The sequence below is a fragment of the Antechinus flavipes genome, chromosome 4 (assembly GCF_016432865.1).
Source record: "Antechinus flavipes isolate AdamAnt ecotype Samford, QLD, Australia chromosome 4, AdamAnt_v2, whole genome shotgun sequence".
NCBI classification, from domain to species: Eukaryota; Metazoa; Chordata; class Mammalia; order Dasyuromorphia; family Dasyuridae; genus Antechinus; species Antechinus flavipes.
The window spans coordinates 26,736,418-26,805,803 of record NC_067401.1 but is presented as its reverse complement, the minus strand read 5'-3'; the positions used below and the strand labels follow the sequence as shown (position 1 = coordinate 26,805,803).

General features: G+C 48.9%; 3 protein-coding genes across 4 annotated transcripts; 2 read left to right on the top strand and 1 right to left on the bottom strand.

Moving 5' to 3' along the window:
• Positions 1 to 25,715: 25,715 nt before the first annotated feature.
• On the bottom strand, positions 25,716 to 29,083 carry TLCD2 (TLC domain containing 2). Its single transcript, XM_051992177.1, has 4 exons — positions 28,151 to 29,083; positions 27,964 to 28,046; positions 27,750 to 27,832; positions 25,716 to 26,765 (listed from the first exon to the last, which is right to left on the bottom strand). Exons 1-4 carry the CDS (start codon positions 28,327 to 28,329, stop codon positions 26,316 to 26,318), a joined length of 795 nt encoding a protein of 264 aa, XP_051848137.1. The 5' UTR covers positions 28,330 to 29,083; the 3' UTR covers positions 25,716 to 26,315.
• Positions 29,084 to 38,275: 9,192 nt separating this feature from the next.
• On the top strand, positions 38,276 to 48,987 carry WDR81 (WD repeat domain 81). The gene is made up of 11 exons (XM_051992173.1): positions 38,276 to 38,380; positions 38,763 to 42,370; positions 42,622 to 42,729; positions 43,070 to 43,263; positions 43,428 to 43,618; positions 44,133 to 44,298; positions 44,377 to 44,542; positions 44,986 to 45,681; positions 46,251 to 46,396; positions 46,628 to 46,807; positions 47,644 to 48,987. The coding sequence occupies exons 2-11, from the start codon at positions 38,791 to 38,793 to the stop codon at positions 47,962 to 47,964; spliced, it is 5,748 nt and encodes a 1,915-aa protein (XP_051848133.1). The 5' UTR covers positions 38,276 to 38,380; positions 38,763 to 38,790; the 3' UTR covers positions 47,965 to 48,987.
• Positions 48,988 to 50,086: 1,099 nt separating this feature from the next.
• On the top strand, positions 50,087 to 65,483 carry SERPINF2 (serpin family F member 2). Of its 2 annotated transcripts, XM_051992175.1 has the most exons (10): positions 50,087 to 50,198; positions 51,435 to 51,504; positions 51,853 to 51,933; positions 54,669 to 55,026; positions 56,259 to 56,402; positions 56,733 to 56,936; positions 58,910 to 59,052; positions 62,669 to 62,873; positions 63,990 to 64,411; positions 65,223 to 65,483. In XM_051992175.1, exons 2-9 carry the CDS (start codon positions 51,439 to 51,441, stop codon positions 64,403 to 64,405), a joined length of 1,617 nt encoding a protein of 538 aa, XP_051848135.1. In that variant the 5' UTR covers positions 50,087 to 50,198; positions 51,435 to 51,438; the 3' UTR covers positions 64,406 to 64,411; positions 65,223 to 65,483. The 2 variants fall into 2 exon arrangements, with proteins under 2 accessions (XP_051848135.1, XP_051848136.1); XM_051992176.1 differs by lacking the exons at positions 50,087 to 50,198; positions 51,853 to 51,933 and having other exon boundaries at positions 51,332 to 51,504.
• The last annotated feature ends 3,903 nt before the right edge of the window (positions 65,484 to 69,386 follow it).

The window sequence follows — 69,386 nt, the reverse complement described above, 5'->3', positions numbered from 1 at the left end:
TCTCTTCGTTATAAGATCACTGGAACTGGTCTCAATCATTTGATTGTTGAAAAGGGCCATGTTCATCAGAATTTATTTTTGTATAATGTTGTTGTTGTGTACAATAATGTCCTAGTTCTGCTCATCCACTTAGCATCACTTCATATAAGTCTCTCCAGGACCTCTCTGAAATTATCCTCTTGATCATTTCTTTACAGAACAATAATATTCCATAATCTTAAAATACCATAACTTATTCAGCCATTTCCCAGCTGACAGGCATCCACTCAGTCTCCAGTTTCTTGCCACTACAAAAAGGGCTGCCACAAACATTTTTGCATCTGTGGATCCCTTTCCCTCCTTTGTGATCTCTTTGAGATATAAGCCCAATAGAAACACTGCTGGATTAAAGAGTATGCTCAGTTATATTGCCCTTTGGGCAGAGTTCTAAATTGCTCTCCAGAATAGTTGGATCAGTTCACAACTCCACCAATAATGTATTAGTGTTAGAATTCTTACAAGGTGCTAAGTCAGTGGAATTGAGAGAGGCAATGGTTGTTTAGCAGGGTGCTTAACAGTTCTCTAAATGTACTTAGTACTTATTAGAGTTCACACCTTTCACACCTTTAAGATTCACAACTTTAAAAGAGCATATATAAGTTAGGCGCCTCAACCAGGATTGAGTCCGGGAGATTCACAAGTCAAGATTCAGTCCAGATGATTCACAAGTCAGAAGCCCAGAAGCCCACTCTCAGAGGTGGAGTCAGATTCATTCCATTTTCCACCTTTGTGCTGGCTGGAGGCTTTGGATTCAGTGGGAGCTAGAGGCAGAAGCTGGAAGAGACAAAGGACTAGCGACAAGAGATCTCGGAACCAAAGAGAGAGATAGGCCTCTAAGAAAGCTAACCAGGCTTTTTTGAAGGAGACAATAAAGAATAAAGGATTTGGATTTTAATAGCTAGCTGCATTTGAAGTGATTATTATTTTGAACAGAAACTAAGGCTGCCTCCAGAAGCCCCCAAGAAACCTGCTCCCAGAGAATATTATATTTTAGAGAAGAACACTACATATTAGTGTCCCAGTTTTCCCCACATTCCCTCCAACATATATCATTATCTTTTCCTGTCATCTTAACCAATCTGAGAAGTGTGTAGTGGTACTTCAGATTTATCTTAATATTCAGTTCTCTGATCAATAGTGATTTAGAGCACCTTTTCATATGACTAGAAATTGTTTCAATTTCTTCATCTGAAAAGTATCTGTTCTATCCTTTGGCCATTTATCAATTGGAGAATGGCTTGAATTCTTATAAATTTGAGTCAGTTCTCTATGTATTTTAGAAATGAAGCCTTTATCAGCACCCTTGAATATAAAAAGTCTTTCCCAGTTTATTGCTTCCCTTCTAATCTTGTCTACAATGGTTTTGTTTGTACAAAAACATAACTTTTTACTTTAACTTAAAGCAATCAAGATTATCTATTTTGTGTTCAATAATGTACTATAGTTCTTTGACCAGTCCTTCCTTCTCCATAGACCTGAGAGTAAACTATCCTTTGTTCTTCTAGTTTGCTCATAATATCACTTTATATCTAAATCATGAACTCTTTTTTACCTTATCTTGGTATACGGTGTTAAGTGTGGGTCAATGACTAGTTTCTGCCACATTAATTTCCAATTTTCCCAGCAGTTTTTGTCAAATAGTGAATTCTTATCCCAAAATCTGGGTCTTTGGGTTTGTCAAATACTAGATTATTGTAGTCATTGACTATTTTGTCCTGTGACCCTAATCTATTCCACTGATCAACTTCTCTATTTCTTAGCCAGTACCAAATGGTTTTGATGACCACTGCTTTATAATGTAATTTTAGATCTAGTATAACTAGGCCATCTTCATTTGTAATGTGTGATTCTTCTAAACATATTTCCATATTCATCATGCTGTGCAAGAAAAGTCAGATCAAAAGGGAAAAAAAAATCATGAGAAAAAAAAACTAGTGAACATCACCACCACCAAAAAAAGCTTCAAATATTATACTTTGAGATGATATTTATAAAGTACTTTGCAAATCTTCAGATGTTATATGAATGCTGACTGTTCTAATTACTTCGCCAACTACTGGCATGCTAAGAGAAAAATAACCCCTAACCTCAGGGAACTTGTATTCTATTAAGAGTGACCACACATCTCTACATAACTACATACAGAATATAATAATATACACTCCCTAGGAGATAGGTACAATTATTATCTCCATTTTACAGATGACAAAATTGAGGTCAACATAGGTTAAATGACCTACCCAGTGTCACACAGCTGGTGAGTGTTTTCTTGACATTCAGCACAGTGCTCTGCGCACTATGACAACCCCTAGTGGCCAGAGCCATGTAAGTCATAGTTCCTGCCTGCAAGAAGCTAACGGTACACTCAGGAAGAATTCCCTCATCAGGATACATCTGCAAAATGAGTCAGAGAATGTTATAATGTTAAGGGACAGGTCAATTTTCCGAGAGCCTCCACAGCTGTGGATCATAACATCGGAAGGGGTTGCAAGGCAGCCTTTGCTGACACACAGGAACGAGATAAATTGGAGGCAGATGGAAGAGGAGAGAGGTCATACAATGCAACAGCCTCTCAGTCAGGGATGTTAGAGAACAGCAATTGCCTCTCAGCCTCCTTGTATCATCCTCTCACAAGAGGAGATCCATTCTGGGTTGGATCTCCAAGCAGCCACTGTCAGGTGGTTCCCATGTATTCCAACATTATAAGAGGAGTTCTCTAGAAAGTGTTTTAGAAAGACTTACGGGAGGGGCAAATGAGTCTGGTGGCAAGATCAATCACTCAATTATTAAATGCCTTATTATGTGCCGAGTACCAGCACGGGGGATACAAAAAGAAGCAAAAGACAATCCCTTCCCTTGAGGAGTTTATCATCCAGTGGGAGAGAAAACATGCAAACAAATGTACAAAAAGCAAGTTATAGGATAAAAGGGAAATGATTAAAGAAGGGAAAGCACTGGTATTGACAGGTTGGGGAAGACTTCCAATAAAAGATGGGGTTTGGGTTGGGATTTAAAGACAGCCAATTTTTGAAGCAGGAAAAGCTTTGAGGCAAGGGGATCAATTGGAGGGGGGGCGGTAATGATGAGGCTGGAAAGTTCTGAACTAGGATGTTAGCAGTGGGAATGGAAAAGGCATGTTCTTTCTCAAGATAGAGGCACTTTCTAGAATGGCATAACAAGAACCGTGGCTACAAGATCTCCTCTTCTCTCCCTCCTTCCCTCAAATCTGGGGCAAACTCCATCATGCAAATCCACAGCATCATTAGGACAGTGAATTCACAACACACTTTGGGAGTGCACATGACCAAGACAACTTCTCTGACCACTAGGGGGTGCCATGGTGCGCAGAGCTCTGGGTAGCAGCTCTGGTCTCCAGGTGTCTTCATACTGCCCTCTCCTGGGCATAGGCTCTCTGCTGAGCCAGTTCTCTAGGACACATCCCAGTTAATCAGATTTAGAGACATTTGGAGGAGTCAGAAGACCTGAGTTTAAATTTAGTTTTTTTTTATTAAAACTTTTTATTTTTAAAACATATGGACGGATAATTTTTCAACATTGACCCTTGCATAGCCTTGTGTTCCAAATTTTCCCCTCCTTCCCCCCACCCCCTCCTCTAGATGGCAAGCAATCCAATATATATTATACATGTTAAAATATATGTTAAATCCAACATATGTTAACATATGTAAACGATTATCTTGCTGCATAAAAAAAATCAGATCAAAAAGGAAAGAAAACGAATAAGAAAATAAAATGCAAGCAAACAACAAAAAGAGTGAGAATGTTACATTGTGATCAGTTCCCGCAGTCCTCTCTCTGGGTGTAGATGGCTCTTTTCATCACAAGATCCTTGGAACTGGCCTAAGTTTTAGCTTCCCATTCTTATCTGTGTGATAGTAGTTAAGTTGCTTAACTCCATCAGTCCAGCTCTTGCTTCTTTTTGTTGCGCAATCATATCTTTCTCTTTGTGATTCCATTTGGGGTTTTCTTGGCAAAGCTATAGAGAGTTTCTTCTCTAGATCATTTGACAGATGAGCAAACTGAGGCAAATGGGGTTAAATAACATGTCTAAGGACACACAGCTAATGTCTGAGACTGAATTTGGAAGATCAGTCCTCTTGACTCTAGACCCAGCACTTCTCCGTTGCCTACCTAGTTTTCCTCTTTTTATTGGGGGTAATAATAGCATCTACCTCCTATGGTGACATTGTCTCTGATTAGAATTTCAACTTCTGAGCTATTTAAAGCCCACCCTTCACAGTCTGGCTCTGTTCTAGATCTATTTCATATTATTCCCATTTGTGAACTCTATTTCAACAAATTGCCTGATTTGCTGTTCCTTGTATATGATATTCCATCTACCACCACTAGGCCTTTCCTCAAATTCTGCTTTCTGTTCTTTTTTACCTCTGCATCTTAGAATCCTTAGCAATCTTTAACTTTGGTGGCTTAGGGGTAATGTCTTATCAGAAGTTTTTCATGATCACCCTAGTTCTAGTGCCTTTCTCCCTCTTCAAATTATATTTATCTTTTAAAATTTTACCTTATTTATCATATTGCATCCTTAGAGCAAAATGTAAATTTGTTAAGGGCCTAGTCCATTTTTCATTTTCTCTAAGTACAGAGCTTTTTGCAAATGACAGGCATTTAATAAATGCTTATAGAATGAATGCATAAATGAATGACAAAATATAGAGAGTCATCAGACCTAGATTTCTGATGTATTAGTATTTCTATCAGTATGACTTTAGGCAAGTCACTTTTTAAACTTATGTAAAATGAAAATGGTAGAAATAGATCATCTTTAAGGTCATTTCCAGCTCTAATATCTCTTGAATCTATGAAATAGGAAGTTAGAGAAAAAAATAGAGGTCATAGAAGAGGGCAGGAGAATAAAAAATTATTGTGTAATATTAGAGAACTTCAAGTGAGAAGCATATTTCAAGACAGGAGTGGCCCCCAGGGTCAGATGCCAGAGAGAAGTCGAGGTAGTCAAGAACTAGAAGGAAAAAGGTTGTTGAATTTGACTAAAAGAAACTGGCCAACCACCAGAAAATGATACCTCCTCCACTTGTTTCTGACTGGTTCTACAAGAGGCCTTTTCCTGTTGGCTTTCCAACTACTAATGCTTCTAGTTTAATATTGCCTTCATCTGTCTACTTATGTAGGAAGGCTACCTTCCATCTGCAGCATGGATGTGTTGTTTTGTGGCTTGAAGGAAGGAAGAATAAACATCTCTAGCCTCTTTTTTCATCACTTCTTTTCCAAGAAAGACTTTAATTCCTGCGAGGAGAGCAACTTCTTCTTCTTCTTTTTAAAAATAGCATTTTATTTTCCCAAATATACATAAAGATAGATTTCAACATTCAGTTTTTAAAGACTATGTTCCAAATTTTCCCCTCCTTCCCCCCACCCCCTCCTCTAGATGGCAAGCAATCCAATATATATTATACATGTTAAAATATATGTTAAATCCAACATATGTTAACATATGTAAACGATTATCTTGCTGCATAAAAAAAATCAGATCAAAAAGGAAAGAAAACGAATAAGAAAATAAAATGCAAGCAAACAACAAAAAGAGTGAGAATGTTACATTGTGATCAGTTCCCGCAGTCCTCTCTCTGGGTGTAGATGGCTCTTTTCATCACAAGATCCTTGGAACTGGCCTAAGTTTTAGCTTCCCATTCTTATCTGTGTGATAGTAGTTAAGTTGCTTAACTCCATCAGTCCAGCTCTTGCTTCTTTTTGTTGCGCAATCATATCTTTCTCTTTGTGATTCCATTTGGGGTTTTCTTGGCAAAGCTATAGAGAGTTTCTTCTCTAGATCATTTGACAGATGAGCAAACTGAGGCAAATGGGGTTAAATAACATGTCTAAGGACACACAGCTAATGTCTGAGACTGAATTTGGAAGATCAGTCCTCTTGACTCTAGACCCAGCACTTCTCCGTTGCCTACCTAGTTTTCCTCTTTTTATTGGGGGTAATAATAGCATCTACCTCCTATGGTGACATTGTCTCTGATTAGAATTTCAACTTCTGAGCTATTTAAAGCCCACCCTTCACAGTCTGGCTCTGTTCTAGATCTATTTCATATTATTCCCATTTGTGAACTCTATTTCAACAAATTGCCTGATTTGCTGTTCCTTGTATATGATATTCCATCTACCACCACTAGGCCTTTCCTCAAATTCTGCTTTCTGTTCTTTTTTACCTCTGCATCTTAGAATCCTTAGCAATCTTTAACTTTGGTGGCTTAGGGGTAATGTCTTATCAGAAGTTTTTCATGATCACCCTAGTTCTAGTGCCTTTCTCCCTCTTCAAATTATATTTATCTTTTAAAATTTTACCTTATTTATCATATTGCATCCTTAGAGCAAAATGTAAATTTGTTAAGGGCCTAGTCCATTTTTCATTTTCTCTAAGTACAGAGCTTTTTGCAAATGACAGGCATTTAATAAATGCTTATAGAATGAATGCATAAATGAATGACAAAATATAGAGAGTCATCAGACCTAGATTTCTGATGTATTAGTATTTCTATCAGTATGACTTTAGGCAAGTCACTTTTTAAACTTATGTAAAATGAAAATGGTAGAAATAGATCATCTTTAAGGTCATTTCCAGCTCTAATATCTCTTGAATCTATGAAATAGGAAGTTAGAGAAAAAAATAGAGGTCATAGAAGAGGGCAGGAGAATAAAAAATTATTGTGTAATATTAGAGAACTTCAAGTGAGAAGCATATTTCAAGACAGGAGTGGCCCCCAGGGTCAGATGCCAGAGAGAAGTCGAGGTAGTCAAGAACTAGAAGGAAAAAGGTTGTTGAATTTGACTAAAAGAAACTGGCCAACCACCAGAAAATGATACCTCCTCCACTTGTTTCTGACTGGTTCTACAAGAGGCCTTTTCCTGTTGGCTTTCCAACTACTAATGCTTCTAGTTTAATATTGCCTTCATCTGTCTACTTATGTAGGAAGGCTACCTTCCATCTGCAGCATGGATGTGTTGTTTTGTGGCTTGAAGGAAGGAAGAATAAACATCTCTAGCCTCTTTTTTCATCACTTCTTTTCCAAGAAAGACTTTAATTCCTGCGAGGAGAGCAACTTCTTCTTCTTCTTTTTAAAAATAGCATTTTATTTTCCCAAATATACATAAAGATAGATTTCAACATTCAGTTTTTAAAGACTATGTTCTAAATTTTTCTCCCTCCCTCTCTCACTTCCCACTTTCCCAAGACAACAAGCAATCTTATATAGGTTAAATATGTGCAGTCCTTTTAAACATATTTCCTTATTCTTTTAAACACATTTCCATATTTGTCATGGTGTGCAAGAAAAATCAGACCAAAGGGGGGGGAAAAACATGAAAAAAAAATAAACAAAAAAGGGGTAAGTGCTATGCTTTGCTCAGTCTCCACTGTTGTCTCTCTGTATGCAATTTCCATCCCTAGTCTATTGGAATTGCTTTCAATTACCTTATTGTTGAGAAGAGTCAAGTCCATCACAGTTTAATCATATAATCTTGTTGTTACTGTGTATAATGTTCTCCTGGTTCTTTTGCTCACTTCTCTCAGCATCAGTTCATGTGAGTCTCTCTAAGCTTTTCTGAAAATCAGTCATATTTCAGAATATTTCATAACACTCATATACCACAACTTATTCAGCCATTCTCCAACTCAATTGATGAAATGAGGGGCATCAACTCAATTTCCAGTCTTTTACTACTACAAAAAGAGCTACTACAAACATTTTTGCACCCATGACTTATTTTCCCTTTTTTATTATTTCTTTGGGATATAGACCCAATAGTGAGACAAAGTTTTGAGCATAGTTCCAAATTGCTCTCCAGAATGGTTGAATAATTCTACAACTCTACCAATAAAGCATTAGTGTTCCAGTTTTCTCCTATCCAGGAGGATAATTTCTTTCTAGAAGGTGGAGTCAGAGACCACTGTGTTCTCAGAGAAGGGGGTTGCCAGGCTAGAATTATATCTATCTGCTTCTTTAAGTATTATTTCATTTAGAAGGTATGATTTTTTTGATACTGTTTACTATTGGGGGAAACTGGATCCCAAGATCTAAATATAAGGTTTGACCCCTTTGCCATCAAATGTCAGTTCTACAATGAACACAAATAGTCAAGAAACCCATTTATCTATTTATTTTCATTTTGATGGCAAAACCAATATCAGAGAAGGAATATAGAGGAGAATACATACCAGACAATACAGATTGAAGGAGTTCTCCCACTGGGGAGCTGTCTCCCCTCTTGCTAGCTCTATTATACTTCTGCCCCTCACTCAGGGCCAGGGAATTTATCTCCACCTATGAGAAGGGTCCTGTACCAATAGGCTTTGGGACTGGGATTACATGTGTCTAGTTACCGATATGTTGTCTCCTTTATTGGATTGCAAGCTCTTTGAAGTCAGCTTTTAAATAACCAAGCCTGCCATTATTGTAAGAGTTGGAGAGTCCTGCCTAAAACTAAAGTCAGTTTTCAGTCAGCTTATTCCATGTTGTCCTTCTAGAGCAATTGAATAAAGGTCCTTATATTTTATAAGGAAACACACTGTAAATATATCTCTTTTTAACATGCATTTCCCCCCTTTTCTCTGTATCCCCTGGGTTTAATACAGCGCTGGTATATGATAAACATTCAATAAATATTTATCTGTTGACAAGCTGTAGTAGGAGAGATTGTAATAATGCAGGATAAATAAAAGAGGATGGAGCTATGAGCACTTGGACATAATGAGTGGGGAGGACTCATTCAGCAAGTCTGGCTTATCTATAGCTAAATACCAGCTCCACTCACCCCTGTGAGCTTTTAAATAACCAAGCCTGTCATCATTGTAAGAGTTGGAGAGTTCTGCCTAAAACAAAAGTCAGTTTTCACTCAGCTTATTCCATGTTGCCCTCCTAGATCAATTGAATAAAGGTCCTTATAGTTTATAAGGAAACACACTGTAAATATATCTCTTTTTAACATGCATTTTTATTGATTTTTTTGGAATTACCTATATTTTTCATTGTTCTTTTTGCAGGCAGTAATTCTTATAATAAAGAATTAAAATGAAAGTGACATATTTCAGCAAAACAACCCATGTCTTGAAAAAGCCAGACAGCATAACCAGTGAACTCTACCCATAGTCCCCTGCCTCTGCAAAGAAACAAGGGGAGGCAGACACTTTCCTTGTACCAACCTTGGTTTCCAGTGTCCAGTTTTGATTGTTTTGGTGTCGTGTTTTCCATTTGTCAGCGTTATTATTTATATTATAGTTTTTCTGATTTTGTTTGTCACTTATAGCAGCCATGCTCCTCAGGGTGTATCTATTTATAGATGGCACAGTGGATAGAACGCTGGACCTAGTCAGGAAAACCTAAAGTCAAATCTGGCCTCAGGCATTTACTAGCTGTGGAATCCTGGGGAAGTCATTTAATCCTGTTTGTCTCGGTTTCCTTATCCATAAGTCAAGGATCATAATACCTTGAATGACCCCTTTCTCATCAAATGTCAGTTCTACAATCTCACTGGGTTGATGTGCGGGTCAAATGAGATAATATTTATAATACACTTGATAAACCTTGGAACGTCGTTTAAATGCTATTATTATTATTTTGTTTCTTACAGTAGCAAGTCTATGACATTGTGTTCCAAAACTTGCTTAGCCATTCTAACTAATCTACTTTGTTTCCTTTTTCCCCTTTTTCTGTTACTACAAAAAGTGCTACTTTAAATGTTGTGAAGTCTACAGGGACTCCCTTTCTGTCATTGACCTCCTTAGGGTGTGTGCTTAGCACTAGGATGTCTCTCTGGATCAAAGCATATGGACATTTTTTGTTACTTAGTTCTTGTGATTCCAGATTGGCTCAGACCCCTTGTTAATGTATCAGAGCTGATTATTTGTGTGGGGAATACCATTCTCCTCCTCTTTGCAACTTACTATTCCTGACTTGTGACCAGATGGATATTTGGAGGACAGCTTTTTATCCAGAGGACATCCTGAGCCCAAGGTCTTAGGGTTTTTAATACGATGTGGTGGGTTATTCCCCAACACATGACAGAAACATGGGGAACGTCTTGAGTTTGAGATCAATCATGGGCCTTGAAGTAGATGTGTCTGGGCTTGGAGTTCAAGAGGACGGGAGATCCTAGAGCTGTTGAGAGGAGGAGCTGATTACTGTGAAAGCCAAATGGGGCTGGCTTTGCAAGAAGCTGGTGCATTGGAGATGATGAGTAGCAAGAGAATTGGAACAAGCCTAGATGTATTACTGGCATATATGCATTGAGAGCTTTGGGAGAGCGCTAAGCTGAGGTGGAATGCCTTATTAACACTATTGCAAACTGCTTTATGTTCTGATGAAGTTTACATATTATCCTCCCAGCAGATTGCAATAGCAGTCATAAATTGTTGCAGAATCCTGTTTTAAGTTTCTATTTTGTTAAAGACACATCTGTATGTATTTTGTGTTATATATTCCTTTTGCATATAGGAAGAAATTAACAATCCTGTATTTGATTTCTGTGGACACTGAAAATAAGATTTTTCTTTTCTTTTTTAAATAACTTTTTATTAATAGAACCCATGCAAGTGTAATTTTTTACAACATTATCCCTTGCACTCTCTTCTGTTCCGATTTTTCCCCTCCCTCTCTCTCTCCCCCCCCCCAGATGGCAAGCAGTCCTATAGATGTTAAATAGGTTACAGTATATCCTGTATCTACAATATATGTATGCAGAACCGAACAGTTTTCTTGTTGCACAGGGAGAATTGGATTCAGAAGGTATAAATAACCTGGGAAGAAAAACAAAAATGCAAGCAGTTTATATTCATTTCCCAGTGTTCTTTCTTTGGGTGTAGCTGCTTCTGTCCATCCTTGATCAATTGAAACTGAATTAGCTCTCTTTATCGAAGAGATCCACTTCCATCAGAATACATCCTCATACAGTATTGTTGTTGGAGTATATAATGATCTCCTGGTTCTGCTCATTTCACTCAGCATCAGTTCGTGTAAGTCTCACCAATCCTCTCTGTATTCATCCTGCTGGTCGTTCCTTACAGAACAATAATATTCCATAATGTTCATATACCACAATTTACTCAACCATTCTCCAATTGATGGGCATCCATTCATTTTCCAGCTTCTAGCCACTACAAACAGGGCTGCCACAAACATTTTGGCACATACAGGTCCCTTTCCCTTCTTTAGTATTTCTTTGGGGTATAAGCCCAGTAGAAACACTGCTGGATCAAAGGGTATGCACAGTTTGATAACTTTTTGAGCAGAGTTCCAAATTGCTCTCCAGAATGGCTGGATGTGTTCACAATTCCACCAACAATGTATCAGTGTCCCTGTTTTCCCACATCCTCTCCATCATTCTGCATTATCTTTCCCTGTCATTCTAGCCAATCTGACAGGTGTGTAGTGGTATCTCAGAGTTGTCTTAATTTGCATTTCTCTGATTAATAATGATTTGGAGCATATTTTCATATGGCTATATATAGTTTTAATCGTCTGAGAATGAAAATAAGATTTTTCATTCCCTGTTTTTGGGGAGAGGTCTTTTTCATGAACCCTAAGTAGAGGCCCAGTTCTTTGGGGAATTGGAATAGGAGCCTTAACAAGTTAAAGTAAGAGAGTCTGGCCTCTTTCACAATAGGCAGGCTTCCCTGGACTGAATTGTATTCCGGTCTAAGTATATACCTGAGTATGGACAGGGAAGGGGCTCGGTATCCCAGCCCCTGTGGGCCTGGCAGCTATTTCTTTTCTTTTTTCTTTTTTAACAGGATTTTTTTTTCTCAATAGTATTTTATTTTTCCAATTAGATGTAAAGATGGTAATTAATATTCTTTTTTTTTTAAAATTTCTTCTCCCTCCCTTCCTTACCTCCTCCCTCCCCAGTACAGCAAGCAATCCAATATAGGTTAAATATGTGCAATCTTTTTAAACAGAGCTCCATATTTGTCACGTTGCAGCAGCTGTTTCTTAAGGTTAGATTTGCCAATTGCTTTTTGTGACTACATCAAGTGTATGTGAGGAAGGTCTATTCTAAGAGGGGATTCTAAGAGATGGAGGCAAGCAAGGAGGGAGAACGTTCCAGGCACGAGAGATGCTCAGGAGATGGAGTGTTTTGTTTGAGAAAAGAGAAAGACAGGATGGTTGGAAACTAAAATGAAGGAGAGCTTCATGTAAACTGATACTGAGTGAAATGAGAAAAACCAGGAGAACAGTTTAAACAATAACAGCAACAACATTGTAAAGACAGCAGCTTTGAAAGATTTAGGCTCTCTTATTAGTGCAGGGACCAACCATGATTCCAGAGGATCCATGATGAAAAATGCTACCTATCTCCTAACAGAGAGCTGATAGACTAAAGAAATAAAATGAAGCATTCATGTTTGAGTATCAACAAAACAGGGATTTGTTTCCCTTACCTACTCTTGTATATTATAGAGATTTTCTTCTTCTTTTTTTTTTCTCGGAGGGAGGGCAATGGAGAAGGATGCAAAAGAGAGAAAATAGTGCTAATTTATAAAAGTAAAAGTGAAAAACTTTGGAGCAATTTCAGACCTCAAAGTATTAAAAAGAGTAAAATGGAGGAGATTAGGGAAAAATAGCTTTTTCTAGGAGTTTGACTGTGAAAAGGAGGATATTTGAAAATAGGTTGAATGTATGGTAGGGTCAAGGGAAGGTCTTTTAAAAATGGGCAAGACCTGGGCATTTTTATAGGGAGTTGGGAACTAGCCCTCAAAGACAAACAAGATAGAGAGAATATAATGCTTGTCAGTCCACAGTCTTTCACCTAAGGCTACAATGGTTTCTACAACCTTGGCAAATAGCCATCCCTTCATCCCATCCATGGAGAGTTCACTAACTCACAAGACAATGTACATTGTTGGTTAGCTCTAATTAGTGTGTTTTACTCTGATGGCTGAAAAACCACAGGATGTGAATTTTTTTTTTTTTTGCAGTAAGAAATGAAGAATAAAATGAATTCAGAGAAATATGGGAAATACAGGAACTGTAGCAGAATGAAATAAGCAGCAATAAGAGAAAATACATACAATTATGACAACAATGTAGTTGACAAGATCTTCTGAGTGATGGAAAAACCACCGTGGATCTCAGAGGATAGTAATGAAATACTCCTTCCCTCTCCCCCCATAGGCCACAGGGATTTGGAAACAGAATATTGTATATGTTGTCAGATATGATCTCTGGGAGTGTGATACTTTTTTTTTGTCCCTTAGGGGAAGGGTGAAGTGGGAAATCATGACAAAAAGACATCAACTAAATGTATTTTTTAAAATTTAAAAAAAAGTTTTTCTTTTAAAATACCCAAACACATGCAGAAATATGCCCTGTTCATGGTTAGTTTGAAGAAAAACAGTTTTAAAAGACAATATTTGCTATTAATTTATAGATTTAATTCATTAGCAATCAAAATACCAATAGGCTACTTCACAGAAGTAGAGTATTATAACAAAATATATATATGGAAAAGTAGCTGGGCAAGAATATCAGAAACAATGAAAAAGAGAATGGCTCATGGGAGACTTACTGCATCAGATTTCTGAATATATGAGGAAGAAACAATTATACAAACTGTCTGGTACCAGAAAAAGAATAGAGAAACAGGTCAATGACATAGAATAGTGAGTCCAAAAATAGAACCCAATATATAGAAGAGGATAGTACTTGATAAAAGCATGCCTAAAAATACCACTGGAGAATAGAATCAATCTTCAGTTTAAAAAAAAATGGCTGAGAAAATTGCATAGCTGCAAGGGTAAAAATAATGTAAAGACATGAAGAAAAAGAAATAACATTTATTTTAATTGTGGAGGAAAGGAATATTTTTATCAAACATAATTGAAATATGTCTCAGTGACAAAATTCATGAATTTGATTATATAGGGAACGTCGGATTTTATACAATAAGTAGTAATAGTCCCAAAATAAAAAAGAAAAGAAACATTGTGAAATGTTACCATTTGTGGTAAGTATAAAAGATAAAGGCCTGGCATCTGGGATCCATAAGGCTGTTAGAAGGATATATACATTCTCCAGTGGTGAAATGGTCAAAGGATGAGAACAGGTAATTTTTAAAGATGCAAATACAGACTGCTAATAATCTCATGGAGAGGAGACATGTTGTAGTAAATAGAAAGTAGGCCTCAAGTCAGGAAGAGCTGAGTTCAAATTCTAACTCTGAGAAATTATAGTTAAATAGAGATAGAAAATACAGTTAGACAACAGATAGAAATTACAGATAGATACAGATAATTAGGTGGTTTAGAAACTGGTTAGAATAGTTTTAAAGGTTCTGTTCAAGACATGGTTTTCCTAAAAGGTTGTTTGATAAAGTTGTCTTCATTCAGATAAGTCTAGAAAGGAATTTAGATTGAAGGAATATTTATTTCTTAATTATCCTAAAAGGAAGGAGGTTTTATTTAGGATGCTTCTGGAGACCACATGTGGCAGAACAATTGATGAGATGCATTGGCTAGGGGATCTTACCAGGAGTTTACTACCTTGATGAAATCACAAGTTTAGATGCAGCTTCCCTGATACTCAAAATAACCTTAAAATACCATCTTCCACCTATTAAATTTGGAAAACAAGCAAAAAACTACTCAAAATCAAGGGCTGGCAGTGTTGGACCTTACACAGTGAGGGAACAAACCATATGGATTGAAGACCCCTTTTTTTCATGAGAAATTGCTTGCAGGTGAAAGATGTAGAATCAGATTCCTGCTTCCCAACATTTAGAACTAGCCATATATGGAATGGCAATCTCAGAGGGTAATGAATGGGTCTCCTTTCATGGAAGGGCTTTGAGTAGTCTCAGTTTTTACTTCCTTTGCTATTGTACAGATTGTTATTTACATATAGGTAGGTGGTCAATGAGAACCCTTCCAGGTCTCTCTGAATCTATAACTCTGAGAGGGATGGACACACACAGAAAAAGCCAAAAGCCTGAATTTGGTGAGGACCCAGAACAAATATGTGTTTTATTAATTTATTGTTCAATTGTTCATTTGTTTGGTTTGATTCAACTTGTTGAAATAAAAAATAAAATAAAAATGAAGTTTTAAACTTCTTTGTTAGAAAGCTGGCTTTCTAGGAGAAGGAAGGGTAAAGGATATATTCAGAAATGAAAGTCATGTAAAAAAACCCAAAAAAATCAATATTTTAAGCTTGAAATATAAAATATGCAGGTATAAAATTTATTGATTTTTTTTCTTCCTCAACTGATTGAGATTGAAATGATTCAAAATCTAATGTTTTGGTTGCTCCTGTTTTGACGCAATGGTTAATTGGTTATGAATGCTGACTTTACAATAATGTGTGGGTTTTTTTTAAATGTTCTACCTTCTATTAAATTGAAATCTGTTCTCCTATTATTTCTCTCCAGTAGTCCTAGCTCTCAGAGTACAACTTATTGTAACAATTTTAGTTTGTGGAGCAAATCAGTTGGGATTAGGGGAGGACAATTTAGGAGGTAGGCAGCAGGGAAACAGAGGCTGGAGAAAATCCAAGGAGGAAAATCCTAGAGAGGTTTGTGTCCTATTATAAGGAGAGTAGGATGTGGTGCTCAGATCTATAGAGAAATTCCCTTGGAAAGGAGAAGCTTATAATGCACATGAGACAATGTTCAGGTGATAGTATGGTGATCATTGGTGTTCACTTACTTTTATTTGCTTCTCATCCTCACTCATTGACCAGATGGGTCTCTGGATATAAAACCTCCTTCTTTACTCTGGAAAACATTCTCCTTTTTTAAATTTTAATTTTTATGATTATTATAGGTTTTTATTTACAAAACATGCACGGGTAATTTTTCAACACTGACCCTTGCAAAACCTTCTGTTCGACTTTTCCCCTCCTTCCCTCCATCCCCTTCCCTAGCTGGCAGGTAGTCCAATACATATTAAATATATTAAAGTATATGTTAAATTCAATATATATATGCATATATATACATATTTATACAGTTATCTTGCTGCACAAGAAAAATCGGATCTAGAAAGAAAGAAAAAAAATCTGAGAAGGAAAACAAAAATGCAAGCAAACAACAACAGATAAAGTGAGAATGCTATGTTGTGATCCACATTCAGTTCCCATAGTTCTCTCTCTAGTTGTAGATGGCTCTCTTCATCACTGAACAATTGCAACTGGTTTGAATCATCTCATTGTTGAAGAGAGCCACGTTTATCAGAATTGATCATCATATAATTTTGTTGTTGCCCTGTATAATGATCTGATTCTGCTCCTTTCTGGAAAACATTCTCAAAAGATTTGCTATATTCTTTATCTTTTTGTTTGTTTGTTAGTTCCAAGCCCTCAAGCAGAGACAGAATTTCAACAAAACACTTCTATATAAGATCTAGTTCTAAGTCTTCTCTAGGGATGTTTGTCCCTAAGCTGCCTCCTCCCAAACATATTACCAATATGTACGCCTGACTCAAAAATGTCAGAGGTTAACACAGTTATAGAGACAAAATAAACATTTAAAATAGCCTTTCCCTCTGGCCAGAAGAAAAGGCACTAAGCTCCCCCATAAAGGAACTCAAAGGAAGAAAGGGGATACAGGGTTACCACTTTGGGGTTCATATTGTTGATGGAAGAAGTGGCTCAGCAACACCATTTCTGGCTCAATGTAGTTTGTGTCTGTTTGGGGAACAGGCAGGCTCTTTTCTTTGTGGTGGTTTCCTCTACTTGGGTTTCCATTCTTCTAGCTCTGTGTGACTTCTAACATCTTCCCATTCTTTGGTTTCCTGTGTCTTCCTCTCATCCTCTCATCCAGTTATAGGAACTGGGACACAGTGAAATAAATAGCACGAAGAGAAAATTTACACAATAATGAAGACAATGTAAATGAAAAGATCATTAAAAAAAATTCTGAGTAATGGGGGGAAAAACAACAAGGATCTCAGAGGATTTGCTTCTTCTTTTCAGTTAAAAAGTCCTATTTTTTTTCCCCTCTTTCCCCCCATGGAGAAAAAAGATGAAAACTCTTTTTTTTTTTTAAATTTTATTTTATTTAATAATAACTTTATATTGACAGAATCCATGCCAGGATAATTTTTATACAACATTATCCCTTGCAATCGCTTATGTTTCGTTTTTTCCCCTCCCTCCCTCCACCCCCCCCCCAAGATGGCAAGCAGTCCTGTATATGTTAAATATGTTGCAGTATATCCTAGATACAATACATATTTGCAGAACCGAACAGTTCTCCCGCTGTACAGGGAGAATTGAATTCAGAAGGTAAAAATAACCCGGGAAAAAAATCAAAAATGCAAATAGTTCACATTCATTTCCCAGTATTCCTTCTTTGGGTGTAGCTGTTTCTGTCCATCATTTATCCATTGAAACTCAGTTAAGTCTCTTTGTCATAGAAATCCACTTCCATCAGAATACATCCTCATACAATATCGTTGTCGAAGTGTATAATGAAGATGAAAACTCTTTTAACAAATATGCATAGTCCAGAAAAATTTCCCCATTGGGAATTTCCAAAAATACATGTCTCATTCTGTGCCTTTAGTCCAGGTATCTGTCAGGTACAGGATTCATTACGGTCCTCTGGAATTGTGATTGGTCATTTCAATGACCAGATTTCTTTTTTTTTAATTTTTAATTAAAGTTTTTATTTTCAAAATATGTCCATAGATAATTTTCAACATTTACCCTTGCAAAATCTTGTGTTCCATTTTTTTCCCTTCCCTTCCTCTATCCTCTCCCCTAGATATCAAGTAATCTAGAATGTTAAACATGTAATTCTTTTATACATATTTTCACAATTATGCTGCACAAGAAAAATCAGATCCAAATCATTATTAATCAGAGAAATGCAAATTAAGACAACTCTGAGATACCACTACACACCTGTCAGATTGGCTAGAATGACAGGGAAAGATAATGGGGAATGTTGGAGGGGATGTGGGAAAACAGGGACACTGATACATCGTTGGTGGAATTGTGAACACATCCAGCCATTCTGGAGAGCAATTTGGAACTCTGCTCAAAAAGTTATCAAACTGTGCATACCCTTTGATCCAGCAGTGTTTCTACTGGGCTTATACCCCAAAGAGATACTAAAGAAGGGAAAGGGACCTGTCTGTGCCAAAATGTTTGTGGCAGCCCTGTTTGTAGTGGCTAGAAGCTGGAAAATGAATGGATGCCCATCAATTGGAGAATGGTTGAGTAAATTGTGGTATATGAATGTTATGGAATATTATTGTTCTGTAAGGAATGACCAGCAGGATGAATACAGAGAGGCTTGGAGAGACTGACATGAACTGATGCTGAGTGAAATGAGCAGAATCAGGAGATCATTATATACCTCAACAACGATACTGTTTGAGGATGTATTCTGATGGAAGTGGATCTCTTCGATAAAGAGAGCCTTAATTGATCAAAGATGGACAGAAGCAGCTACACCCAGAGAAAGAACACTGGAAAATGAATATAAACTGCTTGCATTTTTGTTTTTCTTCCCGGGTTATTTATACCTTTTGAATTCAATTCTCCCTGTGCAACAAGAAAACTGTTCGGTTCTGCACACATATATTGTATCTAGGATATACTGCAACCCATTCAACATGTAAAGGACTCTTGCCATCTGGGGGAAGGGGTGGAGGGAGGGAGGGGAAAAATCGGAACAGAAGTGAGTGCAAGGGATAATGCTGTAAAAAATTACCCTGGCATGCATTCTATCAATAAAAAGTTATTTAAAAAAGTAAAAAAAAAAAAAAAAAAAGAAAAAGAAAAAGAAAAATCAGATCAAAAAGGGAAAAAAATGAGAAAGAAAACAAAATGCAAGCAAGCAACAATAAAAAAGATGAAAATACTAAGTTGTGATCCAGTCCCCACAGTCCTTTGGGAGCAGATGGCTCTTTTCATCACAAGATCATTGGAACTGGCCTGAATCATCTTGCTATTGAAAAGAGCCAAGTCCATCAGAATTGATTATCATATAATCTTGCTGTTGTTGGATCAGAGTTCTTTTCAAGTTATTTGGGGGGGCAGAGGGGAAAGGAGAGAAAGCTGCTTGTATCAACAATGTTATTATAAGTATATAATTGTTCTCCTGATTTTCCTCACTTCACTCAGCCCCAGTTCATATAAGTCTTTACAAGTTTCTCTGAAAATCAACCTTTTCTTCATTTCTTATAATGGGATTCATTATATATAATAATTTATGCTCATAAATTACACACATACAATAAATTGTTCAGTCATTATTCAATTGATGGGCAATCCCTTAGTTGTCCATTCTTTACCACCACAGTAAAAAAAAAAAAAAAAAAAAAAAAAAAAAAGGCTGCTTTAAATATTTTTGTACATGTGGGTTCTTCTGGAGTAGAGCCCGAGTAGTGGTATTATTGGATCAAAGAGTAACTAATGGAGGTAGTGCCAGTGATGTCAATTCACAGATCTACCAATAATATAATAATGTGCCTGTTTTCCTGTAGCTCTTCCAACATTTATCATTTTCCTTTTTTTTTTTTTTAATAACTTTGACAATATGATAGGTGTAAGATAGAATCTCAGAGTTTCTTTAATTTTAACTTCTCTAATTGTTAATGATTTGGAACATTTATATATATATATAATTTGGATTTCTTCCCTAGAGACCTCCTGCTCATATGTGTTGACCATTTATCAACTGTGGAACAGTTCTTATTTTTTTATGTGAAAAAATTTATATTTTTCTAATTACATGTAAAAACAACTTTTAACACTCATTTTTCAAAATTCTGAATTCCAAGTTCTCTCTTTTCCTTTTTCTTCCTCCTTGAGAAAGCAAAGAATTTGATATAGATGATATACATGCAGTCATGCAAACTATATTTCTACATTAACCATGTTACTAAAGAAAATACCAGAACCTAAACAAGAAAAATTAAGAATTTTTGAAAAAGTCCCATCAGTTCTTTCTTTGGAATTGGATAGCATTTTTTTTTATCATAAATCCTTCAGAATTATTTGGAATCATTGTGTTGCAGAGAATAACTAAGTCATTTGTGGTTGATCATTGTGTGAAATTGCTGTTATTCTGTACAATATTTTTCTGGTTCTGCTTACTTCACTTTGCATGTAATACACGTAAGTCTTTCCAGGTTTTTCTGAAAGTTTCCTGCTTGTTATTTCATGTAGTATAATAGTATTCTATCACAATCATATGCCACATCTTGTTCAGTCATTTCCCAATTGATGATCCAATCAGTTTCCAAATCTTTGCCACCACAAAAAGAACTGCTACAAATATTTTTATTACTCTTAGAAATTCGATTCTGTTCTATGTAGATGTTGCAAATGAGACACTTATCGTAGAAACTTGAAGAAATGGTTTTTCTTATTTTTTTCCATCTAATTTAAAATGCATTGGTTTTATTTAGGCAAAAACTTTTTTTTTTAAACATTTTATGTATTGCATTCTGTCTTCTTCACTTCTCTTTGTACCTTATTTCATCGGGAACCATTCCCCAATAGCTATATCATATTACTTCCTTGCTACTGTTTATGATGTTACCCTTTATGTTTAAGTCATGTGTCCATTTGGATTTCATCTGGAATATTATCGGAAATGCTGATCTTTATTTAGTTTCTGCCAGATTACTTTCCACTTTCCCCAGCAGTTTTGGTTAAACAGTGAGTTCCTTTTTCAGTAGCTGGGGTTTTTTTTTAGTTTGTCAAACATTGTACTACTGTTTTTGTTCACTTCTGCTTACTGTATACCTAATCTGTTTCACTGAATGACCTCACTATTTCTTAACCAGTAACAAATCATTTTGATGACTACTTTGTAATATAGTTTGAAATGTGGGACTGCGAGGCCTCCTTCCTTCCCACTTTATTTCATTACTTCCCTTGAAGTTCTTGACTTTTTTGTTCCTCGAGATGAATTCATTATTATTTTTTTTAGCTTCATAATCTTTTGGTACTTTGCATGTAACTGAACAAATAAATTCACATAGGAAGTATTGTCATTTTTATTATGTTAGCTCATCCTCCCCAAGAGCAATTGATATTTCATTCTGTTTTTATTTGTGTAAAGAATGTTTTATAGTTTTTGATAAGAGTCCTTTTGTATGTCTTGGCAAGTAGACAATCGAGTATTTCATATTCTCTGTAATTTTTAGAATTCTATTTTATTTTCAGTTGTATCTCTTCCCCTTTCTAAGCCATTAAGAAGACGAAAATAAAAATAAAACCAATTTTTGTGGTTATTTAGCTGGAATTCTATTGCTTTCTGTCAGGTTTTGTGGATGATATAATATACAGAGATGCTGATTTCCTTTTCCTGGTTTGGTCCTGAACATTCAAGAGTCTCACACATGTATAGACAATTACTTCCTATTTTTGCTAATAAAGTGATAAATTCAGTTGTCTATACCTTGTAGAAGTGAATATACTGCAGTACCCTTGAAAACTGAGCACTCTTATTTGGACAAGACCCAAGTTGATTCATCTCAGTAACGGCTCTGCTAATACAGCCCACCAGAAACCGCCCAGAACAAATCTATTCCTTCTACATGACAGATCTTCACTCATTCAAAGACAGTGATCTTGTTTGTGCTCTTCTTCCCTACCTCTCTGAAACCCCCTCCCCACCCCCCCACAACTAACTCCTTAAATGGCATGCTTTCTAGACTCCATACATGCTGGTCACCCCTAATCTGGATACATTCCAGTTCATCAGTGTCTCTCCCTCTTAAAATGAGGCCAGGTCTGATTTTCCCAAGGCAATTCACAATGGATAGCTTGGTTCTTACAAGCAAAGTAGGAGTCAAGGTCATTTGTTAAGAGATAAGGTAGGAAGTGTGGGTGGTGGGGCAAGCTGAGGGCTTTAGGAGAGAGAAAAGAGGAGTATGGCAGGGATTCTAGAAATACTGTGTTGGCCAGGAACAAAGAAGAAGAAAGCAGGTTTTTTGATTCAGACTTGGGGATTAACAAAAGGGCAAAGATATGAAGGAGTCTCCCCCGAGGGTTTTTCAATTTCCAAAGAGACTCACAGGCAGAGAATTTAAGCTAAAAAACAGAATCACTGTTGGTAGAATCCGTGCAGTGGACACATAGTGTGCCAGGTAGAATTGGGAGGATTACTTAGGGCTGGAGGGTTCCCAGAACCCTTCAAATCATGTCACTGCTTACAGCTTTATCTCTGATGGAAAAGCTCAAGTTTGGGCACCTTTCCAGTCCCTCTGGAGCATACACATCCCTGCAGAGGGCTTGGCAAGTGAGTGCTGCCCACTTGGAGGAGGCCCGAAGCACTTCATCATATAAAGTTAATAGTTATCAGGTAGGAGGAGCAGAGCTAAGGCCTCTCACACCAGACGCATGGATTGACAGCAGGGGGCAATTTCATCTGCTGTCACTGTGTGGCCTGTGCTTTTTTCAACCTCCCCACAAAGAAGTAGAAAAGGCATTTAAGAAGAAACAAAGATGTCTATTAAATGAGCTTTTGACCTAGATTCAGAGTATTAGGTTCAATTCTCAGTTGTCATTTACTTGGTGACTGTGGAGGAGCCACTTTTTGGTTCTCTGGGCCTCAGTTTCTGTATCTGTAAAATGAGGGGTCCACCACTCTCCTAGCAATCTTTCCATCATACAACACCTAGAGTAGATATTGACCAGAAACACCACCTTGGTTTCCAATTTTTCTAGCATTCCTGAATCTTCTTTCTTTTGTCTCTATGCCTTTATTTCTGTCGGCATCTCGTTTTGATATATATAATAAAATGACCACAAATCATCAGAGTGTTTTACATTTCATATTCATGCTAACTATTTAGCCTTCCCTTCATATCTCTCCGCTTTAATTTCTTGTCTATCCCAACTCAAGGGTCACCTGTTCCAGGAGGCCTTCCCGATTCCTTCTCCTCAATACCATGTGGCAATGACCTTTCTTCTTCATGATCCCCCCAGAAGTACTTTGTTCTTAAAGCACTTCATTGTGCTGTTCTTTACAGGAGGGGAGCAGGTTCATCTCCTTCAGAGCTCTGAGGTACTTACCCTAAATTTCCCATCTCCCTAGCACTTCTGGCAAATGTTTTATAGACCAGGGGCCCTTAATAAGTGGCAGTCTTGTTGGATTAATTCCCACGGCTGTTTTGTTCCTGCCACAATACTCAACCATTTTTGGTCTTGAAACCCAGGGCCCTTTTGTACTGTTAATTATTGAGAATCCTGCTCACAAAGAGTTTTTATTTATGTGGGCTGTTTCTGTACCAGTGGGATATTAACTGTATTAGAAATGAAAATGTCTTGCCATTACAGTAAAGTTTTGTCCTCATCCCCTTAAAACATCCAAGGATACCCAGGTGTCCCTAGACCACACTTTGAGGGCCATCTCCCTGGATCTATACCTGGCCACTGGGCCCAGATGGCTCTGGAGGGGAAAGTAAGGCAGGTAACCTTGCAGACCCTCCCTCACTTCAATCCAAGTCACTTGCATTTCATGGCATCACTTCCCTGATATCATGATCCTCTTCAGGAAACAGCTATGTGTCAAGGCAGCCTGGTGGCTCAATGGACAGAGCATTGGGTGTGAGTTAAGGAGACCCGAGTTCAAATCCAGTCTCAGACCTTCACTGGGTGACCCTGTGCGAGACACTTAATTGAAGTTTGCCTTAAATCTACTGGAGCAAGAAAAGGCAAAGGGGTCCAAGATCTTTGCCAAAAAAACCCCAAGTGGCCTCACAAAATCGGACATGATTGAACAGCAAGACTATGTACCAGGTACTGTGTTAAGTATTTAGTCCTCACAACATCCTTGGCAGGCAGGTTACTGTTATCCATTTTGCAGATGAGGAAATTGAGGCACTTACCTCTCTCTGATTAAATATCTCATTTGCCCAAAGCTCAAATAAATTCTGCTTAATAAAGTGGTTGACATTTGTTGCTCAGTGTTATTAAGGAGAATCTAAGCCTTTGGTGCACAATTATATAGAAACAGCTTTCTTCCTTTGTGTCTACTTCTATAGTTACCTGGTCATAATATGGCAGAAGAAATATGGAGTTCCATATGAAACCATATGAATTATGGGAAATTTCATATACCTGGAGTTATGGTTTCAAGTCTCATTTCTGCCATTTAGAGCTATGTGACCACAGACAAATCAATTCATCTCTCTGGACCAACTTCCCTGTGGTTTTGTATGTCGGCAATAATCCCATAATTCCTTGAACTTGCCCTATCATGTATTCCCCCACAAATATAGAAATGTCTGACAAAAGAATTATCTTGATAGAATAAAAAATAGGGGTGCAAGGCTCCTTATTTCTAGGACAACAGGACTCGAACCTATACCAAAGAGCTCAAAACCCTTTGTTCTCCCATTACACCACATCCTAGTAAGGTCAAATAATCCCAGAATTCCTTGATGAACTTGCCCTATCATGTATTCCCCCACAAATATAGAAATATGTCTGACAAAAGAATTATCTTGATAGAATAAAAAATAGGGGTGCAAGGCCCCTTATTTCTAGGACAACAGGACTCGAACCTATATCAAAGAGCTCAAAACCCTTTGTTCTCCCATTACACCACATCCTAGTAAAGTCAAATAATCCCATAATTCCTTGATGAACTTTCCTTAGAGTTTGTCTGGGGCTCCACAGGAGACAACACACGTAAATCGTCATTTTAGGGTCAGCTCTTGTCAGCCTGCTGGCCTAGCCCTTGCAGAGCTGCAGCTCCAAAGCTTTGCCTCTCAGCATTTTACTCCCCTTTGTTTTTGTCTCCCCCTCTTTGCTTAAGTTCTTCCAGTCATTCTCCCGCTCCTTTACCCTGTTATATGGTCCATCTTGGTGTTTCTTCCTCCATCTATATGTTGGCTTCCTTGATCTACACCTGACTCCTGTTTCAGGTTCCCATCCATCTCTGCCTGTTTTTGCATATCTTGTTTGTCCAGTCCTTCTCCTGACCTACCTGTAGCTCAGTCCTTTATAGTCCAGCAACCTTCTTTGCCGTTTCTGCAATGTCTCTTCTATTTCCCCCTTTCCCTTTTTGCCCTTGTTTCTGACAGTTCTCTTCAGATGCCTCTTATCTCTCATCTCCCACCTCCTGGTCACTGTCTATTCCTGCCTCCTATCTCCCCTCCTTTGTCTATCTCTATCCCCCTTTGTCTCTGCCTGTTTCCCCATTTTGGTCTCGCCATAAGGGTGTCCTCAGTATCAGAGACTCCCTATCTCTGTTCCTGCTTCAGTCTCTTTTTGTTACTCTCCTTCTCTTTCTCTCTTTCGGTTTGTCACCCGTATGTAGTATCTCTTTCTCACTTCCTTCTATGTGTGTCTGTCTCTTTCACTCTCTTTGTTTTTTCCCCACTATCACGCTCCCTCTTGTCTGGCTTTCAGTCCCTCCGTTCTGTCCAGGGGGAGGGCTGTTCTTTCATTTGGAGCAGAGGAGTGACTGGAAACTGCTGAAATTTCCCATAAGCTAGGACGTTTTTCTGGAGGAAAATGACCTAATAAAAGTGAAGATGCTGACAGTATTTATGAGGGATGGGCTCCTGCACAGCTTCTGAAAGATGTTCCTTAACCCTCCCTAGGTCCAAGGGATCCTCCCCTCTCTTCTCAAAAAGAGAGCCTGGCTCTGGGTGCCTCTGAGTGGTTCTATGCTCTTACACGGCCCAGGTTACAAGAAGAAAGATCAGCTCCAGATTCAGAGTTCTTGTATTTTCTTTAAAGGAGATGGGGGGGAGGGATGATGAGTGAAGAATTAGGGTCAGGGGCAAACAATGATAAGTGCAGCTAAAAACAAATCAACAACCCTGGGACCCTGGTGCCCACCATTCCCATGTGTCGAGATCACCCGGACTATTGGCTATTCCCACTGTTTATAGACAGCAGCCGGGGATCACCACCCATGGCCATGTTTTTGGAAGGGGTGAGTCTGACTGGTATGACTTTTCTATCCCCCTACGCAGACTGCTGCTGAAGGTAGGAAGCCCCATTTACTCCATCAGTTTCAACTGGCTCGACCCTTTCTACGTCCATCTGCCCACCCAAATTGTAGAGATCCAGCCCCTGCTGGGTCCCCAGTTTGCCCAATGGGGAAAACTGTCTCATGAAAAATGGCGAATGCCAGTTAATGTTCCCAGTTAGCTGTTAACACCAGCACGGAGGCTCTCGTCCCAGGAGCACGGCGCCGAGGTCCGTTCTGCTCCTAGAACTCCAGGATAAGCGGGCCCAGAGGATTAAACCCCATCCCCCTTCCTGACCTTAGCCTCATGTCCCAGAGATCACCAGTCCAGCCTAATCCTGCCGCTTGGAGGCAGCGTCCTCTCTGTGTGGAGGCCTGGCGTAATCCTCCCTCCCCCGTTCCCAGGTGCTTCTGGCCTCCTTCTCTGTGGGCGAGGCTGGGGCCCACGGGCCACTGCCGAGCAGGTCAGTGAGTAACTTAATGCTCATGATGGTGATGGCGAGCAGCCCGACTCCCCAGAGGACACTGAAGGGGAGGGGGAAGCGGGGGTGGTGCCGGAGCAGCTGCAGGCTCGTCCATCCCAAGGGCAGCAGGCGGAAGACCAGCAGGGTGGCCAGCGTGGCCCAGCTGACCAGGCGGCAGAGCAGGGAGGACCGCAGGCCGGCCAGCAGAAGCAGCGTCCGCAGGTGCAGGCAGACCGAGTTCACCTCCAGCAGCAGCGGCACCACTGAGATGCTCAGGCAGCTTCCCGGCAGCACAGCCACACCCAGGCAGCCCACCGCCTAGGGGTCAGAGGCCAGGGGTCAGCGACCTTTCTCTCCCGACTTCCCAGGCCCCCTGTCGTGGCCAAGGCCAGGCTTTAGGATTCTCCGTGACCTCAAGCACTGATTCTCTGCTCCAGTACTCACCACCCCCTACCCCAGCCCCATCCAGGTGCCTGAGGAACTTTCAATGATTTTGATGGAATGGATGGTCTTCAAATAAGGGCAGGACGTATTCTGAAGTGCCTTCCCTCTGCCCTCCAGTGCATTCACTCTCCCTCTGCCTTAGGCCTGTACTTACACTTACATCCCCAAACAGTCTCACCTTCCAAATCCCATTGTGGCTACAGGGAGTCAGGGTGGGCGCTCTGAGGGGCTTCAGGACCCCACCCACGCTGGGGGGAGGGGCTTCCTGGAGCCAGAGCCTCCCAATGTCAGAGACTTAAGAGCTTAGAGGACAGAACTCAAGGGCCTAACCCAGCAATTCTAAGACTTTGTACTTTAAACTTCTCCCACGTTAGAAACTCAGAGTGGGATAGGAGAGAGTGAGAGACAGAGGCAGAGAGAGAGGGACAGAGAGGAGAGACCCCATTTCCGCTTCTGACTCGGTGTAGAAATGTTGTGCCGGCCAGAACTAGAAACAATCCTGGCGCTGCCTCAGTGGGGAGTGAGAGCCCCCTGAGCCGGAGGTCCTTAAGCACAGGCCTGCATGATCACGGTGGCAGATACACTGGGCTTCAGAAGGAGTTAAGGGCAGATACCCCCGAGATCCCCTTCGGGGTAATGAGAAGTTAAAGCTGGGCTCGGGCATTCCCCGATGGGGCAACGCCTTCCAAACCCCAGGAGGGCTGGGGGCTCAGGCTCTGAGGGGCTCAGGATTGCCCCTTGGGGCAGGAGCGGCGGAGGCCCAAACGAGAGCTCCCAGGCGGGTAGCCCAGGAGGCCGGGCCCCACCCCGGCCGACTCCACCCTTCCCTGCCATTCCTACTCCCACTCCCAGCCTCACCAGAGCGTGGTGACAGAGCAGGTGCCACGAGCGGCCCAAGGGCTGATTCCATAGGAGATCCACCCCATCTGCCAGGAAGTAACCTGCAGGGTCGAAGGGGGAGGGGCTGAGCTCGGGAAACCCAGCCTCAGCCCCCGCGGCGTAGAGAGGAAGCACCAAGGGTCGCCCCGAGTGTCCCTGATGCTCCGCCCCCGCTCTCAGCTGCCCCACTCACCGATGGACAGAGAGACCAGAGCGGCAGTCCTGGGGGGGCAGCTGCGGGCGAAATCCGCGACCAGATGGGAGTACTGGGACATCCTGGGAGAGAGGGGACCGGCAGAGGTCAGAGCCTGCGCCCCCGCCCGACCCCCTCGATTCTCTGGAGGACTCCCCCGCACCCCAGGCTCTCGTGTCCCCCGCACCAGAGCAGCGCCCCGGCCCCGGCCAGCAGGCTGTGTACGAGGGAGGCGCAGATGTTCCTCCACATCCAGCGGTCCTGGGGGTCGGCGAGGGGCGGGGTGGGCACTAGCTTGAGACCCCGGTGCAGCCCCCGGAACAGAGCGAAGGAGACGGCCGCCACCGTGAATCCCGCCGGCGCCATGGGGGTTCGCCCGCCTGTCCGCCGGTCAGAGTCTGTCAGTGCTTCCGTCCGCCTCCCGGCCCGTGCGTCCTCCCGAGCGTCGGCCCGGCCCCCGCACAGTCCCGGCGCGGCAGCCGCCCGCGGCTCAGACTTAACTCCAGCGCTTTCCCGCCGCCGCCGCTTCCAAAACCTCGGAGAACTTTTTTTGGAGTTGGGCCACGCCCCCACAGTCCGATCTCCATCCCCATTGGCTTCGGCGCCAGGAGCCCGCCTCCGTAACCACGGCAAAACGCCGGGGCCCGCCCTCGCGTGGTCCTGGCCGCGGACACTCCCACGTGCACCTTCTAGATTTCAGGGACTCGGAACTTCCAGTCGGATCCCTCCGGAGGTGGGAACTGCGTGTCTGGGACGGGGCGGAGCGGTATGTGGGGGTCTGCGTACCCCAAACTCCGCCATAGCTGGGGGCCCCGCCCCTGCACCTTTCGCTTGGTTCCCTTCCACACTACCTCCACTTTGAGCTTCAACTTTAACCTGCTTTTAGTCTACCGCGCCAGACCTGGAAGGCAGAGGCGGGGTGAACCCTGCACCCCAGATAGCCGCGCCTCTCCGCCGCCTCTGCCCCGTCCCTCCCCCGGACTAACCCCTTTCCTCTGCGTCCCGTGCGCCGGGAGGCCCAAGGATCCCATGGCATCATCAGACTGAGGGGGGACACAGGAGGAAGGGGCCAGGGTCAATTTCTTAAAAGACCTTCCCGGGTCCTTCTTCCCTCCCTCTTCCCCCCTCCCCCCCGATTATCATGGCAATATAAAATCTGGTGTAGGGGATAGAGTTCAAATCCTTCACTTTATTAACATGTGCTTAACCTAAGCCTCAGTTTCCCGATTCGGAAAAGGGGTTATTAACTCCTGCTTCTCAGAGTTATTGTGAGGATTAAAGGAAACCTATCCAGTGCTAGAGGAGAAAGAGCCTCCTTTTCTCCAACAAAAGGAACAGGAAGAGAAGAGCATTAGTTCCTAGGTTCCGGCTAAGCAAGCCCCTTGTTGGCGGCTGGACAGTGACTTTGGGAGCTGCTTGGTGTTGGTACCAAAAAACGCATGCTCCTAACCCTTCACCAAGGTCTGACCCTCTCCCTTGGCTGCCCCTCCTAGACTTTTTACCCCCTCAAGGCCTTTCTTGATGTCCATTTTAACTTGATTTCACCAGGAAGACACTAGAGAAAAATCAGTGTTTTTTGCCCAACTCACACTTGTTTACGGACAGAATTGAGGAAGAATTGACTGGGATGGGCTGACTCTGCCAAGGAGCCAGATTTTCAGCTTTGGTCAGAGAGGGCTGCTCTTGATTCCTTGACCGGAATTTGTCGTTTGTAAATCAACTTTTCCCCTTCCCAGCCAGCTCCTAAGCAGGTAAACTTTTCTATCTATGCCTAAGGCTACTTTCACCATCCCATCTCTAGGGTTGGACAACTGTCAGGTTTCAGCCCCCTATTCCCTGGAGTGTCCCACTGCACACACCCCTCCCCAGATATCAGTGTGGAGGTCCATAGAAGCTCCTAAAAGAGGGTGGCTGGGGGAAAAGGCCACCTCCTTGGGGGACAGGAAAGGCCACAATCGTTTTTTCTCACTGGGGGCCGAGAAGCAAAGCCCCATAATTTACCAGAGTAAGCCAGTTGCCACCTCTCCCAGAGCTTTTAGAATAAGCCTCCCTCAGCCACTTCTAATGTAGTCCCATCCACCAAACCCCTCAGATCCCAAGTTCTGAAGCCAATAAAGGGACTTGTACCTTTTCTGTCCCCCAAAGAACAAATTCTTCCCACCCATTTTTAAGTGTTTGTTCTTTGCGGCTCAAGAATATACACCAGCTTCCCACTTCACTTGTAATCTTCTCGAAACCACTAATACATACAAATTTCTTTCATTAAGCCATCACAACTTGAAATTTGGGTCACGTCTGGCCAGACCAGGGGTGTCAGGGCTAGAGATTGGGTCTGGGACCAACAGGCCTTCCCCGCCTTCTGCCTAGGGTGACTAATTAATTATCCTCTTCACAGCCATTTTGTGTTTGGGACTTAGCTTCCCAGCATCCAGCAAAGAAAGCTCTATATTTGAGTCGTGTTTTTCCTCATTCTAGCAACTCCCCACTCAAGCTTGGCAGCAATGAGGGGCAGTATGGACAGAGCAGTGACTTCAGACTCCTGCTGCAAGTGTAGCCTCTTTCTAGTTTGGAGGCTGGGTGAATGAACCAGAGAACAGAGTTCTCCCACACTGCCCTCCCTGCCAGCTCTTCCAGAGTGGATGGCAGCAGGCTAGTACTTGAATAGTCTTCTTTTACCCACCCCCACCGGAATTTCTAGAACCTAGCTCTAGACGTAGACTATGTGAGATGAGAATGGGGTTCAGAATGCACACACGTTCAAATACAGCCCTCTAAATTTAGACAGAATGCTTTCTAGCTTATTTATTTTCACATTTCATTTTACTCAGACTAGTCTTAATTTTCGCTGATTACTTGGCCCCTACCTTCCCATCCTCTTCATAAAGTCTTATTAGGTGGCCTCTAGGTCTAGAAGCCCAGAGGGACCCCCATGGGAATAAGGGATAATAAAGGAATACCGGTGGATCTATCTTTCTCTTATAAATGAGCCCATTTTGAATTTACACCCAGTCAGCAAGACTAGCTGGGATAAAGAAAACTGCTAGAAACACAAACTTCAATCAAGAAGCATTTATTAAGCACCTCTGGTGCAAGAGATACAAAGACAGACAGGAAGCAGTCCTTGCCCTCAATGAGCTTACACTCTAGAGGCCAGGGGGGAAGAAAAGATAAACCCATCCAGAAATAAATACAAAGCGGCAGTGGTTTCCAGAAAGTGCTAATAACTGAGGGAACAGAATGGTCAGAGATGTGGAACTAGATGGGAAACCCGGAGAACTGAGGGTGAGTGAGCCCTTTTCCCAGATGAGGGGCAAAGCTAACACCCACAGGATGAAGCAATGAGTGTCCTGGGTGGGATAGAAATTCAAACCCATTTTTCTAGCCACTAGCTCTGAGCAGAGAAGTGAGAGGGGACACCTAAAGTGGGCTCTGAAAGAAGCTAAGGAGGGAGGCGAATTCCAGACTTTGGGGGCCACCTGTACAAAGGCAGGAGGTAGAATGTTATGTACAGGAACAGGGTGACCAATTTTACTGGAACAGACTGTTCAGGACAGGTGTAAATAAGAAATAAGAGTCCTTTTTAAATGGAAAAGAGTCTCACACCCTTAGGGCCTTGAAGTCAAAAATCAGCAGGGGAGCAGACAGCAATGTCCCCCAGGCCCCCTCCCACTGCCCAGTAGTTCGGGCCCTGCTGGAGGATGCCCCCCGCCCCTCCCAGCTCAAGGCTCAGCTCCCTCCCCCCCACCCCCCAGGCCTTTCACCTTCTAGATGGCAGGGCAGCAGCTCTTCCTCAATCCTCGAAGACAGGAGCAGAGCTCAGCAGTTCTTCAACTGGCAGCTTTAGCTGGGACAAGACATAAAGCTCGCCACTGAAGAACTGCTGTGGCTCAGCCAGGAGTGTGTGGGGGACACAGGATCCTGGGGGGTGGAGGGAGGAGGGGGGAGAAGAGGGAAGAAGCTGGTCAGAGCCATCCTGGGGCACTAATTGCCAGGCAGGGCCATGGTCCAGTTGCTACCATCGCACCTTTTCGAGGCCTTTTCCCCACCATATCACGTCCCCAGCCCATAGTAGGACTTTAATGTAAAGGGCACTATGGGAAAAAAAAATCAACAGGCAGCATTTAGCTCAGCAGCACCCCGAGTCACCTAGCCCCGGCCCTCCCCGCCTTCCTGGTGACTCCAAGAAGGCCACATCCAGCCCCCTCCCACTTCTACATTCTCAGCCGGGATGGGGGAGGGCAATGAGGATGGGTCCTGGGGCACAGAGCCTGGCGGCTGCCCAGGCACTAGGTGAGACAGGCTATTTGGCCTCGGTGGTCCCCCGGGCCTCTTCTTGGGGACCTCAGCTGGGTCTGGAAGGAGGTGGCTAGGGGCCCAGGGAAAAGAGGGGAAGGTGCCGGAGGGGAGGAGGAGCCAGGGTTCAAGGGCTCGGGAGGAAGCCAGCAGGGGGGAGGGTGACTCAGGCGAGGGGCCCGAGCGGAGGGCAGCAGGGGGCGGGTGGATGGGCAGGTTCTCCAGGCCTCTCGGATGCCAGGCATTCCGCTCGCGCATTCCGGGTACATCTGGTATGAATTCCAGGCTGTCTGCCGGCCCCTCCGTGTCTGAACTTTGTTCCAAGTCCCAGGCCCCGCCCCCAGGTTCCAACGCATGAATCAGCAGGAAAAGCCACGGCCCTGCAGCATGGCCCAGGGAGGGGGCTGGGGGCGTGGCTGGGGCTCGGGAGTCGCCCCCCCCCCCCGCCCTGGCTTAGTCCAAGGGCACGGCCCCCTTCCAGGGAGGGCAGTGCTCCCTCCAAATCTCCAGTGCCCGGGTAGGAAGTGGGGCAGGTAGCCAGAGGCTGGGGGGCGAACCCAGCGCGCACGTTCTCCAGAGAGGGAGCCTTAAGAGAATGTGCCCTCTGTACCAAGCTCTCCATCGCCCCCTCCCCCCAGCCCTTCAGCCCACAAGGCTCTATTGCTGACAGTCCTGAGCCGGGCAGGTGCCCTTGGCAGAAAGGCAGGACCGGGACCAGGGCACTAACCCTCTGGCCAGTTACTCTATCACCCCCTTGGCACCCTGACAGCCCTGAGGACAAGCCATGGTGGCAGCTGGAGTCAGGGACTGGGTCTTAAGGGTGGGGGAAGATAGCAGGGAGGCCACCGGGAGAGGCCAATAGTAGGGGGAGTGGAGGGAGGAGAAACGAGGAGAGGAGGCGGGGAAGGGAGCCCAGTGATGACTAACTCAGACCGCCCCACCCAGCCAGCCGGCTTCTCGGGCGGTCAGGGCCGGGCCTGGGTTGGGGGCCGCTCACTCGGGCGGGGCAGGGGGGGAGGTGCAGAGGTGACCTTTCCGAGGCCCAAGCCCGCCGGGCCAGAGAAGGGGCAGAGGGGGAGGGGAGAAAGAGTTTCTAGGCCCCCCCATCCCCCCAAATGAAACCTTAGCCTGGGAGTTGCATAAGACCCCGCGCCGCCGCCGCCCCTAACTACCCCCCTTTACATAAGGTTCCCCCACTCCACCCCCGGAGGGGAGGGGCCGTCCCGTCTAGCGACCCCTCCCCGGACAGGGGACGGACTCGGGATAGTGGCCGAGCTTTCGCTAGGAGATGGGGGGGGGGGGGGGAAGAGATAGAGAGGAGCGACCCGCCCGCCTTATCCCGCCCGGTCCGGTCCGGCCCCATCTGTAAACTTACCCCGGGCCGGACGCCACGCCGGCTCCCGTCCTAGACCCAGGACCCTGGTCTTTGCTCGGCCCGCGGCGGGGCCGCCCTGGCTCCCTAGTACTATCTGATAGAACTGAATTTCCCCCACCCAGTTCACCCCCTCCCAGGAGACTATCCTTTGCCAACCTCTCTCAGACCAGACTTGGGTTGACGCCCCTCTCCCGGGGCTGGCAGCCACCCACCTCGCCGCCCCCTCTTCGGCCGGAGTGCAAGGGTGTGGCCAACAGACCCCGCTGCCCGCCCGGACCCAGCTCCCGGCGCGGCGCCCACGGCTCACACCCACCTGGTCCAGAGCGAGGGTGAGGGCGAGGGCGCGGGAGCCCAAGCGCTGGGGGGGGAAGGTGGACTAGGAGGGAGCGGGTCCCATGCGTCCGCTCCCCTCGGCCGGCGCCGCCGTCTCTCCGAAGCGCCCCGCACACACCGGCTCCAGCCTCCGATCAGCTGGCGGCGTCGTGACGCACGACACCCGGTTGCACCGCCCTCAGCCAATCACCGGCCGCCGCTAGCGAGCGTGGCCACGCCTTGGGGCGCCCCAACTCCGCCCCCATCCCCGCCTACAAGGCCATTTCAGCTCTGATTGACATCGAGGTCATCCCCTTCCTTCCGAGCAAAGCATCTTTCAACCCTGCCTCCCAACTCGCGAGATGGCCAATAGGTGGAAAGACCCTCACCCAGCCCATAACTCGGACCTCCTGTTTTGATTAGCGCCCCGCAAAGCCAATCAGCTACTTGGAGACGAAGAGGAAGAAAAGTGATGGTGGGCGCAGTGCATGCCGGCCAGCGTAGTTCTCACGCTGGCACTACAGTTCCCAGCACCCCGGGCGCTCTGTGAGTTGGCATTTTTAAACGCAACCCGGATCCTAGCCCAGGAAAGTCCTTAAAGGGCCAGCGCCCCTCCCCCAAGGAGAAAAGCCTGCTCCCCTTAGACAGGCCCCAAGAATGGGCGAGGTGGCAGGGCTGGCGGGGATTCCCACTCAGTTGTTTCTGAGAAGTGGAAGAAGTTGGGGCAGGAACCCCCCGAGGGAAGGGTGGCCAGACCTGGAAAGGAGAGGCCTCGACACGTGGAGGGGAAAGAACTCATGTCCCGAGGCAGCCAGAGGAGAGACTGAGTGGAGTCCCCTGGTGGAGTCCACCTGCCCTCTGGATGAACACAGCCTCCTTCGGCTCTCCCCTAACCGTATTCACCAGCTATGGCGAGAGTGGGGGGGTGGAGGGGAAGAACCTGGACAGCTTCCTCCTCAATTTCCTAGAAGAGGAAGATGGGACAGGGATGAGCATGAATGTTGCAAAAGAACCTCACTTTAAGGCCCCTGAATGGAGAAAATAGGCCGGGAGGTGTGAGGGTGGGCACAGAGAACGGGCTCCATCCAGCCCTAACTACCTTCCTCGCTTTTGGTTTCTGAATCGCTCTAACGCCCTTCCCCTGGGCAGAGGGACTGCAGCCCTGCAACAACCGAACTCCATCCCTCCCCCGGGACGGCCTCTAAGGAGACGCTTCAGCTGGGTGGGGGCGGCTTCCTGCCACAAACCTGGGAATTAGCCGGACTGAAGGGGGTGCCCCCTCTCCCTCCTTCCTCACCCCTCCCTTCTGCCAAAAGAAAAAAATCTTTCTCTTGACTCAGGCTGGGAGCTGTTGCAAAGGTGGAGGCCAATAAGGAAGCAGCTTCTTCCCCGGGGACCAATCGGGGCCCAGAGTGGGAGGGACGGGCAAACTTAGCTGAACCCAATGACTTGGCAAAAGCGACTCCGAGTCGATGACTTTACAGGTTATTTAAAGAGATATACCTGGGGGTGAGGGGGAGGAACTGATTGTACCGCCAGAATTCAAGGCTAATGATTTATAACTGGAAAGGACCGGAGAGCCCAATGGGTTCAACCCCTCCTCCCCCGTTATTGTAACATGAGGAAACTGAGGCTGAGCGGGGTGATCACTCGCTCAATTAAAGTCAGGCTTTTCTTCCTTAGTCCGGATGTCTTTCCAATGCCAATTCCAGGGAAAGGGAATCCTCGACATTTTCTTCAGCTGAGATTAGGCTTGGAGGGAGATAGCGAAAAGACTTTCCTTATCCGTCAAATCAGGAGGCTAGATTCGGGGCTCTCCCCAGCTCTACGAGTTTGGGACTCTCAGGCGGGGCAGAAGCGGCTTGTCCCTTTAAGGAAACTTCCTGCTTTTAGCCCTGGTTACAGCTGATTGCTGGAAAGTGTGTGACCTCTGGACGAATCAGCTGTTTCCACATCCCCCCCTCCTGCCTCCGTGCCTCCCCCCTGCCGCACACGTGATGGCCCCTTGGGAAAGGGAGGTGGAGAAGAGCTGGACCCCAAGTCACCCACCCATTTTCTTTCCCTCCCCGGGGGTCCTGCCTGGACCCTGGCTACGTCTCTCTCCCGAGGCAGGAAGGGGGAGGGGGAGGTCTATCTGTCCATCCCAGGGAGCCCCAGAGCTGGGGGAAGGAATGAGAGGCATTTCCTGTCAATGCTGTCAGTGGAGGAACGCCTCCTCTGGGGAGGGCAGGGAGAAGCTGGGGAACAGGAGAAGTGATGGGAGGGGGAGTTGGTATGGAACCTAGCCTGCCCAGCGCCCAAAGGGGCACGCGTTGGGAGGGATACCCTGGGCTGGCGACTCCTGGCTGCGTTCCCACGCCCTGCTGAGGCTCTTCAGGGAAGCCCCCTCCCTCTTTCGGATGGTCGATCCACGGAGGTTGCTAACCATTTTGACTTCTGCGTTTACCCCCGAGAGCTTCCAATCCTCAGAAAAGTGTCCCCACTTTAGGAAGTGTCCCTACACCAACCTAGGACGCTACCGAAGATCTGGGTTAACGTCGGCCCTTCCAATGGCTGTGGGCGTAATATACCTTAATAGTAGTAGCAGATGCCAGGTTTCCTCCCCACCCCAACTTCATCTTTCAGGAGCCTTGGCTGGAAGGCTCAACAATGGAGCCCAGGTAAATACCCTGTCCTTGGAAGACTGGCTCCACCCAGTCCTTGGCAGGGAGTCAGGGTCATTCTAGGACAAGCATAGTGTGAATTCCTGGGACTTCAGACAGACTTGGATGTCCCAGGGCAGGGAGGTGGAGGGGATGAAGGGCAAGGCTATAGCCGAAGTGGAGAGAACTAGGGAGTTTTACCAAAGCCCTGCCCTCCAGTCTCTCATCCCAAATCCCAGTAGAGTATTATTGAGCCCCTGCACTGGAATCCTTCTACCCAATTTCTCCCCCAGCTGGGCAGGCACCTCTCTTAGTTGATCTCCCTCCTCCCCTCTTCTCCGACCAATAAGAACTAATCCCACCCATAATGGGGCCAATGCTGGGGCAGCTGCTCTAGTTTCTGTCTGGCCAAAATATGATCTACTTGGGGCCTGGGGGGAAGGAGTGCGACACTTATTCTTAACTTTCCCAAGCTGGGATGTTTTTCTGCTTTGGAGGGTTTTTATTTTGGCATGGGAGTGGCTTGGGAAGGGAATACCTGAAAGTCTCAAGGGGATGGGACGGGAATGAGACTTTGGGATTTGGGGGAATCAACGTCCCAGAAGCAGCAAGGAGCTTTTCCACATATTTCAAGCATAGAGAAGGGGCTTGAATTGAGATGGGCGTGGTGGGGGGGGTAGAAGTGGCTATGCTCGGGCCACCTCTTGAAGTATAAGGTAGCGCCACTAGAGGGCAGTGCGCCCCAAGATTTGGATAAGGTGGGATAAGGTTCTCAAGCCAGAGGAGAGAGCAGAACCTGATGAGTTTGTCCAAAGTTTCATGTTCTGACCCTAATCAGTGCAGGACACGCTAAGGAAAGTTCCCTGCACCCGCAAAGAGGAGGCTGTTTGTTAGAGCGAAAAGTGTGACTTCCGGCCCGTCACTTTGATCAGGGAGCCGGCCTACTTCTAAGAATTGGGGAAGGAGGTTGAAGTCAGATGTTACACTGGCCACGTCAGTCCTCCTTGGGGGCCCCTCCTTTGGAGACGGTCCTTCATCGAATGCAAGGGCGCGTCTTGAGCATGTGCCCTTTCTCCCAAGTGACCAAGGGCGCTTTCTGTGATGCGGACCTTTGAACTCAGCCATTCTAGCTGACCAAGCAATGTCCTGGAGTTTCCTGGCAATGCCTTTGCTCCGCTGACCCGTGCAGTTCTAGCATTTCCCTCCCCAGCTCTGTGAAGCATGTTCATTTCACACGTGGAGAAATCGAGACAGGGCTTGATCCCAATAGACTGGCAGCTGAGGGGGATGGAATGGACCCCGGGGCCTGGGTTCTAGTCCGGATTGGGAATCGAGCACGTGGCTGGATGTGTAAGGAGGCGGAGCTTTAGTAGGAGGCAATGACCGGCCCAGGAAAGCGGGGAGAGCATAAGGAGGTCGCCAAGATTCTCCCGGAGGCTAGGTAGGGCTGAGGTGATAGGGGGAGGAGCTCTTTTTCGAGCGGGCAGGGCACAAGAAGCGCGCGAGCTGCCCCGCCCACCAGAGCGCGGGGGCGGGGCGATTGAGGTTCCGCCTTTTGAAGCGCGGGCGCGGGAAAAAGGACGCGGGAGCGGTCGCTCCGCCCCCTCACCCTCGCGGCGCCCAACTCCGCCCTCGGCCCAACCTCGTCCCGCCCCTCCCGGAGCCGGGCCACGTGCGCTTGTTTCCCAGGCCGGGCCGGTCACGTGGCCCGCGTCAGCTGACCCGTCATGGCTGGTACCCGCGCCTAATGGGTTCTGCCGCCCGGAGCGCCCGGCTGAGTGGTCCCGGAGCTTTGGTGAGAGCGGCCGCGGTTCCGACCTGGCCTGAGTAGCGTTGGAGTGGGGAAGGAGGGGGGAGGAGGAGAAAGAGAAGGAGGAGAGGGGAAAGAGGAAGAGAAAGAACAGAGGGGGATGAAGATAGGGGCAAGGAACAGAAAGGGGAAGAAAGAGGGGCAGGGAGGAAGGAGGGGCGGGGAGGGGGAGGGGAAGGGCTGGGCCCAGCGGGCAGAGAGGGAGCGAGGAGGAGGAGGAGCGCAGCAGGAAGAAGGGAGGGGGAAAGCCGGGGTGGCAGGCCAGAGAAAGGGGAGGAAGAAACGAAGGGGGCCGGCACGAAGTCCTGAGGAAGAAGGGGGAGTTGTGCTGTTGGAGCTCAGGGTTTGTCTCTGTTCGCTCCTCTAGGATCCTGGTGCCCTCTTCCTCTTCTGACATGGAGGGGCTGCTTCAGAGCGTGGAGAGCGACTTGGGCGTTGACTCCCGGCAGCTGGCACTGGCTCCGGGGGGTGCCTGCGTGGTAGCCCTGGTGCCCGTCCGGTGGCTGGCAAGCCTCCGGGAGAGGAAGGGGCCTCCCGCGCCCTGTCCCCGGGTGGAGGGCTTGGGCGATGCTGAAACCAGGACCCTCCTTCAGCGCTCGGTGCAGAGACTGCCGGCCGGCTGGACGCGTGTGGAGATACACGGGCTGCGGAAGCGGAAGCTGGCCTATCCGCTGGCGCTGGGCTCGGGTCCTCCCTCGGAGGAGCCCTCGGGGGTCCCTGAGACTTTGACCAAATTTATGCGGGATACCGCTGCCCAGAACTACCGCAACCTGTGGCACGGTGCCTACCGTGCCTATGGGCGACCCTATCACCGGGGCCCTGCTCCGCCTGAAGCTTCTGCCCTGGCTGCTGTGAGGCAGGCCTTGCAGAAGGTTTATGGCTGCCCATTCCTCCCCGTGGGCAGGGCGGCCCAGTGCTCCTCCCCCGCACGGGAGGCTCCCTCCGCTCCCAGGGCGGCCACGGTCTGCCCCAATCTCCTGCGGGCCGAAGCTCTCCTAGAGTCCCCGGAAATGCTGTACGTCGTGTACCCCCACGTGCAGTACTGTCTGCACGACGTGGTCACCTTCAGCCCAGCCAAGCTCAGCAACAGCCACGCCAAAGTGCTCTTCCTCCTTTTCCACGTGCTGCAGGCTATGGATGCCTGCCACCGACAAGGCCTGGCTTGCGGGGCCCTCTCTCTGAGCCACGTTGCTGTGGATGAGAAGCTCTGCAGCCAGCTCCAGCTGGACTTGAGTGCTTATGAAGCCCCTGAGGAAGAGGAAGAAGGGAAACCTAGTGTGAAAAGCATCATGGAGGCCGAGCCTCTGAGAACCCCTGAGCCCAGGAAGAGAGAAGGGCCCGGGGACCCCATTTGCCAGGAAGAGCTTAGGAAGCTGGTGCTAGATTGGGTCCACGGCCGAATCAGTAACTTCCACTACCTCATGCAGCTGAACTGGTTGGCGGGGCGCCGATGGGGAGACCCCAACTACCACCCCGTGCTGCCCTGGGTGGTTGACTTCACCACCCAGAACGGGCGCTTCCGGGATCTGCGCAAGTCCAAGTTCCGTCTCAACAAGGGGGACAAGCAGCTGGACTTCACTTATGAGATGACCCGGCAGGCGTTTGTGGCGAGCGGCAGCGGCAGCGGTGGAGAACCTCCCCACGTGCCGCACCACATCTCGGACGTGCTGTCGGACATCACCTACTACGTGTACACCGCCCGGCGCACGCCCCGCGCTGTGCTCTGTGGCCACGTGAGGGCCCAGTGGGAGCCTCACGAATACCCGGCCAGCATGGAGCGCATGCAGAGCTGGACTCCCGACGAGTGCATCCCCGAATTCTATACCGATCCCACCATCTTCCGCTCCATCCATCCAGATATGCCGGACCTGGACGTGCCAGCCTGGTATAGCTCAGGCGAGGAGTTCGTGGCGGCCCATCGGGCGCTGCTGGAAAGCCGAGAAGTCTCCCAAGACCTTCATCACTGGATCGACCTCACCTTTGGCTACAAGCTGCAAGGCAAGGAGGCAGTAAAGGAGAAGAATGTTTGCTTGCACCTTGTAGATAACCACACGCATCTGACCAGTTACGGCGTGGTGCAGCTCTTTGACCAGCCCCATCCCCAGCGCCTGGTGGGACCCTCGGCCCTGGGCCCCGAGCCACCAGTCATCCCCAGGCCTCTCATCCAGAGAGTCCGAGAGACTGCTGGCCGAGAAGATGTCTCCGGCCAGCTGACCGATGGGCCTAACGGTCTGGTCCTGGAGGCCACACCCTGCGAGGCTTCCTGGGGTGGAGACAGGCCTCTTGGGGGTGATGATGACTTGGAACAGGGAACAGAGGCCTTGGACTCCATCTCTCTGGCTGGCAAAGCTGCTGACCAGTCTTGCCCTTCTTCCTTGCAGGCCTCTGGCCACCCTTTCTCATCAGCGTCAACGGCACGGCTGGGTCGAAGAAACAAGGCTGCCGGGGTAGACGTAGGAGAGGGGGATGACGGGAGGATTGTCCTTCCTGAGGGCTTTAATCCCCTGCAAGCTCTGGAAGAACTGGAGAAGTTTGGCAACTTTATGGCCAGAGGCCTCCGTGGCAGAGTGGAGGCCCCAGAAGATAGCCCAGCCGAGCCGGCCCTGAAGCTCACAGATCTCCTTCAGAGGGACATGCAGGCCCTGGGAGTGCTCGTGGCCGAAATCGTGTTTGCAGCCAGGCTGCGGACGCTGCAGCCTCACGCCCCGTTGAAGGAACGTTTCCTGACCGTACGCGGGCTCTGTTCCCGCTACCCCAAGGAGATCCCCGTCCCCTTGCAGTCTGTTTTAGAGACCCTCCTGCAGCTGAGCGAGCCTGTGGAACCTGCGCCGCCCGGGGGGCCAGGGAGGGGGCTGCTCTCTGCCTATAAGCCCATCTCCCAGGGCCTGCCCCCACCCAGCCCTGCGCAGCTCCTCAGCCCGTACAGCTCGGTTGTCGCCTTTCCCTCTTACTTCTCGTCACTTTACAAGTTCATCCTCCTGTACCAGACGAGGAAAGTGGAGGACGAGGTTCAGGGGCGAGAGCTGGTGTTTCAGCTGTGGCAGCAGTTGGATGGCATCCTGCGGGAGATCACTCCCGAAGGCCTGGAAATCCTGCTCCCCTTCGTGCTCTCCTTGATGTCGGAGCAGCATACCGCGGTGTACGCAGCCTGGTACCTGTTTGAGCCCATTGCCAAGGCCCTGGGGCCCAAGAACGCCAACAAGTACCTGGTGAAGCCGCTGATTGGGGCCTACGAGAACCCCGGCCACCTGCACGGCCGATTCTACCTGTACACGGACTGCTTTGTGGCCCAGCTGATGGTTCGCCTCGGGCTACAGGCCTTCCTTTCCCACTTGCTGCCCCACGTGCTTCAGGTCCTGGCTGGGGTGGAGACTTCTCAGGAGGAGACCAAGTGCCTGGGGGGGGTGGCAGAGGATGAGGAGATTGAGGACGGGGAAGAGGGCCCGGGTCCCTGCAGCTTTGGCGAGGCCATCCAAATGGAAGGGGACCCGGGCTCATCAGGGCTGGGCCTCCTAGACTACACGTCGGGCGTCAGCTTCCACGACCAGGCCGACTTGCCAGAGAGCGAGGACTTCCAGGCGGGGCTGTACGTGTCGGGGTCTCCCCAGCCTCCGGAGCCCGAAGCTCTCAGCCTGGGCCGGCTGAGCGACAAGAGCAGCCCCAGCGAGGCGTCCCTGGGGGAGGACCGGCCTGGGGACGAAGCGGGGCTGCCACGGGAGAGGAGCAGTCAGGATCTGAAGCAGAGTGAGGGGTCAGAGGACGAGGAGGAGGAGGAGGCGGAGGGCGCGGGGCTGGGGGGCCAAGCGGGGGAGGAGGACGAAGAAGAGGAACAGGACGGTAGCCCAGTGGCGGCCGAGCTCCCCCTTTCAGAGACAGGTGCCTCAGTGGATGCCGGTCTGCCCAATGACAATGGAAATGGGGAGGAAGAAGACCTGGCGGACCAGTCTGAAGACAAAGAACAAAAGATTCTCCTGGGTGAGTTCTCTGGCCGGTTCCTGGACGGTTGAACGGGGTCCCTTGGGCCAGACGCTCAGGACTAGAGTAGGAGGAAAGGGCCCAGCCTACCAGTCTTGGACCTGGCTCTGCCCCCGGGAGGCTCGAGGGACCGGGCAAGGGGTCAGGAAGCTCAGCTCCAGGGGAGCCCGGCTAGGACAGGGCGGAGTGGAGCGTGCACCTTGTCCAGCAGGTTGTTATCTGACGGCCCCAGGCCCGGCTCCCCCCCACAGATACCGCCTGCAAGACGGTCCGCTGGCTCTCCGCCAGGCTCGGCCCCACCGTCACGTCCCGCTATGTGGCTCGGAACCTTCTGCGCCTGCTGACTTCCTGCTATGTTGGTAACGTCTATGGAGAAGGGGGGTGTTGGAGGGCAGGGGAGGAGACGAGATCCCTTCATGCTGCGGCAGGGCACCCCACTCGTGCCTCTCCCCTCCCCCTTCCCGAGGGCCCCTCTAGGCGGGGTCTCAGCTCCTCCCTGCGGCTCCCTCGCTCCTTTGGGGTTCGTGTGGGGAGGGTCCTTGGGTTGTGGCCCCAGGCCAGGGGGCAGGAGCAGGCACGCCCGGCTCCTTCTGGGCTCCGATTCTGCGGTTCTGCCCAAACGCCGGGTAATGGCTGCTCAGTCTCCCCTCCCCCCGCCCAGTCCAGAGCAGCTGCGGCCCATCTTTGCCCCCTCCCCAGGTGCCACGAGGCAGCAGTTCATGGGGAGCAGCGGCAGCGACGCGAGCCCCTTGAACTCGGGCAACATCTACCAGAAGCGTCCGGTCCTGGGAGACGTGGTGTCGGCCCCCGTGCTGAGTTGCCTCATGCATGTGGCCTGCCTTTACGGGGAGCCCGTCCTCACCTACCAGTACCTGCCCTACATCAGCTACCTGGTCAGTGCCCGCCCTTCCCCTCCTCCCTGAGGCTTCGTTTAGCCGGATGGGGCCTTAGATGCCACCGGCCGGGGCGGGGGGAGATGATGGGAGCCTCCTTCTCTGGGCCCCGGAGCAGGCTGGGAGCGCTGGGGGGGCCCAACTCTTCCCTTCCTTGGTCCCAGGTGGCTCCTGGAGGCGGGGGAGGGCCCAGCCGCCTGAATAGCCGCAAGGAGGCGGGGCTGCTGGCCGCAGTGACCCTGACCCAGAAGATCATCGTCTACCTCTGTGACACCACGCTGATGGACATCCTGCCCCGCATCAGCCACGAGGTCCTCCTGCCTGTGCTCAGCTCCCTGACCTCGCTCGTCACAGGGTAGGCGCTTCCTCCAGGGGGCGCTCTGGGGGCCCGGGGGGGGGGCTGGGGGGAGACCCAGCTTGGAGCCGGGGCCCGGGGGGAGACCCAGCTTGGAGCCGGGGGGCTCGGTCTGGTCCTGGCCTTGTCACTAACTAGCCGAGTGACCCGCAGGAGATCACGGGGACGTGATTTCCCCTCTTTGGATCTTGGTGTTTTCATCTGTAAAGTGAGGGAGTTGGACTAAGTCTGGGGTTCGCAATCTTTTTGTGCCCGAACCCTTCTGCTGAAGCCTTGGGACCTCTCCTCAGAATGTTTTTAAACGCCCCCCCAAAAGGGCACAGATTTAGGAAAGAAACAGAGAGGTCGCTTTCTCCCCTCCGAGGTTACGGCCGCTGTATTCGCTGCCCCTCCTCCCGGGGGAGCCCCAGAGCCTTTGGGCCGGACTCTGGTTCAGCCTCCCGGGGCCCCAGGGCGGGCCAGGCCCGGGAAGCAGGGAGCGGGGGGTGGGGGTGACCCGCGGTGTCGCCCTCAGGTTCCCCGGGGGTTCCCAGGCCCGGACCGTTCTGTGCGTGAAGACCATCAGCCTGATCGCACTGATCTGCCTGCGCATCGGGCAGGAGATGGTGCAGCAGCACCTCAGCGAGACGGTGGCCACCTTCTTCCAGGTGTTCTCCCTGGTGCACGAGCTTCAGGGCCAGGTGGGTGTGGGGGCTGTGAGGGGCAGGGGCCGCCGTGGGGCCCGCGGAGAGCTGGGAGTCTGGCCTCGTCTTCCCTAGGCGCCGAGGCCAGAGGCCCCCAGCCCGGGCGAGGGCCGGGTGCTGGAGCTGCCCTTCTCGGACGGGCGGCCGCGCCCCGTGGACCTGGCCCTGCTGGACGAGCTGCAGAAGGTGTTCACTCTGGAGATGGCCTACATGACTTACGTGCCCTTCTCCTGCCTGCTGGGTATGAGCTGCCACAAGCCCCTGCTTTCCAGGAGGTCATGCCCAAGATGCTTCCCCAGGGCCGAGGCCCCAGGCTTCCCTTTCCCATTTTAGGCCACAGACACCCTCAGGTCTTTGCCCCACGCAGGGAAAAGAGCAGGGCACTGTGGTGGGCCCCTGACAAATGGGCAAGCCCCCCCCCCCCATTGGGGGTTCGGTCTCCCTGTCAGTCAGGGCTGGACTTAATCGTCTTTAGGTTGTTTCTGGCCCAGGAATCCCTGGATTCTGGTTCCTCTGGGTCGGCCCATTAACAGTGTCCAGGGGCTCTTCCCGTTGGGGGCGGGGACCCTTGTAGTAGTCTGTGCCCCTTCTTGGGGGGGCCCGTGGCTCCCTCCCTTGTTGGGCTTTGGGCTCCGGGGCAGGAATGGCCCCCCGGGCCTGAGCCGCTCCTCCTGCCCTATCTAGGTGACATCATCCAGAAGATCGTCCCCAACCACGCGCTGGTGGGGCAACTGGCAGGGCAGTATTTGGAGAGCGCCAGTCCCGTGGGCCAGGACCCGATGAACTTGGCCCCCATGCCCAGTGCCTCCCCGGAGCAGGACGCACAAGGCAGGGGGGGGAGCCACGATGACGTCCACTCGGGCACTTTTGGGAGTGTCCTGGTGGGCAACCGGATCCAGATTCCCGTGGACCCCCAGCCTGAGAACCCGGGGCCCCACGGCCCGAGCTCAGGCGCACCCGGCAGCGGCGGGGGGCTCTGTGACGGGGGCGGGGAGGAGAACTCCCTGAAGCGGGATCTGCCTCGAGGGGCCCACGGACTGAGCGGAAACTGGCTGGCCTACTGGCAGTACGAGATCGGCGTCAGCCAGCACGACGCCCACTTCCACTTCCACCAGATCCGGCTGCAGAGCTTTCTGGGCCACGCGGGGGCCGTGAAGTGCGTGGCCGCTCTGGGCAGCGAGGACTTCTTCCTGAGCGGCAGCAAGGACAGGACGGTCCGGCTCTGGCCGCTCTACAACTGCGGCGACGGCACCAGCGAGACGGCGCCCCGTCTGGTCTACGCCCAGCATCGCAAGAGCATCTTCCACGTCAGCCAGCTGGAGGCCTCCCAGCAGGTGGTGAGCTGCGATGGCGCCGTCCACGTCTGGGACCCCTTCACAGGTGAGCCCCGCCCTGCGCTCCCAGGGGGCCGCGGGGGAGGCTGGAGCCTGTGCTGAGGAGGAGGGGGGATCGTCCGGCCCTCGCGCTGCGGGGAGGAGAAGCTCAGAAAGGAGGTGGGGGGCGCTCGGGGCGCACCTGAGAGGGCTGGGGGTCGGCAGCTGGGTGGCAGAGGCCCTGGGGGAGCGGAAGAGTAGCCATGGGCTGGGCACGGGGGTCTGAGAGAAGGCAGGGCTGAAGCCTAGGAGATCAGGAGGCAGTTGGGGAGTCTAGAAGCTGATCTTACCCGCCCTGAGAGGTACAGGGCACTGTGGCCCTGCCCTCCCGGGCCCCCTGGCCTCCCAGATCCCCTGCCCTCCCGGGCCCTCAGGCCTCCCAGATCCCCAGGCCTCCCGGATCCCCAGGCCTCCCGGGCCCCCTGGCCTCCCACATCCCCAGGCCTCCCAGATCCCCAGGCCTCCCAGATCCCCAGGCCTCCCAGATCCCCAGGCCTCCCGGGCCCCCAGGCCTCCCGGGCCCCCTGGCCTCCCGGGCCCCCTGGGCCCCCTGACCTGATGCTCACACTTTCACAGGGAAGACGGTGCGGACGGTGGAGGCTTGGGACAGCCGGGCACCCTGGACCGCCGTGGCCGTCATGCCCGCCCCCCACACCAGCATCACCCTGGCCAGCGCCGATTCCACCCTGCGGTTCGTGGACTGTCGGAAGCCTGGGCTGCAGGTGGGGCCCGGGCGCGGGAAGGAAGTAGCAGGTGGCCCTGTCTTATGGTTTAGGTGGGGGGCCCATAGAGACCCAGACAGAGGGACCCCAGGAAACCCTGTGCCAGAGCAAGAGCGGCTCTCACCAGGCCTCCGGGCAGGAAAGGAAGCCGGGCCCCCGGGGTCTGTGGGAAGCGCAGGCCGGCCACGAGGGGGCTGGGCCGTCCCTCAGCCCTTGTCTCTGGCCCCTCAGCACGAGTTCCGCCTGGGGGGCGGCCTGAACGCCGGCCTCGTCCGATCGCTGGCCATTAGCCCCAGTGGCCGGAGCGTCGTAGCGGGCTTCTCCTCGGGCTTCATGGTGCTCCTGGACACCAGGACCGGACTTGTCCTTCGAGGGTGGCCGGCTCACGAGGGCGACATCCTGCAGATCAAGGTGCGCTCTCCACAGCTCCGTGGCCCATGGCTCGGGCTGCTTGGCGGGGGGGTGGGCAGGACAGACGGGGGATGGGCAGCTCAGACCTGGGCCTTTCTCTTTCTGACCCCCTCCCCCACTCCCTCGGCTCCCTTTCTTGGCATTCAAGGCCCCGAGACTAGACAGAGGTGTGAACTGACGTCCCGCCTGCATTTGGCCATTGTACTCCCAGACTCAGCATCCCGGAACCCTCTGGGCCTTGACAGGGGGCATCTCCATGGGGCAGGGGCTTTGCTGGTGGGCGAGGAGAGGTGTCACTTCTGCCCCCCTGGGGCCCTCTCTAATGAGTAACCCTTGTCCATATTTGTCTGGCCCCGAGGGGCAGGGGTCAGTCTCTGTCCTTGACCTAGTTGAGGTTAAATAAAGCTCAGGGGAGGCCTGTTTACTGCCCCCGCATGGCTGAGCAGAGTCCAGGCTCTCCTCTCCTCCCCTTGACTCTCCCTTTGTGACAATGGGGGTGGGGGAGGTTCTGGCCCAGGAGTCAGGACCCCCAGCTCCCGTCTTCATGCCCAGGCTCAGCGCGCCGCTGAGGAAGATGAAGGGGAGGTAGAAGGCGGCCAGTCGGGGGTCTGGGGGGGCTTTCTCCCTTCACGCGAGGGCTCGCTGAGCTGGGAGAGCCTCCGAGCATCCCCAGGCCTCTCTGGCAGGCCGACCCTGAGCCCCTCCTAAGCTCTAGGCCTGTACCCACAAAAGGGCTCTGGGGGCCGGACACCACTGATGGCCAAGGCCCAGCTTGGGGTGGGGGCGGCCCCCGAGTTTCTGGCTGATCGCTGTGGCCTCCCTCTCCCTCCGGGCAGGCGGTGGAAGGGAGCACCCTCATCAGCTCCTCCTCGGACCACTCCCTGACTGTTTGGAAAGAGCTGGAACAGAAGCCCACCCATCACTACAAGTCCCCGTCCGACCCCATTCACACCTTCGACCTCTATGGCAGCGAGGTGGTGACGGGCACCGTGGCCAACAAGATTGGCGTCTGCTCCCTGACGGAGCCGCCCTCGCAGGCCACCACCAAGCTGAGCTCCGAGAACTTCCGGGGCACACTCACAAGCCTGGCCGTGCTGCCCACCAAGCGCCACCTCTTGCTGGGCTCGGACAACGGGGCCATCCGGCTCCTGGCCTAGGCGAGGGCCGTGCTTGGGACGGGGCAAACGCGGCCTCTTTCTCCACTTTGGTGACGTCGCCCATCTCTCTCCCCCAGCCAGCGCGGCGTTCGGGCTCCCAGGGCACGTCCCGGGTGGCCGAAGGGCCGCCGGGCTCCATGCCATCCGTGCCTGACGCCAAAGAGCGGAGCCCTAGGCCCGAGCCCCGCCTCCTGCGGCACCCGCTGAGCCCCTCGTCCCGGGGCCACCTTCTGGCCGCCCGTCCTCCGGGCCGAGACCCGGGAGACCCAGGGAAGCCTTGATTTGTGCCTTGGGTGTCACTTTGCTGGCCCCTTCTCCCACCCCGAGGCGGAGGCTGGAGGACGCGGAGGCTGCTCCTTAGCCCGCCCTCACTGGCCCCGGCCGAAGACGGGCTGCCCCCGTGCCCTGAAGGAGCGGCCCCCACAGGCCACGACCGCCAGGCCCTCCCCTCGGGCCCTCGCCAGGAAGGCTCCTGCCAGTCTGCACCCCAGGAGGAAAGGCAGGGCAGGGGGTGAGGGACGAGCATGGCGGTGGCTTGGACAGACTGGCTTGTGCTGCTGGTGCTGATCTCTGACCAAGACCTCCCAGGAGCTTTGGCCCATATGGGGGTCTCGTCTGGGATGGGCTCGGGGGCGCGGTCGCTCCCAGAGGTTCTTGTCGGTCCCTCTCCTATCTGGTTTGGGGCAACACAGGGGAAGAGAGGAAATGGGGTAAGAGGGGAGTGGGGTCAGGTTTGGCTTTCTAGCCAGCCCGGGGATCCTGTCTCCTGCACCTCCTTTCAGCCCCCATCCCCCAGGGATCCCCTAGCATTCTGTGCCTTGAGCTGGGACGGCAGTTTCGGGACCCCCGCCCCAGAGGCCCTTGGCCGTCAGGCCGGGGAAGAGGTTCCCTCGGTCCCAGGAACGTCGCACAGGGCGGCACTCCCAGAGCCCGGGACAGGGGAGCCGGGCGCCTCGTGCTCCAGCCTCCCACTCATTCTTTGCAATACGTGTAAATATGACAATAAACACTTTGGAAGAGCCATGACACGGAGTGAGGCGGTTGATGTGGGGGCTGCGGCGCAGGCGCGTCTGTGTCAGACCACCCGGCCTTACGGGGAAGGCCTCCCTGAGGGAGTCCCGGCCTCCACAAAGGGAGATGGGAGACAGCCCGGAACTTGTGGCCAGCCCCTCAGTGGGGGAGACCCCAACATGCCCAGAAGTCAGGAGGAGATAGTTCCAGGTGCGGCAGGAGCTTCGCCAGAAAGGAGGGCGGGCCCTGGGGGGATCGAGCCCTTGGGTCCCCCTGCAGCGGCCAGGGGCTACCCTCATCGAGCATTAATGTCAACTGACACCTTAGAAATCCCAGTCAGAGAACGAGGCTGAGGATGGTCCTGGGTTTTCTAGGAGTTCCCGTAGGAGGCAGGATAGAGGGAGCGTCAGTCCCAGCTGGCTGAAGAAGCCGCCGTAAGCCCAGCGTGAGCCCGGCCCCAAGCCAGCGCGCCAGCTCACGTTCTCGTGGAGGGACACACCTGCAGAGGAGGGTTCTGGGGGGCTGGGACAGGCTGAGGGAAGCCCCATCCTCATGCCCGTCTGTGGGGCCTGGGCTCCCCTGACCACGGCCACCTGGCCAAAATGGACACGGCGCCCGGACTGGCCGGTGGCAGCCGTCAGGCTCGAGTCCTTCGGGGAGGTGAGCGCTCGGGCCCAGACGGGCAGCGGGAGCCTGAGCCTTTGGGTTTGGGCCCATGGGGGTGGCAGGATTGTGCTTCCTCCCCAACGGGTCTAGGGCAGAGTCTTGGATCACAAGTCCGGCCCCCTCCTCCCGCAGAGCGGATGCCCAGGGGCACTGCGCTGCCCGGGCCGTGGGGGCCAGAGCCCCGGCTCCCCAGAGGCACTTTCGAGGCGGACCGTGCTGCAGGCCCCCTGCCCTGGCTCCGACCTGGCCCCTGTGCACAGGCAGGGGTCTCGCCGTGGCTTGGGACTCATGATCTCGTCAGGTCCCATTTGGGCCCCGAGCAGGGGGCTGGGCCGGGGAGGAGGAGATCAGAAAACTAAACAGCAAAGGGGGCCGGGCCTCTATACAAATGTTTAAATGGATGTGTCGGTCAATATTTGCTGAAAGGGAGAGAAATCTGGAAAAAGCGTGGGATCAAAGGTCAGGGTAGGAGAGCTGGGCAGGGCAGGAGTTGGGGCCAGAGCCCAGGACAGTGTCAAAGTGGACACGTCGTGCACAACAGCCAGGAGCCTGACCAGGTAAGTGAGGAGGTTCGGGGGTTGGGGGGTTGGGACCCAGGGATCCTGAACCTGGCCTGGGCTCCGGGGACACGGCCCGAAGGGACTTAAAGCCAAAGAATCGAAGACCTGAGGCTGGAAGGCCCCTCGGCCATCCAGACCCATCCCCGGGTTTTCCGATGCCAGGACTGAGGTCTGGGGGAGGTGGTCACTCGGGCTGACACAAGCTGTAAATCTTGGGCTCAGGATTTGAAGGCAGCTCGGCTCACTCCCAGCCCGGTCTCCTCCCGACAGCGTCATGCGAGCTCCCTCCCTTACAGGGCCAGGGGGACTCCCAGCGGGGCCCTGCTCCCCTAGCCGGGGCTGGGGGGCCCTTGGGAGAGCGCAGCGGGGGCCAAATGCTGGCCCTCAACGGCCTCCGCTCTAGTCCCAGGGCCAGCTTGTGGCCCTCAGGGAAGAGAAGCCGTGGGTCATTCGAAGGGCCTCGTTTCCCCTGGGAGGCTGGGGTCTGGGGCCATCTGGGCAGCTTGGAGGGGCTTCTCCTTATCTGGGGGCAGCCAGGGAGCTCTTTGGGAACAGAAGAGGCCCGAGCAGGCCCGAAAAAACAGGCCAGGGCGGGGGACGGGGGAGGGGGAGACAGAGACAATGGGAAAGCTGGTGTCCAGTCCTCCTTATCTCCTAGCCCTTTCCCAACCTCCGGGAGCTGGGCCTCCAGCCAGGGCTGCCAGCAAGGGGGAGGAGGGTGCCCGGATTCCTGGAAATGGGCAGGGATTTCTCCTGCCTCCTCCCTTCACGTACACCCCCAGGGGAAATGGCCTTGGTCTGATTCCTCCCTGGCCGTGTTCCCCCAACTGGGCCAGGAAAGGGTCATCGTGCCACATAGGCAGGGCCGGTGGCCTCCGGGATACTCCTGTCCCTCCCCCGATGGGACGGCGAGTGGTGACGGGCATGGGCTTGCGGCCGGAGGCAGCCTTGCTCCAGGAGCGTCGGGACCCTGAGCCAGTCCCATGATTTTTCTCAGCCACTAGTTCCTTGTCTACAAAAATGGGGTTTTCGTGAGGACCCCCTGGTACACCTGGGGAACACACTTTGTGAACCCCAAGGCGCCGTATCGCTGCCAGCTGCCAAGGGCCGAGGGAGGCCCCGTGGGCAGAGGTCCCTGTGGCTCGGGCTTCCTGGAGGAGAGGGGGCCAGAGGTGGGACAACGGGGGCTGCCCAGGGACCCGCACGGCTAACGGAGTCTCTCCCCCGCTCCAGGACCATGGCACCCCCGATCTGGGCCTGCCTGCTGCTCGGCCTCTCCGTCCTCCCGAGCTCCTGCTTATCGGTAAGGGGGCAGGCTGGCAAGACTCCTTTAGGAAGTGGGGATGGGGGGGGAGGAGAATCAGAGAAACGGGGCTGACAGCCACCCACTGGGTCTTGGCTAGCATTTCACCGTTAAAATTGTGGGTCTCAGGCTTAAGGAATGACAGCGGGCCTCGTACCTGGGCCTGGTTGAGAGCTGAAGAAAGCCCTTATCAGAGGGGGTGGGGTAACGGACACCTGGCTGGGACCCCTGACCCCGGAGAAGGGAAGGTTGCGGGGAGGACAAGCCCTCTGGGAGCCTCCAGACCAGGAGAGGCAAAAGCTGGGGCGCCCAAAAAGGGGCAGGACCTCAGTACGCCTCCTGTTCCAGGAGCCGGGCTGGGATGCCTTTAAGGAGGAGCAGAAACAGGAGAAAGTGTCCCTGCTTCTCCTCCTCAGGACAGCCAACCAGGTAACGGGGACCAGAACGGAGAACTGGCGGAGGGACGCAGGGCCAGGCTTGGGTCAGGGTCCCAGGGACAGCCTCTGGCTGGGAGGGGGGTTTAGGGGGAGCTCACAGCCACAAACAAACTGCAGGGAAAGACTCCGTCCCCCTCGCCTTCCTCAGTCACTGGGAGAGACTCTGTCCCCCTCGCCTTCTTCAGTCACTGGGCTGGGCCCCAGGCCCAAAGTAATGAGAGAGTCAAACAAACAGCATCTTCCCAGGGAGGCCCCGTTCTTCCAGATTCCTGTCCACTGTTCCAGAGTGGGGAGGGGCCCTGAGGGAGCTGGTTCTTGGGCTGCCTCCCAGTGATCCAGGAGCCAGAGCTGAGGAGGGAAGGAGCAGCCTGGGCAAAGGCCCGTGAGCTGGAGATTACAGCAGGCGAACTAGCCCGGGAGCAATGGCAGTTGGGGAAGAGGGACTGGAGGCCAAGTTGGGGAGGAGGGCTGCTGGGTAATGAACCTGTAGGAAGGCTGAACCAGGATGTGAAGTCTCCAAACCCCCAATGGGAGGGGGAAAGTAACCGCTGCCTTTGGTCCTTGGGGGTTTCCAAAGGCCTGGGGGCGGCCATTGCAGGTGTGAATGAAATCCAAGGAAGCTGATGAGAGAATGGGGGCATGTGTGTGTGTGGGGGGGGGGACAGAGAGAGACAGATGGAAGGAAAGAGAAGGAAAGGAGGAAGAGAGGGAAAGGGAGAAAGAGAGACAGAGAGAAAGAAAAAGAGAGAGACAGAGAGACAGAGAGGAGAGGGAAGAAAGAGAAGAGAGACAGAGACAGAGAGAGACAGAAGGAAAGAGAAGGGGAGGAGGGAGAGAGGGAAAGGGAGAAAGAGAGACAGAGAGAAAGAAAAAGAGAGAGACAGAGAGAGAGGGGGAGAAAGAGAGAGGTGGGGGGGGGAGGAAGAGAAAAGGACCCTTGGACAGACCTGGGTTATGACTCGCATTTGATATTGAAGCATTATTTATCAATTTCTGGCTTGGTGGGGGGGGGGAAGGGGATAGTGGTTCTGAAGGAGAAAGGCATTAGTGGTGGGATGGGGCATTTAATGGGGGGCTATTAGCGTGGAGGGGGGTGGGGTAGGGCTCCCAAAGCCCGACCACCAAGGTTCTCGCCCAGGAGGCCCCCAAACCCCCGGTTTCCTCCTAAAGAAGCAGAAGGAGGAGCTCGTGCTTTGCCCCGAGGCCCGCTCCTCCCCAGGCAGCCCTCTGCCAGCTCCAGGCCCAGCTCCAGGCCCAGCACTCTCATCCTGCTGGGACACTTCACCCCTGCAGCTTCCTACCACCATTCGGCCAGTCCTCAGATGCTTTGACTGACAGAGGGGCCAGAGGCTGGGGTGCCTAGCCCAGAGAGAGCAGGAGGGCAAGAGAAAGGCCCGGGGTCCAAGATCAGTCCTGAGACCCAAGGGCCGAGATCCAGAGAGGGAGCACTAAGGGCTGAGAAGCGCCATCTGAGGGACACCCCCCCTCCCCCCAGAGAGAAGAATGGCCAAGGACACAGGATGTCAGAAGGGGGAGGTCTGAGAAAAGCTGGGAGTTTTAGCAATTTAGAGGCCTCTCACCATCAAATCTCTGCTTCTGTGCTAAGGGAGGTAACACACAACTTGACTTTTTTCTTTTTCTTTTTTTTTTCATTTTAATAATATTTCATTTTTCCTATGACATATAAAGATAGTTTTCAACACATTTATTTTTGGATTGAATTTTTAATTTTTTTTATTATTAAAGCTTTTTATTTTCAAAACATAAACATAGATAATTTTCAACATTCACCCTCGCAAAACCTCATGTTCCAAATCCCCCCTTTCCCCCCACTCCCTCCCCTAGATGGCAAATAATCCAATATTATGTTAAATATGTGCAACTCTTCTATACGTATTTCCACAATTCTTTTGCTGCGCAAGAAAAAAATCAAATCAAAAAGGGGGAAAAAAAACAAAACGCAAGCAAACAACAACAAAAAGAGGGAAAATACTATCATATTATTTTTGTAAGATTTTGAGTTCTCCCTCCCTCTCTTATCTCCCTCCTACTCCAAGACAGAAAGCAACCTGATATAGAATATACTGTACAATCATTTGACATGTATTTCCACATGAGAACAAAAGGGAAAAACCACGAGAAAGAAAAAAACAACAAATAAGATGAAAATACTCTACTTGGATCCACATTTAGTCACTATCGTCCTCCGTCTGGATGTGGCTGGCACTTTCCATCATAAATCCATTTGAAGTGCTTTGAATCACTGCATTATTGAGAAGAGCCACGTCCACCACATTGATCATCACATAATCTTGTTGCTGGGTACCATGATCTCCTGGTCCTGCTCATTTCACTCAGCATCAGTTCATGTCAGTCTCTCCAGGCTTCTCTGAAATTATTCTGCTGGTCGTTTCTTACAGGACAATAATATTCCATAACATTCATACACCAGAACTTATTCAGCCAGCCACTCAATTTCCAAATCTTTGCCACTCTACAAGAGCTGGTACTCTTATGTGCCCTGTGATGTTTTCTGGGATTCCCAACAGATTTGGGATCATAGGATCCTAGCTCTGGACCCGGAAGAGATCCCAGAAATCATCTGGTCCACACTCCCTCCTTTTACACGGGAGGACGATTCGGTAGTAAGTGGCCGAGTCTCAGACCCTCTGACTCCAGAGCCCCGTTGTCTTCCCAGTCTTCCTGATTTTTGTTTCTCCCCTGCAGGAGTCAGACAGGATTCAGACAGCTCCCCTCACGGAGCCACCAGCAAACCCTGGGGCTTTGAACTTTCCCACTGACACCCAGGAGCATCCCAGGAGAGCAGATTCCTTCGGCGCTGGGGCTCCAATGGGTGGCCCCCAACAGCAGCTGGACAGCTGCCTGGAGCCCTCGGGGGAGGCTGGCCAGAGAGAAGAGGCTGACTGCAAGGAGACGCCCTCAGCAGAGCAGAGCCACAAACTGGCGGAGGCCATGATGGAGTTCACTTTAGACCTGTTCACCAAAGTCCTGCAGAAATCCACCAGCCCCAACGTGGTCCTCTCGCCCCTCAGTGTTGCTCTAGCGTTGTATCATCTCGAGCTAGGTAACTGGGCTGACTCCCTGCTGCAGAGGGGGCAGAACCCTGAATGGGGGATCTGGGAGGCACCCCCGGGATCAGCTGGGCCGGCTCCTCCTACTGTGGAGGAGGAAACTTGAGGGTCAGAGAGTGAGGCATCCAGGGTCACATGGTGAATTAGTGATGGAGCCAAGAGGAGGACTCAGTTCTGGCTGGTAGGAATGAGTGGGAAATCCCCGAATTTCCCAGATGCCTCTGAAACCAGCTACATTTGCAGTGTGGCCGCCCCAGGAGGTTTGGGTGAGGAGTTGCTCTCACATCTCCTATCAGAAAGGGGCTGGGGACAGAACCATCCTCTCTGTTAAGTTAAGGATGCATTTATTGAGTGCCTACTCTGTACTCAGTACTGGTCGAGGTGCCGTGCACAGGTGGGAGACAGCATCCCTGTGTTTTAAGTAGGTTAAGAGAGGAGACTCACAAAAAACAATCAGACAATCATAGGAGGCAGCTTGTACCTAAGTACCAAGATGTACTGAGGCAATTTAAAAAGCACCAGCCCTGAAGTCAGGAGGACCTGAGTTCAAATGTGACCTCAGATACTTCCTAGCTGTATGACCCTGGTCAAGTCACTTAACCCCAATTGCCCCAGCAATAAATAAATAAATAAATAAAGTAAAAATAAATAATTTTTTTTTAAAGGAAGGTGGGAGGGAGGAGGTAAAGAAGGAAGGAAGGAAAGAAAGAAGGAAGGAAGGAAGGAAGGAAGGAAGGAGGAAGGAAGGAAGGAAGGAAGGAAGGAAGGAAGAAAGGAAGGGAAGAAGCAAGGAAGGAAGGAAGGGGGAAAGAGAGAGAGAGAGAAAGACGGAAGGAAGGAAGGAGGAAGGAAGGAAGGAAGAAAGAGAAAGAAAGAAACAAAGAAAAAGAAAGAAAGGAAAGAAAAGAAAGAGAAGAGAAGAAAAGAAGAAAGAAAGAACAATTTCCCAGAGGAGTTGCAGATGCAATTGAGCACAAAGGAGAGGCAGATTAAGGAAAGGAGGAGAGGACATTGCAGGGAGGGTTAATGGATAGGAACAAAGGGGTGGAGGTGAGAACTGAAAGGGGTTTTTGTAGGGGATGGTTAAAAGGTCTTTAACCTCCTCTGTTTTTAGAGTGGAGCAGGGCCTGGTGCTGGTGACGGGATGTGGGTGGGTTTGTACTTGGAGGGGGGGGTGCCAGCCTGGTGATATCCCCAATGGGACCACAGCCGGCGTGTTCTCCAGGAGCCAGGACCAAGACGGTCCAACAACTGCAAAGGGTCCTGCGTGTGGAATCCGTGTCCTGCCTGCACCATACACTCAGTGGTATCCGCCGGGAGTTGGGTAGCACAGCTCTTCGAATGGCCGCCAGGATGTACCTGAAAAAAGGTGTGTAATCCCGCTAACTCTGGTCTGTCTCCCCGTTTAAAAGAAATAAAACTGGGGGGAAAAATATATATATCCCTACAAGACAGAGAAAATGCATGGAGAGTTTATCTCCATTTTACAGAAGAAAAAAGTAACATTCAGAGCAGTTTAGCAATTCACTCACAGGCACACAGCTGGGGAGGCAGTGTTCACCAAGGTCCTTTTACCTGGGTCCAGGACTCTGCCCACCTGTGCTAGTAAGTGGCAGGGCTGGGATTTCCCCGATTCCAAATCCATCCCTCTTTCTGAGCTGACCCCCCGAGTGTGGCTTTATTTGGCTTCTCTCTCTAGGGTTTGCAGTCAAGCAGGAATTCCTGGAGCAGTCGGAGAGATTTTTTGATGCAAAGCCTGCCTTCCTAAAAGGAAACGAGAAGGAGGATCTTCAGATCATCAACCAATGGGTGAAGGAGGCCACAGAGGGGAAGATTGAAAACTTCCTGTCCGAGGTCCCCGAAAACACAGTGATGCTCCTGCTTAATGCTGTGTATTTTCAGGGTAGGAGCCAGTGCGTGCCAGAGACTCCCCTGACCTCCCAAATGGTCATTCTGACTCCTCTCTGCCCCTCTTTTTTTGGGACTTCCCTGGAAGGCTGAGCTTGGGCGGGAAGAGCCCCCCCAAGCTGGGGGCCAGCTCTGTGGTGGGATCAGAAGCCTTGGGAGGAGGTAGGACGGGAGGTGAAGCCCCCAGAGACCGTGGTCAGGGAAGAACAGAGCACAGAGCCCAGTAGGTGGGGGGAGAGCCAGTTTCTGGTTAGCTGTAGATGAGACTCATCTCCGTGAAAAGTAACGAGTTGGCTGTACCCAGAACTCTCAGGGCTGAACAGAGTCCCAGCTCTGGCTTCTGGTGGATCCCTTTTAGTCAGCCTGGGATGGGGGTGGAAGGAAGAGCTACCCAGATTGTTGGAGCTGAATGGACTTTCAGCCAAAGAAATGGTGAGTGTTCCCCAAAGCTCCGTCCCAGGCCCCCGGCCTTCTCTCTCCCGGCGACCTTGTCAGTGCTCATGGTTTCAGTGACCATCTCAAGGCCGATGACTCTCTCCTTAGGAGGCTCCTTCAGGCCAGAATCACCAATGGCCTCCTGGACCCTCCAGTTGGATGTTCCATCAACATCTCAGAATCAACCTGTCCAAGACAGAGCTCATTAAATCCTCTCCTCTTCCAAACTTTCCTCCATTTGTAGAAGACATTACCATCCTTCTCCTCTCTCAGTTTTGTAAACTTGGTATTTTTTTTTTTTGAGGCAATTGGGAGTCACACAGCTAGTAAATATCTGAGGCTGAATTTGAACTCGGTTCCTCCTAACTTCAGGCTTGGTCCTCTATGCCTTGTAGTGCCTAAACTCTTCTGTTTTAGTTGCCATTTTAGTGAAGACTCAGCGCCTCTTGTCTGAAGTATTGCAGTAGCCTCCTAATTGCCTCCCTGCTTCGGTTTTCTCCATATTCTAATTCGATCTCAACAATGCTGATGAAATAATTTTCCCTAAGTGCCTACCTGACCACTTCACTTCCCTCCTCAACTCCAGGGTCTTCCTCCTGGCTCTAGGAGAAAACAGAAATTCCTGTTTATCTTCTAGGTCCCTTCACAACTTGGCTCCCATTCATCATTCCATCTTCAGTGGACATTACTCCTAATCCCTCATTACTTCCTAATCCCCTATAACTACTAGTGTCCTTCCTTAGATGTCTTGGATTGAACCACTTTGTACACAAATTAATTTTTCTCTGAACACTTATCCTGTATGTACGTATACATACATATACATGTATATATACATTTCCTTATTGTCCCACCTGTTACAACTGAACTTTTCAGAGTAGGGATTGTTCCATTTTTGTTTTTGTCATTCCAGTAGTTTGCACGGTATCTGGCACATTAAGTGCTTAATAATTACTAGTTAATTCAGTGATTGATTGAATTAGTGTTAAAGTAGTAATTAACCAATATTGCTTAATTAATTCGCATCAGGTGATTAGTAGCCTGACTTTGTGGATAAAAAGCCAGCCTCACTTCTGGCCTCTGATGTAACCTAAGTGACTCTGGGCAAATCTTTTGGTCTCCGAGTGCCAACGAGTTCTCCAGCTCCAAAAACTGTCTTGCATTCAAGAGGGTGGATCGCTGGTGTCCAATTCAAACAGAAACGGACCCTTGGGATGCGCGTTGTGTTGTTATTGTCATTCAATTCTTTGTGACCCCATTTGGGCTTTCTCGGCAGAGCTACTAGAGGGTTTTGCCATGAGTGTCCTTCTCAGGATCACTTTACAGATGAAAAAACTGAGGTAAACAGTGTTAAGTGACTTGCCCACTAATATGTGTCTCAGGTCACATTGGAACTCAGGTCTTCCCAACTCATAGCTACCCTATATGCGGACTTAGAAAAGCAGATCTAGGAACTTGCCCTAGTCTTCCGACTCCCTACCTCTCAAAGAGGCCGGCCAGCCTTGGTAGCTCCTCCATTCTGCTTGGCTGCAGGTTTCTGGAAGACCAAGTTTGATCCCAGCCTGACCAAGACGGATGTTTTTCATCTGGATGAGAAGTATGTGGTCCCTGTGGTAATGATGAAGGCCAAGAAATACCCTCTACGCTGGTTCTTGTTGGAACAAGCAGATGTGCTGGTGAGTGGTACAGGGAAGAGAAGAAGATAAAAGCCTCAGGGAGGCCGGTTCCTCTTTCCTGAGATGCCAGGGGGTCTGGGAGCCTGGACACTCTGTTCCAGGATGAGGGGTAAGGGCTTAGTTTTATTTTTTAAAATGTTAATTTATTAACAACTTTTTTTTTTCTTCTTTCCACATTCCATCCATTGGAAAAGGAAAGAAAAAGAAAACTCTTGCCACAAATATTCAGTCAAGCAAGACAAATTCCCCAGATTGACCATTTTCAAAAACTTTTGTTTCATTATATACCTTGAATCTGTCAGCTCTCCAGCAGGAGATGTCATCATGGGTCCTCGGGAATCATGGCAACCCAAACTTGTTTTTACAGTTGTTTCTGTGTAAATTGTTCTCTTGGTTCTTCACTCTGCATCAGTTTGTCCAAGTCTTTGTAGACTTCTCCAAAGCATGTCTTCTGGCACAAACTAGTTTTCCATTATCATGATGTCCTATGGTTGATTCAGCCAAAAGATGGGAATTCTTTTAGCTTCTACTTTTTTGTCACACAAAAATAGCTACTATGCTATAAATATTTTTGTATTCACAGGTCTCTTCTCTCTATCTTTGATCGATTTGGATATAGGAAGGGCTCAGTCTTTCAAGTACTCCTTGAATCCAATCTTGCTCGTGGGATTCCATGGTCACTGGCACCAATAGGCCTCAAGAATACTCAGTCATCGCTTTGACTTGATGACCATCAAACTTGTTCCCTTGAATTTTTTCCCCCTGAGGCAATTGGGTTAAGTGACTTGCCCAGGGTCACATAGCCAGGAAGAGTTAAGTGTCCGAGGACAGATTTGAACTTGAGTCCTCTTGACTTCAGGGCTGATGCTCTATCCACTGCACTGTCTAGTTGCCCCTCCCTTGAACTTTTTTTTTAAAAAATATTTTTATTAATATTTTCTCTTTCTTACATCACCATAATATCCTATGTATCCCACCCAGAGAGCCACCCCATAAGACAAATCGTATTTTTTTAAGAGGGGAAGCAAAAAAAAACCCAGCACAACTGATCAATACATTGAAAAAGTTTGAAAACTGTTCAATGTGTAAGACCTGTGACCTTCCCATCTCTATCAAGGAGTAGGTCAGGGCTCTCTTCTCATATCCATTCTAGTTTTCCTCGTTCTTTATAATTTAGTTCCATTTGGTTGAGATTTTCTGGAGTGTAGTTCTTCTGTTCATTTATGTTGTTGTAGTCACTGTGTATAGCCTTATTTCCGGCTCTGCTTCCTTCCTTGACTCCGTTGAGTTTATATTCTTTCCATGCTTCTCTCTATCCCACACATCATTTCTTATAGCAGTCATTGTTATTGTTGATTTCCTTGATGAATGAGCCCAACGATGGAGTCTCCGATTCGAAGGATATGAACATTTTAGTAACTTCCTTTGCCTAATTTCAATTTGCTTTCCAAGATGCTCATTCTATTTCACACTCCACCAACAATGTATTAAAACGCTCATCTTTCCATAATTCCGCCAATATTGACTGCTGCCATTTTTGGTCAATTTTGACAATTTACTGTGCATGAGGTGAAACCTCAAGAGCTATTTTGATGTGCATTTTTTTTACTATTACTGACAGGGAGCATTTTTTCCCACATGGCTATGATTCTTTGCAGTCTTTTTGAGAATTGTTTATTCATAGTCTTTGACCATAGTTATGGAAATGACTATCAGTCTCAGATATTTATTCACTTTTTATATATCTTAGATACTAAACCCTTATCAAAGAAATTTGATGCAAAAATTTTTTCCTGTTGAGCAACTCCCGCTAACTCTTAAAACCTCCTGTTTTTTCTTTCCTCTTTTTTTATTCCCATCTCATTTTCTAATTTTTTAAATGGCCAACTCAACTCATTAATTTTTTCTTTTTCTCTCTCGTTAATATGAGCCTTCAGGGAAACCAATTTGCCCCCAAGTTCTGCCTTGGATGCATTCCATAAATTCTGTTAATGTCGTATATCTGGAGCGTGATCATTGTCATCCCTAATAGAATGTGTTGCTGTTTCTGTTGTTTGACCTTTAACCCTAGCATTACTCACTCACTGTGCTCTCCGCCTTCTCGCTGCTGATTATAGCAATTTAGTTTTCCTTTCTCTTTTGACTAATTATATTTGCTAAAGGTTTATCCATATTATTGGTCTTTTTTTTGCAAAATCCCAGCTCATTTTCTTTCTCAACTCAATTGTTTTATTTCATTTCTATTTTGTTAATTTTTTCCTTAATTCCTATAATTTCTTGTACTTGGCTTGTCTTCAGTGTGTTAGTTTTTCCCTCCATCCTCCAAGATTGCAGAGGTAGGTCTTAGGGTCAGAATAAGGCTTGAGACTCGGGTCCCATGATTCCATGCTCAGGGCACCAGACCTAGATTCTCCCCTCACTGTTTGTGAGGAAGTCAGTCTAATTCGATCAAGCAGAGACTTGGGAAGAACCTCTTCTGTTCTGTGCTGGAGAAGAAGAAATGACAGAAAACTTGCTAGAGAGCAAACGGGGGCACAGCCAGAGGGACCAAGTGGGCCAGGGAGAGCCCAGGGAAGGCGCCATCTGTGAGATTAGCCTTGTTCTACCTGGCAAAAGAGGGCAGCGCTGGGAGTCGTCGGTAAGAGACTTAGAAGCAGATTTAGATGGATCAAGAGAAGATTATGCTGTCAGGGAGAGCCATCCAAAGGAGGCTGCCTCCAGAAGTGAAGGAAGGAAGGAAAAAAGCATTTATTAAGGGCCTATTATGGGCCAGAGTGCCCACCCTGTGCCAGGTGGGCCAGCTAGCTGAATTTTAGAGAATTCAGGTAGACCTGGATTCAAATTCAGCCTCAGATGCTAGATACGTGACCCTGGCAAGTCACTTCACCCTGTCTGCCTCAGTTTCCTCATCTGTTAAATGAACTGGAGAAGGAAATGGCAAACTTCTCCAGTGAATCTGCCAAGAAAACGCCAAACGGGATCATGAAGAACAGGACATGACTGAAAAATGATTGAGCAGCTCACGTGGCAGGCACTGCACTAAGTGCTTTACAAATAGTATCTCATTTCATCCTCAGACTGTGAGATGGGTGCTAGCACTTCCATTTTACAGTCGAGGAAACTGAGGCAGCGAGAGCCAGGGTCACTCAGTTACGAGGTGTCTGAGGTCCGATTTGAGGTATGGTTCTCCTGACTCCAGGCCCGGCACTCTATCCACTGTACCACCTAGCTGCCTTTGAATGAAGGAATGAATGGAAAGCATCTATTAAGTGCTTACTGTGTGCGAAGCATTATGTGAAATCCTGGAAATATACATTCAAAAGACAGCTGGCAAGGAGGTGGCCGGGGTAACACGAAGTCAGGGCCTCCTTTGTTTTCCAAGCTGATATTGTAGTGTGGGTGTGGGATGTGACTTGGTTTTTGAGATTCTAGGGGTTATTTAGAAACTTCTCTAGAAGTCAGAGCTCTGGATGAACGAGTTGCCCAGTGAGCCTTGCCAGTGGTCTGGAGGGTCTAGTTCCAGGAACCCTTATTCTTTGCTCTGAGCTCTTGCCATCGCTCCCTCCAGGCCTTCTATCCCCTTATGCTTTACCCAGGGTCCTTGGTTCTCCCTCAGGTGGCTCAGTTCCCCTTCAAGAACAACATGAGCTTTGTGGCCGTGATCCCCACCCAGTTTGATTGGAACGCCTCCCAGGTGCTGGGCAACCTGAGCGGAGCTGCCTTGCATCAGCCTTTCATGAAGGAGAGGCCCACAGAAGTAATGATACCCAAGCTGCACCTGGACCACCAGATGGACCTGGTCTCCACCCTTGGCCAGCTGGGTAAGTCCCCTAGGATGGAAGCAAGGGAAAGACCTCTGTGGTGGGGGGAGGGCAACAGAAGATGTGGCTGGGGGGGCCTTCTTGGTCCTTTCCTGGACCTGGAGGTGGAAGCGGGGGAGACAGGCTGGCTCCATTTTTCCTTGGCTGGGGGAAGCTGAGGAGCCTTGATTTAGAGCTGGAAATGGAGATCCCCTCATTTTACAGATGAGGGAACTGAGTCCCAGACAGGTTAAGTGTCATATGGCTAGTAAACAGCAAAGTCAAGATTCAAATCTAGGTTAGGGCTAGAAGAGACCTTCAAGGCCGTTTGATTCAATGCTTGGATTTTGCAGATTGTAAAACTGAGACCCAGCAAGGCTGTGTCCCATGGCTGATAAGTGTCAGAGGCAGGATCTGAACCCATATTTTCTTGCATCTAAGTCCAGCCCTCTGTCCACTCCACCACACTCCCTCCCATTGGATTCAGAAAGCTGGTGCTCTGGATGTACTTGGTACCTTATATTTCCATGTGGGCCGGGATGAAACATCCCTGGCCTGGGAATCAGTTCCCCTCCCTTCTGTGCCTCAGGCCTGCCTCCGGCTCACTGGATCTCACTGGGCAAGCCACTTCCCCTTTCCAGTCCCAGGAACTTCCTCAGTAAAAAGCCAGGTCTCCTCCAGGACGTCTTAGTCATTTCTGTGTCACAGGCAGGAAAGGAATAAGTGTTTCTGTGGCGCCTACTTCATGCCAGGCAGAGTGTTAAGTGCTTTATAAATGTTACTTCACTTTATCCAAAGGGAACATGGGCCTCTTTAGCAATCCAGAAAGCCTATCAATCCCTGCCCAGAATTATGGTTTTAAACATGCAAAACAATATTTGGGATTACAAAGAGAATCATCATATATAAATAGTTATTAAAACAACAAAAATCGCAATAACGAACTGGCCAAAATGGAAATCGGAGCCTGGAGTCATAAGGGCGGGCTCTGGTTGCCGAGGAAGGCCGGTGCTCTGGCCTTCCGCCGGCTCCTGCTCCCCGCCTCCCAGGGCAGGTCACCCCTTTGGGCGCTGGTTTCCAGGAAGGGAGGGCCGGGTCCTCTCTCAGGGGTGACCTGCTTCCCCCGCTTCTGGACAGGCCTCCAGGAGCTGTTCCATAACCCGGACCTGCGCGGAATCTCCGAGCAGAGCCTGGTGGTGTCCGGCGTCCAGCACCGGGCCACCCTCGAGCTGGACGAGGCCGGGGTGGAAGCCTCCGCTGTCACCAGCGCCGTCATGTCCCGCATGTCCCACTTCTCCATCAACTTGAACCGGCCCTTTCTCTTCTTCATCTTCGATGACGACACCCGCCTTCCGCTCTTCGTGGGCAGCGTCAAAAACCCCAACCCCGGCGGGCAGAAGGAGATCAAGGAACAGCGGGATGCCCCGGACAATAAGGATTTCCTCCCGGGACAGAAATACTTCTATGTGAAAGACAAGTTCTTTGGGCCCAACTTGAAGTTCTCTCCCCCCAAGGAGGAGTATGACTATCCTGAAGTCCAGAACCCCAAGTGAAAGCAGGTGGGGCTATGGCAGCATCCCCTGTCCTCCGGCCCGAGTCTCCTCACCGAGGTTGGGTCTGGGCAGGGACTCTGACCTCTCGAGACTGTTTCTGCCAGTCTGCCAACATGGGAATGGGGCACTGGTGCCAGGGGAGGGGTTTGGGATCAAAAATAGAGATTAGATGGGACTGGGGAGGAGCGGATGAGAAGATCCCATTCCCCTCCCTTCTCCTTGGGGTAATGGGGACCGGGGTGGGGAGGGCGTCACAAGGGGATGCTGTCGGGGTGGGAGGGAGGGTTAGCCATTGCAAAAGGGCCGGGAGGGGATCTCTTCTGGGGCTTGGGGGCGACACACTAATTGTCAGTGACAAAGGTCATTCACAAAAGAGAGTTTCGCACTTCACCATTTGTTTACACTTATTTTGGTGGAGGAGGGAGGGGAACAGAAGTGGAAGGGGAGGGAGAGGACAAAAGCTGCCCCTTCTGGTAGAGTAGGACTGGGCCAAACCCGCGGGGGTTGGTGGGACCGAGTCACCCTAATCTGAGGAAGGGGCAGAAGGGCAAAAAGATGGCAAACCTGGCCTGGTGGCTGGGAGGGACCTTAGAGATCACTCATATTTTACACAAGAGGAAAAAGCCTCCAAGGGACAAACTTACCCAGGTCACAATAGCTGTTAGCCCTCTGGCTTCATGTTCTCCACTGAGGGCACTATAGCCAGAGCATCTGACTGGGTTTTAATGCTGGCTGTTCTATGTGACTTTGGCAAGGTTAAATGAAGAGGGGTAGACTAGATAATCTGCACGGTCCCTTCTTGTTCTGATCTTCCCAGAGCTGATGGCAACATCACGGTGAAATCCCAAACAGAGGAGACCTTCATCGACCTAGTGGGATGTTCTCCCAGCCCCACAGCAGTCCAGGCCTGACTCCCTTCACCCCGCCTCCCCTACATCCCCAAGGCACCAGAATGGCTCTCTTTCTTTCCTCTGAGTACCGCTTGTAGTGGGCAGGGAGGGTGGCTGGAGGTTTGTTTTGTAAAGTTTTTCTAGTGATTTTTATGTCATCTGAATAATAAAGAATGAATTGGCCAGGATGGTCTGATATCACTGGGCTGGAGAACCTTGGGGAGCAAATGGATGGAGGAGTGTTGGGGGCAGGAGGGAAAAGCAACAAGACAGCTATAGCATGAGTGAAGGTGAGATGGGGCGGGATGGGAGGAGACTTTCACGCTTTTTTCTCCTCAGCCATGTCAGCGGGCCTTATTAGGAGGCTGAATTTCCCAGAAGGACCAGCTGAGAAATGGCCAGACATGGATGGTCAGGGGGGTGGGTGGATGTGGACACCAAGTTATACAAAGATCACAAAACTAAGGAGAATTAGAAAGTCATGTGAGCAACAAGGTGGCAGACTAAAGATTTTCTTTGAAGCTCATGAGCTCAAAACTCTCTAAGACAGAAATTATGTGCCAAAAATTAAGCAGCTTCAGCTGTCTCCATGGTCTAGATCACCCAGAATCCCAAAGAAACTTACAAAAACCAAAATCGATGAACTGACACTCACTGATCCTGAGTTCACTCAGTGCCCCTCTCCTACTTCCCACAGTGCCAGCAGCGAGGCTCCCCTTGCAGTCCCAAGGTCCCAAAACATGGGTCACAGCTTGTGACAAAATACAGCCTTATGCCCCATTCCCATCCATCTTTTCTGTATTGTTGAGACCCCTGCTCCTGGAGAAGTTTGTCCAATCAGCAAAAGATAGCAGGGTAGCAGTGGTAGCCAGACTGATGGGGGCCACAATCCCTTAGCCCCACTGGGGCAGAATTCTGAAATTCCAGGGCTGGGGTAGATGACCTCATGGCACCAGGACTGCAAAGCTCTGAACGGCTGCTGCCAGGGTGGACAGAACCACTCCGAAGTCTTGTTGGATTGCAGGACAAGACACTGTGATCTGTCAAGGAAGGCGTATTCAGCACTTCCCTAAATCTAGAGAAAGAACCCAGCATCTAGCTATTATTCAGGGCAGAGACTTAAATGTATGAGCCATGAATTGGCCAGCATAAGAGGAGACTGGGCCATTTTGAGATCCAGTTTGAGATCCAGTCCCTGAGAAAACCACTATCAGAAAGGAAACAAATCAGAAAGTGAATGCGGGAAAACCAGGAGGGGAAATGACTGAAATTACTAAAGATCTCAGGAAGAAGAAAACTCAAATGTAAACAGATAAATCAATAGAGAAAACATTAACAGCCGAAAGAAACAGATCTAGCAAATGTTTATCTATGAACAAATATTGAAAAACAAAGGAAAATAACCCAATAGTTGAGACAGAGAACTCTGTGAAATGTGAGCAGAACATGTGTTATGAGCCAGAACTTGAAACGAGGTGTCAAATCACTAGAATTGATAAAAAACAATGCTTATGTAATTGGTGGAGATTCACAAGTTACACCTCCCATAATCCCACTATCGGAGGAGGAGTCAACCTTTGAGCTTACCTAAAAGAGCATAAAAGGAACTTCAGTCAGTCAGTCAGTCAGTTGAAGGGATTGAGAAGCCAGGAGTCAGAGTTGAGCTAGAGGCAGAAGAGGCAGAAGCAAAGGACTAGCAACAAGAGCTCTTGGAACCAAGGAAAACTAACTGGGCTATTTTGGAAGAGACAATAAAAGATTGGATTTTAACTCTTGGCTTCATTTGGGGTGATTATTACTAAGAACTGAAACTAAGGCTGCCTCCAGAAAACCTCCCCAACAAACCTGCTCCCAGAGAACCATTATATCATAGAAAAGAAGAAGAACACTACAAACATGGAACCACCACATGCAGTTCCTGAGTGATTCTAAAGAGAAATGAGAATTATGAGAGCAGAATTTGTGGTCTATGCAGCAAAAATAATGGATTGAATAGAAAAACTGGAATCTGAAATGTGAAACCTTAATCAAAAAAAAAGTGAGAATAGATTGGGAGTGCAAATATATGGAAGTGAAGGATAATCTAGAAGAGAAGCAAAAAATAATGACATTAAGAGAAAATATGTAGGCTCATTCAGTATGATTTCCTTGCCTCGTAGTATTTATTTGAGCCCATGCTACTCAAGTAAAACAAAAAGGCAAACATTTGTTAGAAAGAAAGAAAGAAAAAAGAAAAAGGAAATATACCTCTGTGCAAGCAAACCATATTGATCTCAAAGACAGTATATGAAGACACAACTTAAAAACCATAGATTTCCCAGAAGAACACACTAGGATAGGAGGTAAAACAATAAAGGAAAAAAAATAGAAAAGAACATGGAAAATGAAATACAAATTAAAAGAATTCACAGATCTAGGCAAAAGCTCTTCAAATATAAAGAAAAGAGAATTCAAGTACTGCAAGATTATTCTGCACCAAACAAGATTAGAAGGGAAGCAACAAACTGGGAAAACATCTTCACAGTCAAAGGTTCTGATAAAGGCCTCATTTCCAAAATATATAGAGAACTGACTCAAATTTATAAGAAATCAAGCCATTCTCCAATTGATAAATGGTCAAAGGATATGAACAGACAATTTTCAGAGGATGAAATTGAAACTATTACCACTAATATGAAAGAGTGTTCCAAATCACTATTGATCAGAGAAATGCAAATTAAGACAACTCTGAGATACCACTACACACCTGTCAGATTGGCTAAGATGACAGGAAAAAATAAGGATGAATGTTGGAGGGGATGCGGGAAAACTGGGACACTGATGCATTGTTGGTGGAGTTGTGAACGAATCCAACCATTCTGGAGAGTAATCTGGAATTATGCCCAAAAAATTATCAAATTGTGCATACCCTTTGATCCAGCAGTGTTTCTATTGGGCTTATATCCCAAAGAAATACTAAAGAAGGGAAAGGGACCTGTATGTGCCAAAATGTTAGTAGCAGCCCTGTTTGTAGTGGCTAGAAGCTGGGAAATGAATGGATGCCCATCAATTGGAGAATGGCTGGGTAAATTGTGGTATATGAATGTTATGGAATATTATTGTTCTGTAAGAAATGACCAGCAGGATGAATACAGAGAGGACTGGCGAGACTTACATGAACTGATGCTAAGTGAAATGAGCAGAACCAGGAGATCATTATACACTTCAACAACGATATTGTATGAGGACATATTTTGATGGAAGTGGATTTCTTTGACAAAGAGACCTAACTGAGTTTCAATTGATAAATGAAAGACAAAAGCAGCTACACCCAAAGAAAGAACACTGGGAAACGAATGTGAACTATCTGCATTGTTGTTTTTCTTCCCGGGTTATTTATACCTTCTGAATCCAATTCTCCCTATGCAACAAGAGAACTGTTCGGTTCTGCAAACATATATTGTATCTAGGATATACTGCAACATATCCAACATATAAAGGACTGCTTGCCATCTAGGGGAGGGGGTGGAGGGAGGGAGGGGAAAAAAATCGGAACAGAAACGAGTGCAAGGGATAATGTTGTAAAAAAAATTACCCTGGCATGGATTCTGTCAATATAAAGTAATTATTAAATAAAAATTAAAAAAAAGATTATTCTGCACCTACCAGAAAATGTAGGAGAGAATGGAATAATGTATTTTGAAGACCAATGAATGCAGTCTGTGGTGATCTACTCTGCAAGTCTGAGCTTAATCATAAATGAAAGAAGATGCACATTTAATAAAAAGAGAAATTTGACATTTAAAAAAAGAAAACCAGGACTGAAAAGATCATTTGCTTCTTGAACACATCAAACAATAGAAATACAGGAGGGGTAAATAAATGCAGCAGTTAAGCAAAAGAGTGAAAAAAGAGAGATTAATGAGAAACTTCCTCCTAAATGTACACAAGGAAGCAAGAGTGAAAGCAAAAGTCCTGTGGAAGAAAAAGTGAAGAAATAGACCCAAAGCATTATAGACAAAACCCAGCGACATCTTACTTACAGGTGATTAATATTTTTTGTATGGGACAACATTGCAACATGGAAGAATACTTGAAAGTGGAAGAAGGGA

Excerpts from the sequence above, each read along its gene's own strand:
- SERPINF2 (XM_051992175.1), top strand. The coding sequence starts at position 51,439 with ATGGCACCCCCGATCTGGGCCTGCCTGCTGCTCGGCCTCTCCGTCCTC. Across the intron at positions 51,505-51,852 it reads TCCCGAGCTCCTGCTTATCG|GAGCCGGGCTGGGATGCCTT; the intron begins GTAAGGGGGCAG and ends CTCCTGTTCCAG. Across the intron at positions 62,874-63,989 it reads CTCCACCCTTGGCCAGCTGG|GCCTCCAGGAGCTGTTCCAT; the intron begins GTAAGTCCCCTA and ends GCTTCTGGACAG.
- WDR81 (XM_051992173.1), top strand. The coding sequence starts at position 38,791 with ATGGAGGGGCTGCTTCAGAGCGTGGAGAGCGACTTGGGCGTTGACTCC. Across the intron at positions 43,264-43,427 it reads TGCCCTACATCAGCTACCTG|GTGGCTCCTGGAGGCGGGGG; the intron begins GTCAGTGCCCGC and ends CCTTGGTCCCAG. Across the intron at positions 44,543-44,985 it reads GCCCTTCTCCTGCCTGCTGG|GTGACATCATCCAGAAGATC; the intron begins GTATGAGCTGCC and ends TGCCCTATCTAG.
- TLCD2 (XM_051992177.1), bottom strand. The coding sequence starts at position 28,329 with ATGGCGCCGGCGGGATTCACGGTGGCGGCCGTCTCCTTCGCTCTGTTC. Across the intron at positions 28,047-28,150 it reads GGGGCCGGGGCGCTGCTCTG|GATGTCCCAGTACTCCCATC; the intron begins GTGCGGGGGACA and ends CCTCTCTCCCAG. Across the intron at positions 27,833-27,963 it reads TCTGGTCTCTCTGTCCATCG|GTTACTTCCTGGCAGATGGG; the intron begins GTGAGTGGGGCA and ends TCGACCCTGCAG.